At 39.7% G+C, this 72,089-nt stretch overlaps 4 non-coding genes across 4 annotated transcripts; 2 read left to right on the plus strand and 2 right to left on the minus strand.

Annotated features, from left to right (window-relative positions):
- Positions 1–24,794: 24,794 nt before the first annotated feature.
- On the plus strand, positions 24,795–24,868 carry Trnai-aau (transfer RNA isoleucine (anticodon AAU)). The gene has a single exon. It is a non-coding gene; the product is annotated as a tRNA-Ile (tRNA).
- A 414-nt stretch (positions 24,869–25,282) lies between these two features.
- On the minus strand, positions 25,283–25,355 carry Trnar-acg (transfer RNA arginine (anticodon ACG)). The gene has a single exon. It is a non-coding gene; the product is annotated as a tRNA-Arg (tRNA).
- A 26,683-nt stretch (positions 25,356–52,038) lies between these two features.
- On the minus strand, positions 52,039–52,110 carry Trnad-guc (transfer RNA aspartic acid (anticodon GUC)). The gene has a single exon. It is a non-coding gene; the product is annotated as a tRNA-Asp (tRNA).
- Positions 52,111–58,067: 5,957 nt separating this feature from the next.
- On the plus strand, positions 58,068–58,139 carry Trnad-guc (transfer RNA aspartic acid (anticodon GUC)). Its single transcript has one exon. It is a non-coding gene; the product is annotated as a tRNA-Asp (tRNA).
- The last annotated feature ends 13,950 nt before the right edge of the window (positions 58,140–72,089 follow it).

The following is a 72,089-nucleotide window of genomic DNA, read 5'->3' on the forward strand; positions in this document are numbered from 1 at the left end:
GTTTCGGAGACTTTTGTTTCGTTTGAGTAGCTTTCGTAACTGTGAATGATATCGTCTTTAGTTCCTTTTTAGAAATTTCTGTTTAATTTAAACGACTTCTTATTTTGATATTTTTTAATTAGCGTTTAAAGGACAAGCGTAGTCCCGGGGACAAGGAATGCTAACAAAGTTGAATGGAAAGATTGTCTACGCCGGTGGTTTATAACATCCGTAGGTTCATGGCACCGAACAGTGGTTCTCAAGTCTGAGGAACCACCGGTGTAGAATGTAATTATTTCTTTTTAATACTTTTAACCTGCTTAGAAGAAATATGTATTTTCGTTTCAGAAGTTTTTATTTAATCGTTACGATTAGACACTATTTCGGCTTACAGTTTTTATAGATTGTTTACTGGAGCAATGTACAAAAATAAGTGTTTTTTTCATTCCATTTGGAAAAAGGATTGTGCATACTATTATATATTCTACAATTGTTAGGCTCAGGTGAAAAACATTGTATACACAAACTGTAGGTAGAATTTTTTAAATTCATTTAAAAGCTTACACTTTCATTATTAGTCAAAGAAATTTTATTGATCGTCTTTTCGACATCAGCCACGTGTATCGAGGATTATATTATTTAATCCAAATATTTACGAGTATCTTCTAATCGCGAATGCTACGAAAACTGTATCAATATTACCACCTGTCACCATTGTGCGTTCCCGGTTTAAATCCGCACAAAAATAGCACATACTCGAATTCGACTTTTACGACATTCTGCCTTTTTGTAACTTAACAATCAATGCACCGTGTATCGTATCGTTTTCAACAGAGTTCAAGCTTTAAATTCGTATACGATAAATGCCATACGGTGATACTTTTCAGTCATGAAATTCCGGAAAACTTTTGCACGCAACGATACGACAGAATCGATTAAACGACCACCGTCGATGAACGTCGAAAGGCTTATCTTTCGCTCGCGAACAACGAAACACATTTTCTCCATAAAACGTGCTTATTTTTCGGCTCGCTTACAACTAATTCGCCCCGAAGCGAATCGATCGTCGAGGGTCGGTCCTCTCGTATTTTTTTTATTTTACACTCGGTTTCTCGTCGATTCGCGACGAGATTAAACTCATCGCGTATATGCTCTTCGATCGCGTTCATTGATATTTTTATCCGTTTTTTTTTTTTTTTTCCTACCCTCGTCGAGTTGTCGTCGCCCTCACGAAAACACACGCGCGCGTGTACGCGCGAGAAAAAAAACATTCGCGTTATGGTCCGATAAATTGTGCCCGCGTACGCGAATTAAATTGCGTGTCGGAATTGCTCGATAAAATAAACTTTTCGTTCCGCGAGACCTTAATTTTGGATTCTTGCCAAAGAAGCGGCTCGCTTTTGTTGCTCGGCCAGCACGCGCGCGCGCCACGATGAATAATTCCCGAGGATATCCATTATCGCGGCTGTTCGTGTCTAGTGCTGGATGTCGTTAATTGCAGCACTCGAAAGACGCAATTATTTAATTTGCTCGTCGAAGCGAACCGAAAAGATAAAAAAAAAAGAAAGGCGAGAGAGGGAGATTTCGCGAAATAGATTGTCTTTTAAAATAAAGGAAAATAAAGAGAAAACGTGGAAACGGTGAAAGAAATTGAAACAATGGAGAGGAAAATGTAAACATTTTTGGAAATTTTGTGAAATAGGTTTTCCAAGTAAAAAGAAAGGTAAACAGAGAAGGTGGAAATAATAAAAGAGATCGAATCAATATTTTGCGAAATAGATTGCCTTTTGAAATCAAAGTGAAAGTAGAGGGAAAGGTCGAAATAGTAACGAAAATAGAAGAAACTGAAAATAAGAAAAATAGTATATTTAAGCCACGAATTTTCTCATAATAGATCAGTTTCTTACGCAAAACATTGTACATCTCTCTTTCCTGAGAAAATAATAGTAAAATTTGAAAAGACCATTTCGTAAATGGTGTTTCAATCTAGAATCATATTGTATTTATTATTGGCATAGAAGTGCAGTTAAATATGACTGTTTACGAATTTATTAATTTACTCTCTGTTTATCGTCTTTCGATTTTATTTCGCTGAACGATTACATCGTATCGTTGTACTACGAATTAAGCAAATGAATTGTTCGGAAATTTCTCTCGTAACAAGCAAGGTGTTCTATCTCCGTCGATTGTATCGATCGAAATTTTATATTTACCCGGGAAAATAATTACATCGATGCCCACGGGCACTTCCCATCTTACGGTTCGACGAACACCGCGATGAGAATCGACCTGTTGACGCTGCCACATAAGAAACACAGAAACGCGAGCTGGTGGCTGATTTTCGGAACTCTTTGCCAATTTCTCGACTCCTCGGTTTCTCCGAGTAGCCTCGTTGCATCCTCTCCTCGAACTTCGAATAAATATCCGACTGGAGGAATAGTCCCGCGGCGAAAACTTCCGAGGATCGTTCTCGTTTCTTTTTTCCCTCTCCCCCTCTAGCTGGCCACGTTCGCCAGAAAGAGTCCAACTTCCAGTTTCGCTCGTTCACTTTTATTAAAATCAAGCCAGACCCCAGAGCAAACACCGAAACTTTTATACTTCCGTGAAATTGTCACCGTAATCAAAACACCAACTTTTCTCCATTCTCGGGCCCTGATTCTTCCCTTCCGCGATCTTCGACGTTTCTTTCGAGCCGAAGAAATAACGATTACATCTTTCCACTTTTATTTAAACGCGAAATGTTCGCCACGGGAAAACACGTCTCAAGGGACGATCAAATTTTGATCGTTGAAAGAGAAAATGTGGAAACAATTTCGAATGTACAATACGTGCACGAGAAGATTGCATTTGGAGGATGACGGGTCTCGAGGGCAAATCCTTGGACGAGAAGGTGTGTATCTGTTCAGTATGCGTTTACTGTACTGTCACTGAGCGCGCAGGACTCACTATAGTTCCAGATGCAATCTTCTCGCGCGCGTACTATACATGTACGTCTGTTACCAGGATTGCTTCTAAACGGCTGAATGTATTTCAATGAAATTTTGTATTCAAGTTCAATATTTTCACCTCAAGATATCCTCCGATTTTGAGCAAAATCAGTCCATGCATAAGAATCGTCATCTCTTGTGGTTTTTTCTTTCTCTTTGTAAATCTTTGTTATCGGTGAAGATTTGCAAAAATGTTCTAGACGAATCTTGTAGAGAATTGAATTTTATATAAAAAAGTTACGTGTACTTTTTCTCTATCGTCTCTAATAAAGAAAGAATTAAACGATATCTCATTCGTTGCTTACCTATACTGTATTTTCATATTTATTTATTTCGTTGCTCAGCCAAACCCCATTTTCTCATTTAATTTTGCACAAGGAATTGTCCCACTTTTGGTTACGTTCATTATGGAGCGTTCTATAGGAATTTAGAATTCTATAGCGCATGTAAAACTCGCTTTGTTTCTTTCCACGTGCATTCGTTTTAGAGACACGCAGCTCGACCTAGTTGCATTCCAGTGTTCTTCGATTTATCGTTAAACTACTCGACAAAAAATTTGAAACCATGGGACAATGGTCGCCACTGTGAACTTTTCTCTCTGTTGTGCGACCGTTCCTTCAATTTTGTCAACGTATTTCAATAAACGAGGATTTCGTAGAATAATCGAAATTGCAGTAATCGAGGTTCCGCGGTATTATATTTCAAAACGATCGTGCTATCTTGTGATCGAAATATTGCAACACAGAACGCAATTAATTCTACTGTCTGGATTAGGTTGCTGGGTTATCCCTTCCACGTGTCAACATATTTTAATAAACGAGGGTTTCACGCAATAATGGGAGTTGCAGTAACCGAGGTTCTGCAGTATTATATTTCAAGAAGATCATGCTACATTATGCTCGGAACATCGCAACACGGAACACAATTAATTCTCTTGTCTGAGTTAGGTTACTTAGTGATCATTTCTCTCACTTGTCAACGCATTTCAATAAACGAGGCTCTCGTGCAATATTTGACGCTCAAATAACCGGGGTTTCACGGATTACGTTCGAAGAGAATCGTAATACGTAATCTCGTAACAGAATACAATTGAATCGATAATTTATAGTACAAATCAGAAAATCACATTTTGGAGTATTTGAAAAAAACAACATTTGCACTGTTCTCGATGCTCGTGTGTACTTCTACGGACTTAACGTAGATAGTTTTGAGATTGTTAAAATTTACCTAACTTTAAACTTGTACCGTTTTTCGACTCATCGATTCAATTAATTCTACTCTCTGGGTTGGATGGTTAGATTCCCCTTGGTAGAGAATTAAACATACACAAATATTCGGTAAATGTATAGAATTGTACAAGCTAACGTATTTCAATAACGATTTCAATAGTGATTCCTGCACGGGTTTTGCGTTGTTAGAAGTGAAAACCGGTAACAATGACACGTCTGAGAACGCACAGGAAACGGAAGTCGAACACGCACCCGGCGTTCAACGGTTGTCGCGATCAATTGTTTCACGGTTGAAGAATGGCACTCGTTCGTCGATCGGCTTCTAAATCCCGTTTCAATTGCACGCGCTCCGCCCCCCGTGAATCGCGTGCAACGTTATCCCCATTGATTTTGCGATATCCATTCTCCGATTACAAGCTACAAAACGTAGGCATCGTGTACATATCATCGCGGGTAACACGCCCACTCTCGATGTGGAAAACATTGAATCGATCTCGGTTGACCTTACTTGGAAATATTTATATTTAACGAAAAGGAAACTGTTCCTCCGAAAGGAAATCGTTCACTCCTTTTCGGTAGAATAATTTTTAAACAAAATTTGAAGAAGAAATACTTTCTACGTATAGCGTGAAATTAAAATTGAATTGCAAGAGTAAATACGAACGAGTTGTGTAACGGAGTGTTATTTAATAGTAAATGTAATCGTTGTTGCAAAAATTAAATATCACCGCTCCCGATATTTTCACCGATGTCAAAACAAGTTTTAGAAACCGATCTATGACAAATTTAAGTTAATTTAAATTTAATTTAAATTAAAAGTCTCGTTACATTTTTCTCGCATCACCGTTAGTTACGATAGCTACTTATCGATAAACATTTGCTCCTTCGAGCCGAATTTGACACGAAACAGAGACAATTATCCATCACCGGTGACACACCGCAAAATGTAGGTTCAATCGTGATCGTTAGATTGTTAGAAAATGTTGAAAATTCGTGATTCAATGTCGAAACGAAGTGAACGAAGACAAGAGGGAGGGTTCGACGTCGGTGATATCGTTTTTGGGAGAATTCGGTGCACGCGAAAGCAGGCGAGTCCGTTTAACGTTGCAACGCAATTATTTAACGGGGACGATCAGCCACCCAACTGGAGGGTATTAATATATTCCCACGGCAAACAACCGTCGGAAATTATACTCGTCCATTGCGCGTTTGTGTAACACCCCGAGAGTCGGGCGACGTTTAAGCCGGTTACAATATTTGCCCAACAGACGCAAGGAATTGTTTCGTGATAATTTACGTCGAAGTTTGAAGGCAGTCGCGTCCGGATTAAATGCTATTTTATCGCAATTAATTTTACACGAACGCGATTGAAGCATACATAGAAAGAACAATAAGAGTGTATGGTTTTTTATTACATCGAACTCCGTAGACAGTGGAATCGATCGAGTATTTTTTTTTTTATTAAGACGTTTCGATTATAAGTTGGAAGGGATGAGACAAAAGTACAAAATTCTATCGAATTTAGAGAATTGAAATAAATTTTGCAGAGCGTAATTATTGTATAATGTAGTAATTTTAACTATTCAGATTTAAGTGATAAGCAAAGTGAAAGTTTCAGATGATGAACATATGAGACTTAAATTTCTTGTAACTCAAGAGTGGAAGAATGTAACACCATTTTGATTGATAGCTTCTAGGTTAGAAGCTACACGAGCTAAAATTTTCTAAACAAAGTATCCCAAATACTGGCAATAATAACAAATTTATAACGACTCATCGTAATAGATAATTCATCCAGCTGCTAAGAATATTTACGACCAGTACTCTCGAGTGATTACAATACTACCGAAATTTACGTACACTATTTCTAACAGAAAACTAAATCGTACGAAAAGATGTTCGACAGCTTTCAATGAAAAGATCTTCTCAATAAATAATCACTCACCCAGCTTCTAAAAATATTTACGCCCGATACTCTCAAATGATTACAATACTATCAAAATTCACGTACACTATTTCTAACAGAAAACTGAATCGTACGGAACGATTTACGCCAAATATTTTCAGATGATTGTAATACCACCGAAATTTACGTACACTATTCCCGACAGAAAACCAAATCGTACGAAACGATGGTCGACAGCTTTCGATGGAAGGAAGATCGGTCGTCGTGCTCGCTACACAGTAGCGTGCATAAAAATCGCTGCATAGAAAGCAGGCTTAATTTGATCTTATCTAACGGTCGGCGAGGAAACGAAGAAACGAAACAAGGCGAGCGAGCGTGGCGGTTGGCCCGGCTATATAAATTACGTCCAGGACGTCGCCCAATGTAAATGCAATACAAATTGGACCGGGCCACTTATTATTATTCATTGGGGACATTTGTTAGCTTATCTGACGGCTCTCTGGCTCTCTTCTCTCTGCTTCTCGTTCCGCTTGACTTTTTCCGCGTTGCTCGTCCGCGCTGCATCCAGATTCGGTCGGTCGTCGTACCTTTGGTACGCGAGTTTTGTTGATTATTGCTTGTTAAACGGTCTCGTTAAAGAGAGCCAGGATGCATTTCAATCGCGTTCATTTGCAATCTCCGACGACGCACGAAATGAAACTTTGTAAGGCTTGCTCTCCGCGACCGTGTCGCTCGCTATCGGTGTTCGCTCGTATCTTCCGGTACGCGATAATAATTTATTAATGATCCAGGGGGCTCCTTTCCCGTACCGATGTATAATATCAGTTACTTGAACAAAATGGAATCGGTTCGTTCGCGAACCTCTTGGCAACACGCGTATCGAAACTCGATTACGGTTCTCAAACTTGCCACGATGTGTAATTATTTTCGTACGAGTACGCCTCGTGTGGAAAATTAACAACGAGAGACCTGTGTCGATTATTACAGATCTGAATTTTAATATTGTCCTTGGGTAAACCTAATGAGCAACCTTGAAACGACGTGTGGATAGCGGAAAGAATGTAATCGTTTTGATGTGTATACGGTTCGTGTGGAAAATTAACAACGAAAGACCTGTGTCGATTATTACAGATCTGAATTTTAATAGTGTCCTTGGGTAAACCTAATGAGCAACTTTGAAACAGACGTGTGGATAGCGGAAAGAATGTAATCGTTTTGATGCGTATACGGTTCGTGTGGAAAATTAACAACGAAAGACCTGTGTCGATTATTACAGATGTGAATTTTAATATCGTCCTTGGATAAACCTAAATAATACCTTTAAAACAGACGTATCGGTAGTAGATACAATGTGCAATTATTTTAACGTGTAAACGATTCGAGTTGAAAACTAACAACGAAAGACTTTATTGATTATTCAAGATATGAATTTTATTACGATCTTTGAGCAAACTTAAAGAACTCTAAAAAAAAAACTGCAATCTGTCATTGCCTATAAAAAGAAATATCAGATCACGTGTTTCTATTTTATACTTGAATCAAAAATACACTGCAAAATATGCCAAAAGGTCGATGACTTTGAAATTCTTGGCGCAAACAAAATTTCCCGTAATTCGTTATAATTGCAAGCAGTGCGAAGCCCAACGATGTGCAAAATCGGCGTGCCAAATTTTCACTGATAATAATAGTGGCGGGAAGGAAATACAGTTTACAACATCGAAACTGGGACACTCGATACAACGTTTCTGCGGATTTGACTCCGATGAAACTAGAATAGAAATTCGAACTCATCGACTCGAAAACAAATGGAGCGAACATAATCCTTTTGCTTTTGGTTGTCGGTGTCTCGAAAATATCGATTTTTAATGTTGTTCCCTCGTCGCGAAATTCTCTCAAATAACCACAGGACATTCAAATTGCAGTATCGTCCCCAAAGATTGCGGTGCCCCGGGCAATCGGAGATTGCGTCACTCGTTGTTCCTATTCTGTTTTAATAGAGTTAAAAAGTTCTCAGATTTTGATCGCTATAGCGTACAATATACTTGAAAAAACCTATGTTTATCATAAAATTACATTTTACGAATCACCTCGATTCCGTGGATATAATTAATATTTTAATTTACCACACGAATGATATTATTATTCTTAATATTATTATAAGAACATTATTCGATATTATTGTTACTACTATTGCAATAATATTGTTTAAAGAATATTTAGAATTACTTAAATACTTTAAAAAGAATTGTATGCCTCGGTTGGTACAATTACGTCTATGTACTTTTTATAAATTATGAAAGTAGTAATAAATGCAAAACGCGGAGCAAGCGCTCCAGTTTACCGAGGGCAGTATTGTTCAAATGTTTCCGCAGTAAAAAATTAAAAAAAAAAAAAAAACAAAAAAAAAGAAAAGAAAAACAAAAAGATACGGTCGCAGTTACCCACTTTTAAAATCCTCGAACCAACGATAATAAATATTCGAACGGACCAAAGAAGGGCTAGTGGAATCTCGGTTAACCGTACTTAAAATTCCAGAACGTGAACGCAAGAGGCGCGGTAACACGAGGCCTTGCAATTTTTCTTTCGATGAGATAATCATCGAGCGCGTTGGCCGGGAATTTCCATGAATTACAGTCGTCGGAAAATTTGATCACCAAGTGAACGAATAATGATTTTTTGCAAAATGCGTCCGGAAGTATTCGAAAATTTTCCACGATTATTTACCATTTCGATTCGCATCGTGCATGCCCGTTAAAAATACACTTTCGTATATTGTTGCACGAGACTTAAATCGTTAACGGATGGAAGACTTTCTGTTATCAGCCTGGGTTTAAAGGACGCTTTAATCTCAGGACTGAGTGGGGTCATTGCGGTTGTATTGTGAGACTTCGTGCGCTTCGAATTGCCAAATAGCTGGGTTAGGTCGATGTCATTGAATGAAGTTAATTACGCCTCTATAATCCGTGAACAAATGTAGAATTCCCTTCCCCCGTGAGAGTGACGCGACAATGCCGATTACAGGACAAATTGCATCCTCGTGCGATGCAACGTCTTAATTGTGACGGTGTGTGGCTCGATTGCGTTCGAAACGGAGAAATTGCGAAATTAAACGTTCCGATTCACGACTGGAAGAAGCAAATTCGTTCCAAGTGACTCGAGGGCGTGTTTGAGAAGGTTCGCAACGGTTTGAAGCAGCAATCGTTCGCTCGAGACAATAAGTACGGAATATTTTTTGTGAATTTAGAATTCTTCCATCGCGTGGATCGGTATTATTTTAATTTTGTCTTAGAAATCTAGAATATCGTATTAATTAGGTTAATTTTATCTTTCTATGAATGTAAAGTACCGTATTATCTAGCTTCGTATATAATTTTATAATTATACGATAGAATACTGGACTATTTTGCTTTTAAAGAAAATCATAGAATAGAAATAAAAAGTTTCCTTCACTGTTGAAACGTAAATTACACTGAAGTAGTATCAGTGATTGTAAGTAAATAAAATACGAAAAAGAACGTAAACATTGTTATACCGAATAAGTCCACGGAGATTGCGAAGAATTTTTATAATTTTCTACCGGCAAGCAATTATCCTAATAGTCACTTGGTAGAATAATAAGCTTTTTAACTCTCGATTCAAAGAACTTCCTCTCCAGAGTTGGACCTAATTACTACACTCGGTTGAGTTTTAAATGCATACGGTTGCAGAACTGCGACATATTTATTTTTCGTTTGTACAAATAGTAATTTTAACGACACGTTTCTCATCTCCCGTTACAATTATAATTTACGTCCCAGCCGATACATATCCCACTGTAACGAGTAAAATAATTTCGTTCAATATTATTTGCACCTTTCGAGAAAGCCACGTATTCGAGTATTAATCGGAAACGTTTACCGAGAAAATCTCCCAATTCTCGAAACAAATTCAACGTGCATTTACACAGAGTAAAGAACAGTGATCGCTGCAAACGTGACCCACATTCGCATTTATTTACTATTTCGATTCGCAAGAAATATTCGAATCCGTTCTATTTACCAATGTCCCGATCGAACACCGAAAATCTTCGATTCGTATCCTCGTTGAGTACCTCGAGACCCTCGAAGATCACCTAACGAGATTCATTTACGCGCCCACATCTCGATCAACAGCCCCTTTAATACAGTGGCCGATGATGCGATTCGAGTTTCTCAGAAACGGAGCGGAATAATTTCGTTTCTTTCGAAAGGAGTAGTAAAATTGATCCAGATTTACCCGTCTTTAATAACAGTGAACAGAAATTGAATGAAAAGTGTCATCCAATTAGTCGCATCCGGTCTGGGGTAGTAATTAAAGATGCAATTTACGTCGGTAATCTCCATTACACAGTTACAGAAAATTGTCCGGAGTTGTTTAATCTGTAGCGAACTGGTTTCCCTCGAGAACGATTAAAATGTTCCTCAGACTATCCGTGCATCATTTTGCCGTGGAATTTTCTTAATAATCCGCTCGTATAACCTATTAGCGCGGTGGTTAACCAACTTTATCAACGTGTCGTCCCTCAACCCCGAAAGAGAAGTAATCGATTCAAAATTTAGACGACTTTATCGATTTCGATCGATCGAGAGTAGTTTACTCGTTGGTTGCGAAACGTTTGGATAGAAAACCTCGCGTTAATAAACAAATTATATCTGCCAAGCTGTGTCGGACAAATAATATGATACGAAACGAAGAATCGAGCGAAAGCAAGTATTTCTATTATTCTCTTCGACTAAAATTTATCAAACACCATCAATTCTATGTATAACCTTTTCGGGGGTACCGACGCGCACAATTAGTTTCCTTGAGTTATTTTAGATACTGTAACTCCAATAAAATTACGAATAAATATTCATAGTATCAAATTTCTCAATAACACACACGTCGCAAGATTGATAGACATCGTGGTTGAAGTATTCTAATAAAAGTAACTTAACATACCTATTTCGAAGAACACCGTGCGGTGCACTGTTCCTAAATTTTCTCCTAATTCTATCACAATCGAGCAATAAAAATTCAACTGTCAATTCGATCTCACCGCCACCAATTTTCATCGTCGTAAGTTCATCGATCGAAAAAATAGTCGCACGTTACCTTCGAGAGGAAGAATCGATAACTATCCAGCCCTCTTTTCACAGTAAACTGTTCCTAGATTTTCTCGTAATTCCAATATAATCGAACGATAAAAATTCAACTCTCAATTCGATCTCACCGCGGTCGATTTTCATCGTCGATGGTTCATCGATCGCAAAAATAATCGCTCGTAAATATCGAGAGAAAGAATCGATAACTTTGCACATCCAGCACTCCCTCCTCTCGCTGTACACCCAATTAATTTCTGGGAGTGGTTTCCATTCGGTCGGATTTTTTCTTGAAAATTCACGATCGGATTAGCTCGATCCGTGCCAGTATCGACGAGCCGGTTACACGCGGAGCGAAGTTAATTACACGTGTAGATAGGCGCGCGGAACAAAGCGTGTTTTCTCCGTCGATCGGGCCAGATACACACGGCTCGCTCGAAAACCTCGAAACGACTCGTGGATGGAAGAAGTCACGGCACGCGTTTTGCGTACGGATCCCCTCGACCAGAAGCAATTTCCATGCATGGTCGAACTGAATAATTTCCGGTGGTCCGCTGCCCCGAATCTTTGCCCGTGCATGCTAAATGAGAGCGAGTGAGAGCCAAAACGGTGGAGGGGATTTACAAAGCCGGAAAGGCTCGGGATTTCGCGCACCACGGTATCGTTTAAAGGGTCGGAGTACACCGGTGAAAAATCGAACGAAATATACCGAAAACTGACACGTAAAACTAAAATAATAATATTAATTTACAACGGCTGGAAAAGCTTCCGAGTCACTCCGCGGGAGGTGATGTTCGAACCTGCGGGTAATCGGAGCACGAGGAAAATGTGCGTTACGTGTACTCGGAAATATTTTAACGCCTTTGTAATTTTGAAAAATGGGATTTTCGAGCCTGCGAGTAAAACGTTCATTCGATGGATCAACACTTTAAACGGTGTTTCTATTAGATGGAGAATAAAATGTACTGTGCACGATCCAGAAGGTGTCCTGTGATATTGTACAGAGGCTTGTTTCGGTTTATCTCACTTGGTGTCGATAGATTTTATTTACTTTCTTCGTCACTGGACTTAGCACGGATTGTTTTAGAATTACAATTTTAAGTCAATTGCAAATTGAAGTCGATCGAACGAAAGAGGTTTCGAATACGAACGAATACGAGATGTTACCAATATCGATATTTCTTCTCAAACTGTTTCGCCCACGATGATAAATATGTCTATGAAAAGGAATAACGAAACCTCGCGATGAAAATGTATCGTGGCTTTCTGGACGTTCTAATCCCCTCCGTGGGTGTTCGTAATTCGAGTATGCGAATTCGCGTGCACGAGGGTGAGAAACGGGCACACACCAGAATAAAACTGCAATGTTATTTACGAACAACGTTGCACTTTACGAATCGAGAATAGAACGATCCAACGTACGCGTATAGAATCGATCGGGAGCAAACCGGAACGGTCTGTTTCGATTAAACAGAGGAATGTAACTTCCTGGAATATTAAACAATTTCTAACTGCGGTTTGCTGACCAAATGGTACGTGCGCATTGGCGCGTTGACTTTGTCCCTTTCGCGTTGCACAGAGCGAGAGCAACGGTGAATTTTCGTTTATTATCGCTCGTTGGGTAGAATTGCATCGTATACTGTTGATAAAGCGATTTAGACCAGACAACGAGTGAAATCGTCGAGAAATTAACAATGCGTTTCGTCGCCTCCCATCCACTCGATGGGGGAAAATAAATATACATAGGGATCACTATTTAATACTATTTCGAACGAAATGAAAACAAGTTTACACAAAGATTTGGAAAAAGTAATAATTTTCAATTTTATCTAATCCTAAGTGAACACCGCATGGGATTAAATGTAATCAATGGGGGAGAAATAGGTATAATATAGGGGTCTTCATTTAATATTATTCCGAACGAAATGAAAGAAAGTTTGTACAAAGATTTGGAAAAATACTAATTCTCAATTTTAAGTAATTTTCAAATAATCGACTTGTTTTTTCATATCGTTATTTACGAACGTTTAAAAATCACTTTCACTCCTTTTTGTCAAAAACCCGATGGAATTTTGTCCGTATCGTTATTTACGGACGTTTAAAAATGACTTTCACTCCCTTGGATTGAAACGTGCACTTTTATATTTATCAATCGTTGATCGAACCAACGGTTTAAAATTACCCGGTGAGGATATTCGCATGGAACGATCCCGAAAGGATGTTCCGCGTCCTATTTATTTCGAAAAACGGCTGTTGGCGGATTAAGCGATCCATTATGCAAATCGCATCAAAACGAGGCGAATTCAGCACGGGAACGCAGCGAACCGTTTGATGTCTTTGCTTCAAAGCTGGAAAATCTCGCTCTCTAAACTTTTGCCTCGTTTCTTGGAAAGCATCGAACTATCGAACGATCGAAAGAGATCGTGGCCCTCGTGAGAGTGCATACCTTAATCGCATTATCCTTTCTAACGGAAGGTCCGTTCGAGCGGAGCCCTCTCTCCACCGTCTTTCACCCCCGATGTTATCTAAAGGGGAGCCTTCGCTAATTAAAGTAACCCGAACGTGCTACGCTTGCGCCTGGCTTGCATAATACACGCTCCGCGTACGAATTCTGCTCGCTGGAAGAAGAATCCGCGCCCGATAATTGGGATGTTTAATGAGTCGTTATCGGAACGGCCATAACGTGTCGCAAAAGCTTTCGAAATACAACCAATTGTCGTTTCACGGCCAGATGACATTCCCTCACAATTTATACGTTTATTGAAAAGTTGGAATCTTTGAAAGTATTTATATAACGGTGAAGAACATTTTTCAAGCAATTATAGTTCAAGGAAGATCTAATTTATTTCAAGTAAATATTTCGACCCTTAATTTGTACCCTTAGTACACGTAATGTGATTTTTCTAAAAATGTACAAGTCATTAAGTCAAAAAAGAAAGTGTGTACGAAATAAATTATGTTTCGACTGGATTTCATGTAACATCGATTTGTAACCAGCATTTGTTATTCCACTGGAAGATCACTTTTCAGTCAGTGAATTTTAATCGCTAGCTTGAAAAGTTCCAATAGTAATACCTCTTTTACGAAAAAGAACAAAAAGGAAGGAAATGCTTCATTATGGACATTCTTGAGATTCTTCGGATATAAGAATATTTTAATTAACTTCCTATTACCAGATATATTTCATTTTTCTTGGAATTTTATATTGCTTTTTTTTTTCTCCGAACGATAGAGGCAATAACTCTCTAACGTTAATTGACATATAATAAGTACATTTTAAAAATACAAAAATAACGTGGAAATATATTATTCGTAATGTTTCTATACAATTTTACCTCGTAAAATATTTTCTCGTTTAATATTACGTTGAAGTCGGATACGTTAAATAAATATTTATCGCGGGAAGAAAATGAACTGTCGAGAGTTAAAATTTTTCTAAATTCAACGTTCCATCGGTAGTATTAAAAATAATGCATTAAAATAACGACACGAATGACTTCACAGTTCGATCAATATCATTTAATGTTCGTATCTATTTCGTGGCGGTTTATTGTCGTTTTAACGTCTCTGTATTAAAGACACTGGCAAGATTTTGTTTCTTTTTAGAGTTCACCAGCGTCTCTCTTGCACGTATGAAACAAAGAAATATTTAAAACGAATGTTATCACATTTTACGAGCATTCCTTAAAGATGATTTCCCTCTGCTCTCTTGGGGGCCAGGTAATATTACTCCACCTGTCGTACGAAGGACCTCATCGCGACTGAAATACGAAAGAAAAATTTTGGCCACTACCTTTGAGGGCCCTGAAGGAACACTTTATAAGGGACACTCTGTGCAAGTTATTAGTTGCAGGCATATCGTGTTTGCATTCGTTCGCAGTGCTTCTTTTTTTTTTTTCTTTTACTTTTCTCAACAGACAAATTCATAAATGTTCCTTAAATATTCTTTGGGTTACTCTTCCATCTGTCATTCTAGTTCTGATTTGCTAAAAAATTATACTCGTCGTCCAACTCGTCGAGAAAATATATTGTCAACAATTATTGAACAATTTAATGCGTCGGTTACTGATTTTGAGAACAAAGTAACGGTTGTAGTGGGAAATGATTATGATTATTTTTCGATCGTTTTAAATATTATTAATCATTGTCAGTAATTTTGTCGATTTAATTTTAAGACACTTGGCTAATTTTAACCAAGAGGAACACCGTGTAAATAAAAACTGTACCCGAATCTACCCAAACATGACTCTAATAATTGTTACATGAGTGTAAATATTACAATTTGATCCAGATTAAAATAAGATTTCTGTCGAAATTCAGCAGTAAAAGTGACACAAGAGTAAACATGCTTGAAACTACTGGAGACTGGAGGGTTCTCCTACTCCTCGTTGATTCGAATACGACGAGAGAACTATTATAGTTACTCCGAGTCAAATCTCCTGGTATTGGTGAATACTAAGGGATAGACACTTCAATAGTTCACGATCTTGAACCGATAGGATTATAGACGAAAGCTTTGGTGCCCAAGGGCAGGAAACTCACCCTCGTAATATGGAAAGGGATCAAAGTAAGGTGCCTTGACGATCCACCTACTGTCAAAATTAGGTATCTGATATCTTCGAATGACTATCAAAGCCTAGAAAACATTCGAGACTCTACCAGTTGGCACAACTCTGTAATAAAATGAATTTTTCATCCATATTCCTACTTGAATATACTCGAAACTCCAGATGTTGGACAAACTTCTACCAACCATTTTGTTAACGAAATTCTAGGACACTCGATTATTTTCGACCGACGAATAGTGTTCCAAATAAAAGTTTCCAATGCCTGTTCCAACGTGAGAACACCGAAAATGTACACACCGCACCATTATCAAGGATTAGAGGGAAATATCTCGATGATCGGCTCGCTGTCAAAATCAGGTAGCCAATATCCGCGGATGACTATCAAAGTACCAAAAACGAATCAGTATACCGCAAGGTAGCTGAAACTCTCGATGTTCGCTCAAAGAACCAATCTCGTGGCGGAAAATCAACCCCGCGAGTGACACATCCTCACCCCGGTTGCAATCTCCTCAAAAACTCAAACATGCCCGCGGGAGCCAACTTCCCGTAAAAAGAACCGTAACTTTTAATTGCAAAATCCCCGGGCGCGAAACTTCTTCCCTCGAACTTGCCGCAACCCTTTCGCATTCAAATTTGCCGGGATGCGTTGGCGCGAGGGGGGTGTGGGAGAGGGGGGTGGGGGGCAACTTTCTAGACGTTTTCCCCACTGACGGCGGAGAGGAAGTCGGCGCACGAGACAGAGAGAGACAGACAGACACACAGAAATAGAGAGAGAGAGAGAGAGAGAGAGAGAGAGAGAGAGAGCACAACGGACCCCTCGAACTTCGATTAAATCGGGGAATCGAGTCGAAATCGTGGCGAGACGGATCGAGGAGACGACCGTAATTGGCCCTCCTCGCTCTCTTGTGCCGTCGATCCTCGGCTCCCTTGGCCCTTCACGTGGCCCGACGAGTCGTTAATCTTCCCCGAGATATACTTGATCATTGCACGCCTCACTACGTCTTCGTTTACGTCGAAAGGGATCGAGTGCCGACAATTTCCCGTTTCCACTCTGCCATTTCTGCGTTCCGCGCGCCCTTAAGGAGCAAAGAATGCCCGAGAGGGGTTCGACGAGACAGAGAGAACCGCGACCGAGCGGCGGGGAGACGAACGGGGGAACAGGAAGGTGAAAAGAAAGTGTGAGAGAGAGAGAGAGAGAGAGACCGATCAAGCTTCTTCTTATTCTTTGAACTGGCTGCGTGCGATGCGAGAGAAGCCAGAGAGAGAAAGATTTCTACGGTTGGTAGGGGAAGTGGTATGGGGGGATTAGCAATCTATTCGCTAGGTGGATTCGCAGCCTGGAAATCTGGATTTCGAACGACGTACTCACGGGCTCCTTAACGACCGGTTGCTTTCAATTTAGGATTCTTTTAATGGAACGAGACTTCCTTTCGAGCGGGAAGGTTCATGGCTCTGTTCCGTGCGCCCCGCGGACGGGTATTCGATTCACGCGGCCTGTGGCGACGCCATTGGGCTCACCGGGCGCGCACGCTCTCTCCTCTCTCGTTATTGGTGTTTCGTTGCGTGCGGCGTTGATACTTGCGCGATACGTTCTACGCTTCTATTTTTTTTTTTTTTTTTTTTTTTTTTTTAAGTCGATGTTCGTTTCTTTTCTGTACGTTGTTTTTACAAGTATTGAATTGTTCGGAAAGTGATTTCGTTTTCCAAAATGGAGAATATACAATTTGATAAAATGTTTGTACACTCTGAAAGAATCGTGTTCCATTTTCACCAAAAAGAAACGAAACGACTTTAAAGTGATTCCCTCCTTCTTAATCGTTTCTCTTGATAGCGTTACGATCGGTGGATGTAGCGTTTAGAGAGAACACAAAGTGACTCTCTCCTCCTCGATCGTTTTTCTTAATAGTATCGTAATGACAAATTTGCTTACCGGGTTCCTCCGCGCTGCGTTAAGCACGTAACGAAGTCTAGGTGGCGCTAGAGGATACCGTTGCCTGTTAATATACGCATGTTCTGATATTGTTCCGAAACGGTGGAGGAGTTTTAGCTGTTCCATTATCGTGAACACGTAATCCCGTAAAGACTAACCTATTCTCCGCGGAACGATGTCGGCGCAGTCGGAACTTCAGATTCCGGACTCGCTATCAGCCCATGAAAACGAAGTAGTTTCGAAACGATCTCGAAGCCACGCTCGCGCCTCGCGAACCCATTATGTATACTAATTTTATGGAACACAGGGTGCTCGACTCGGCGAAATTCGATGTTTACCGTTAGGCGTTACACCGTGATGCGGAGTCGCGTGCTACGGCAAGTGCCGTTTAATGAAAACTCGAGCTGCTTCGCGATGACGTTCAATTGGTGGAACGTAAACCGACCGATAATATTTCAATCAACGAGAATTATTAAGATCGAACGAGTGGTTCCTCCGTACGAGACACAATGTACAACGTAGGAGTATCAGAGGTACAATTAACACGATTAAAAAAGAAACCATTTTGAGGATGATTTTATATACGTAACGCGAAATGGTAAATTGGAACGATTCGAATATTATGTTGCAGATTGTAGGAAAAATGGAAGAGTAACCGTGAGCAATGTCTAATATTCGAATACTTAAATTTGTAAATCATTAAATGTTTCGAAATTAGTTTCGTGGTAAAAGGTGTAAAAAATGTCAGAATTGGGGATTCAAAGATGGTAAGTGGTATGGAATATCAAGGGAATTTGTAGAGTAAATTTAGATTTTGAAATTAAAAATGAATTCATCCATGTGTAGTAATTAGTGGATGTAGTGTTTGATAATAAATTAACCCTCTCAAAACATACAACTATTTGTCGGGTGGTCTACCAAAAATTCAAACACCAAACTATTTTATCTTCAATTGTGGACCATAAACTTCAACTTGAAATTGTTACCATTAATTTACCCCACACTTTAGGATGTTTGTAGCCCTTACCATAGAATTTTCTTACCCAGTAAGAAAATCTTTTTTCACTAGAATTTTCTAACACCAAAATTTCTTCACTAGAATTTTCCAGCACCAAAATTTTTTCTCCAGAATTTTCCAACACCAAAATTTGTTCACCAGATTAATCGATACAACTCTCGTCTCGTCCACAATTGACGAAAAGAGTTCGCCATGGAAACGAAGTAATCCGCAGAATCGGCTTGGAACAAGTGTTCAATCATCGAAGACAACTGTATCTACGACTGCTCCTTCGTTGAAACCGTCCGAAACAAATATTGCCCAAGCCACCGTGCAATCGTTTCCATTTTGTCACCGGGCCAACCCTTGTCCCGTTCGTTACTTTTTTAAAATACTCGTCCGCGATTCGAACACGCTTTAATCGACTCGCGCCATTAATCGCGTTGCTCTTAATCCAATCTCTAATTGCCACCAACGAATTCGACACTTCCCCGATTGCACCGAACGTTACAGACACGCGATAAGAAATCGGACACCATCCGGAGGAGAGTCGTACAGCGGGCGCACTAAATTAGAAACACTCACCGACGACCTTTCGCAATTTTATCAGTCGACGAGACGTTTATCTGGAAAGACTCGTATCCTCCCCCCTTGGCTCCCTCCCCGTCATTACTCGTCCGTTGGCTCCCTAACGAGCTTCTCTTCCTCCGCGCGGCCAAGACTCGAAAAATCCTTCGTCACGATGGAACTCGAGGAAGACGAGCCGAGGAAAGAAGAAGAAGAGGAAGAAGAAGAAGAAGCAGAGAGAAAATGAGTAGAAAGAGCGAGAGAAATCTACCAAAAAAAAGAAAAAGAAAAGAGAAAAAAAAATGGGGAAAAAAGTAGAAAAATTGAAGTGGACCGAAGGGTGAGAGGAGGGAGAGAATGAAAGGAACGATCTCCTCCGCGCGTCGAAGCACTCGAACGAAAGAGGCTCGCGCGAAAGGCACTTAGAGCCGCTGATATTAGCATATAAACTAGAAAATGTTTTATCGCGCCTCCGCGAGACCCTCTCGGGGACGACACGGTCTTTCGGCGCGCGGCGAAATATTTATTGGCCCTTAACGATCATTAGGCAAGCCCGAAAACAAATGGGCGCTCGTTCCACGCGCGAAATCCCCCTTTGATAGCGGCCAGGCGGTTCCGTTCGTTTCTTCGTTGCACTGGGGTATGTCCTACAGGTGCGTTTCAGGCTTTCGTCGATACTCCGTGGCTTTTAATTTTTTTTTTTTCTTTCCGGAGGGTTACGTTCCTTTTTTTTTTCTTTTTTTTTTTCGTTTGCCCGTCTTCTTCCGGTCGACACATTTGTTAGCGTCGAGCGCGGTCAGATTTTACGGACTCGCGCGTTTCAATCGATGGAACGAATTGCCCCGATAAACGAAACGGAGATTCGAGCGATTTTAATTGCGCTTTCGGCTTCTGGGAACACCGACGTGGTATTTGTCGCGCGATTTGTTCCTCGTGAGACGAGCGCTCGAGAAACGGTACTCGCGTTTCGAATTCACTGTTCGTTTCTGCGTTCAATTTGTGTTCGAACGAATTCATCGAATGTCCGATGCGCTTGTTCACTCCACTGCACAGTTCGACGTGTGTTGTAATTTAAATCGTAAAGTCAAATATCAAACACGACAAAGACAATTAGTGTGACCATCATTCAAAGATTTGAAGAAACTTATTTGCTGGTTTATAGGAAAATATCTTTATGCAAATTTTTATGTGGTTAAAGTGTCACCAAAATGTGAACAAATGTTCGAATAATTTTCTCGTTGATCAAACTGGTACGTTGATTTGTTACAACGTGTGGAAATAAAAGTTTGCCAAGTAATATGTACCCCTATTTGTTAAAGTTACGTGTAAATTGGTGTTCACTTTCCACGCGGTTGTATACCCTCTGTATCTCCAGAAATTGAAATCCGTGCGTTTGAATGAATTGGCCGCTCAAGGTCACCGAGTGACTACCCCCACCATAGCGTTCGGTCCCCCCATTGATGCGTGACGAGTCTTTTCGTGCGTATCTACAGGCAGAGGCTCTCTGAAGTGACCTTGGGCAGTCAATCAACTTCAATTGGACCATAATTCGCGCCAGAAATCTATCAAGTGAATTTTAAGCTCTATTGTACGTCGTATTGTCGCGAGCAACTCTCACCGAATTCTTATGTTCTAATTTTGGGTTTACGTCCAACAGGTTTATCGGTTACTTTTTATTTTCTCTCGTTGGTAAGTTATTTCGAATGTACGCGACAACGGAGACTTGATTGAAAACGATTCGTCGTTGTAATTGGATTTCCTTTTTACGTTCTGAGATCGGTTAAGATCGATATCGAGTATTTCGCGTTGTTTTTACGGACACAGCGTAAAATTTCTATTAAGGTTTTTCCCGAGTTACGGGCGGCATAAAGTTTCGACGTTACGATGTAAAAACCGTCGATGCGCAAAGTTTTCGTTGTATTAATAATTTTGTCTCGGACGACCCGATAGATATCTAAATATGCACAGAGATCCACTACGGAGAAGTTAAACGCTTGCGTGAATAAAAATTAAAGATGAACAATTTTTTACGCGTTACTCGTTGAATGAAAATTACAATTACGAGCATAGAATGGAATATTTCACGATGAACTAATTAAAGTGCGAGTGTCGAGAGTCTATAATTATTTTTCGTACGTAATTCTAAAGAAGTGGTTGTATTTAATTACACATGGGATCGTTTACTCTTCAGTGATAAAAAATATGTCCAAACGATCGAGGTTAGGTTTTAAAACGTAGAATATTAATTATTCAGTTTCCGTGAGAGTAATTTCGCGGATTGTTTACAGTTTACGGATTACGTTCCGCTGGAAATTAAGAGCGAGTGCCATAGTTATTACCCCCATCGAGATAAACAAGGACGTAGCGATCGTTTACATTTTTTTTTTTATCGCGAAAACGCAAATTTTTTATTCAACCCCTTGCCACAGTTAGCGTTACTTTCGCGGCACAATGTAGAATTATAAACTAAACCGGGGAAGCGGAATCATAATTCACGAACAAGCGGCGCATCGTGCAAAGAGCGCCGCAAAAAACTGGTTCTTTTGTGAGAAACGCGTATATCTGTTCGCATAAATCTGTCGCCTAAGTGGAGTCTCTTATTTCAGTGTACGTTGTTCATACGCCACCATGCTTGTGTCACGGCTACGCAAATAAACTTCAAGCTCTTACAGGGGAGCGGGAAGGGAGGAATTATTTTCTACAACCATTCCCCGGGGTACGTTTAATCCGCGTATCGTCATTTGCGATAATTGAAGAGTCGGTATCCTCGCCAAACATCTTCTTTCTCTTTTTCTCTCGCCCCCGGAGTAACAAATAAAAGACAACGTTGGTAAATTATCATACGAGAGAACGCTAATCTGCGGAGCAATTAAATTACGCGAAATAAAATTTTTACGAGACGTTCCGGGCTATAAATATTTTTAAAGAACTACACAATCGTTACGTTAATTACTGCAGTTTAATTTACTTTTGCAATTTTTTGCCACGAATACTATTTAGTGTAATACGCAATTTTTTCCATTCACTCTATGTAATTAATAACCAAGTATGTATACAGTTTTTTGTATCGTTTTTCTTCCAGAAAAATTGTTTCAATGGTCAATGTTAATTTTCTAAAAATTAAAACAAATCAAACGTTCAATTCTCCGATCGATACGATTCGTATCGCGATTTGTTTCGCAACTAAGATCCCAATACTCGCGCGAAAATTACAAAAATGCGAAGTATAAAATAATTGTAACTCGGTACAAAATGGTCACACGTTTGTACGAAATTTTTCTTTCGTTTTTTGTGTCCCCGATCCACCATTGAAGCTGGTTCCACGTATTACGATACACCTTATACATTTCCAGCAGCCGTACACTCTCGTGTAATCGTCTGTTTCCAACGATCTGCCTTTGTCCCAAACGGAAGCACCGGTTGCTAAGTGACCATCCCCTCCACTTATCAACACAATGTAACGAAGCTCGCGTGCAAGTATCGAAGTTCCCTCGTACTTCGCCCGGGCAATCCAGGCATTGTACGCCCAAACAATCTTCGCGTAACAATTGGCGTGGTTGACCAAGAACTCCCTGGCAATTGGTACCCTTGGAAACTCGCCACGATGGCGAGCTACGGGATCCTAAGTTGCTCGAAACGAACGAAACGGTTTCGGTAACAACGTGTCTCGTGTCATCTCATCGTTAACCCTCGCTCGATGGTGCTTGGGTCCGTTTAGACCCGTCACTACAATAAACCAGTGTAGGATCGAGCATGTTTTATTCGAAACAAGATAAACAGTCGTCTGAAATAAATAGATTATTTCGAATACCTTGTCAGTTTCATTTTAGAAATGACGTTCAAAACTAACCTTATTTTGTGTTCAGTTCAAAGAAATTATTTGAGAATAATGTTTTGTTTCGATTAATTCACTTCAATAAAATAATGAATAATTGTTATACATTGTTAAAGAAGGAAGCACATATGGTAAAAAATAACACGTAGCTAAATGAGATGATATATTGTCTTATCAATTATTATTGAAGTAATTTATTTAGACAATACTCAAACCTGCATCAGTAGTATTCATTTTATGATACGTAAAACACGCATTGCCTGTATTATTCTAACGTAGAATAATAAATATTGAATATTCAACTTTCATATTTTCCTAGTTATTAGATACACCTTACTCTTTTAAAAACTCATAAGAAAAAATAAATAGACAATCGCGGTGAATATTTACATCTTTTCTAAAATCGTAAGTAGAAATATCTTGGCGTGGGTCCGAACGGACCCAAGCACTGCCTTACGCGCGGAGAATCATTCTCCAAGGGTTGACCCGAAATGCATGCCACGTATTTTTCACGTATTAAGAATACGTACATACCGAACGTGGAAAAAAATAATCGAGCGTCAGTCGATAGGGTTAAAAGACGACACGGTGTAACGCCACGTGACTCCGAAAGACGTCAGAGAGATCAGCGCGTCACATTGGCGACGTGGCCGCGTGGAAACGTTGGTCATCCGCTGGCGTGTCGCCAGCCATCTCGCGGCGTATTTTCAGGATGGTAACATAAAGCCGAAGATTTATAGCGGCGATGCGACCCGTTCGGCCGAATGTATGTTTTTCGACGCGGCCAAGACCGCCTTCGGGGCCCCTGCGTACCACCGAGTCCAGAGATCGGCCATAAAATTCTGATCTACGGCTTGCACCTACCGAGAGACTTTTCGCTTACCTGTCATTTCTGCCAGCAGGAAAGTTTCGGCGCGCGAAAGGCCCTAGCGAAGTCACGATACGATTGTGCCTCGGTGTATTGTGGATTCACCTCGTCGAGCATCCTGGCTGCGCAGAGCCTTTGTGCGCAGCGTCTTGTCTTCGAGTCATTAACAGGGGGATCCCATTGGGAGTTGTTTCTAGAACGATCTTTGACGTATAATATTTTGTTTAATTATCCATCGATCGTCTCGAAACTTTGCACACCGGACGTTTCCGATGTGATTTATTATGGCGAAAAATTTGATCGAGATTCGAGAATATTTGGGTGAAATAATGAAGGTATAACTGTACTTGGTTTGACTCGTTGAGTAGGTGCTCAATGTCTGTGAAATGTACGATGAAAAGGTATGTATACGAGATATAATGCAAGTGGTATGTTTGTGGAAAGTTAATACCAAATACGGTGATTGAAATATGTTCGAAAAGAACTATAATTCGTAATTTGGAATTCGTTGAATTGTAAAACTTCGTATCTGGTGTAATTGCGAGCTCCGTGTAAATTTTATAATTAAATGCAAGATGAAACTATTATACATTTCACTCGTTGACGGTAGAAAAATTATTTTGCGAGAATAATTCGCCGAGTAAACGGATTTTGTATAAGTATTCAATGTATAGCTACAAATTTTTCGTATTCGTTACTTATGAATTCTTCGTACAGTTACAAATATTGAACACTATAAAATATTTTAACAATTGTAAATTTTTCACTTCGAAAAGAATTTTCGTCGTTACTCTGGTTCTTCTGTATAAAGTTGGCAGCATTTTCCAATGGCCCATTAGCTCAGTTGGTTAGAGCGTCGTGCTAATAACGCGAAGGTCGCGGGTTCGACCCCCCCATGGGCCAGTCACTTCTTTTTTTTAGCGCTAAATATTTTTTACAAGTACATAATAAATTATAAATACCTGCTGTGATACATTTTATAATATATTTTTTTTAATTCTCACTTCGAAACGTTCATAAGTTCCGTAAGAACTGACCCGTGCATTTGCGCGAGCGAACTAGATAATACTTTCTCCGTTGTTTAAACAAAATCTATCATTCCATGTAGGTATTAAATGAACATTCAATAATATACAACCTTATAAATTTTAATCCTTTCATTGCCTATATTATTAAGAAGTAGTGAATTTAGTTTTATTCGGATATCGTTTAAATTAATTTGTGTATATTTAATAGAAGCGAATTAATAAAAAAAATTCTTAAAGAAACACGTTTGCCAAAGTTCGGAAAAATTTTTAAAAGTAAAAAAAAGAATTTCGATCCTGCCAGGATTCGAACCTGGAATCTTCTGATCCGTAGTCAGACGCGTTATCCGTTGCGCCACAGGACCTTGTACTTTTCGCTTTCATAGTTTCCAACTTCGTGATTCCAATTCCTCGCGAAATATATCGTTAATGCGAAACTTTCTTGGAACATTTCGCGTTAAAGATCCGAAAATAGCACTCGGTAAACTGTAAAACAAGCATAACAACCCAGTACTTTCTATCTCTCGGAATATTTAACGACCTCCATGAAATTTAACCGCCTCGAGTGTAACGTTTCTGTGGAAAGTGTTCGATGAAACTCGCATTTCTTAGATTGTTAACTCCACACGAATAGCCGGATTAAACATTCTAGCGAATCGATCTTGAAAGTTTTCTGGACGCGTGTGCCTAGGATTCGTAATGCTCTTGAATTTCATTATTGATTACAAATAATAAGAAAAGACCCTTGATACAGTTAACGATCCTACTGCGAGTAAAAAAATATTGCAAAATCGATATTTTCCAACCCACCATGAAGAATTAAAATAACTCAAATTTTAGGGGAGGACTCTTAACATTCCACTCTATGACTAAACATTTAATTAATCTATTTTTTGATTTCTCTCCTTTCGTATTATTTTCCTCGCAAATAAATATCCAATCAACCCACTCTTCAGTTTCCATAATTTTATATAATTTTCCCTCTAGTTAAATACACTAATTTAAATACATTAATTTATTCTCTACTTTCAATCATTTTCTACTATTCCACACGTTTAATAACCGTACCTCGAGGACTCGATCGTTGAACGTACGACAACAGAGGGACGTATTTTTATCCCCGTAAAAATACTGAATCCCTTTCGAGGTAACTCCACGCGCGTTGATCGTTAAAATCAGCGGGGAGACCGATACAAGAACGTCGCTCGAAAACTTCGGCGGCGTTAACGCACTCGCGCCACGGCGGCTCAATTAGCCGGAATTCCACGAACGGGGTAACGAGTAATTGGGTATTTACGAGCTTCGCGATTCCCAGGGACCACCCGGCGCGAATATTACACTTAAAAGCTGTCGTCGATGAAACGGGCTACTCCACTGGCCCTTTCACGAGCCCGTTTCCATCTCCTTTTCCCAGTTTCCCCGGCTGGCACGCGGCCGGTCATCGACGTCGCGATCGGGTGCCGTGGAATATTTTAAGGTTCATTAAAAGTGCAATAATGAAGTCTCAGCCGGCCCCTCGAATAACTTCCGGCTGGCTCGTCGTTCAAACGGTTCCGTTCCCTCTTTTTCCACTTCCAGTTCCTTTCCAGCCAGCTCCCCTGGCCCGTACTTTCCGCCATTTCCCCCCTCCGCGTGCTCGAAACTTTATCCGCAAAGTCTTTCGGCCCTAGACGACCGGGCGAAATTAAAGCCAAAGTTTTCGTGGAAAAAAATCGCGAGCCCGTCTGCCAAGTGGTCCTTCCCTTCTTACTTCCGACGAAAATTTCCGGGGAGGGGGTGGTTCGACGGAAACTCGTGCAGAAAATAAGCTTCTTGGGGACTGGATGATCTTGGCGAACGTGGACTACATTTTTCGAAGAATATTTCTCATCTTTTTCTACCGTTTTAAGGTGAGATCTTTGCAATCATTTCTCCGAGTATCGTATCCTCTTTTTCTTTTAACGTTTCGACCACTGTGCTTTGGTTTGTTTTTTGCTCGAAGTATCTTCGTTTTGTATATCTTGTTCGAAATGCTTGGGTTTCACGTCTGTTTTATTTGGAACGATTGCATTGTATTTATTGCCAGAGAAGGTTACAGCGGAAATTTTTGTCGAAACATTTTTAAGAATATTGAAAACTGAAATTTAGAGAAAGTTGTTTAAAAGTATTATTAATTAAGAAACTGGGGTCGAGTTCTAGATCAATTGCTCTATGTGAATGTTACGACGTTACATCGTTTAATTATGAATAACGCGTCACGAGCAAGTTAAACGCGATACACGTTATAAGTCGTTTAGCGGACCTTACCTCAATCGTAAGAGCACATGCGTACATTGGATCTCCAAACTCGACTATGTAAGCCATGGATGAAAAAATCGTACCCTCGTGTATATATTATTCGACCCTGCATTCTAACAAACATTTGTGTACTCAACGAGCGTTTATTCGACAGAACGTTTTTGACCCCAATAATGAATCTTCCTCGATAAATTCTCTCAGTTCACAAACGTACAATAATTAAATACAATTGAATCTGTAACATTGTTCCACAACATTAGAACAATTCTGAAGAACTCAATAATTATGCAAAATCGTCCACAAATCAACCAAGTTAAATTCTACAAGTTACTAATCGACTAAAAATAAATAATTGTTTCCCCGAATAAAAGTTTCAAAGTATATGATAATTCCGCAGAACCCGATAAATGCGAGAAATCACCTGTAAATTAACCAAGTTCAATTCCACAAGTCGCTGAACGTACAACAATGAAACAAAAACGAATAACTTCCCTGTTAATTTCTACTTATTTCCCCGAAGCAAAATGTCAAAGATTTCGAAATCAGAGGTGACCAACATCTGAAATAATTTGAAACGATACGGTACCTGCAGCAAGAAATCACCCGCGCGTTAAATTCCGATCGATGCGTTACGATCGCGAAACGATCTTCGCGCGTACGTTGAAACACGGCATTAAAACACCGTGCAGAGCGGCTAATAACGAGGTCAATCGATCATCCTCCTTCCGTCTAGGCGTACAATCGCCCCGAAACAGATTCTCGATCCGACTCGGACCCGCCGGTCCAATTAGAGGCTAGGAAAAGCAGCCGTGCGATAAGCCGTGGCAGGAATCAAGCCGAATCGAGGACGGTGTATCGATTTCGATGCACGTCCGCGGCCGCGAGAGGGGCGGTGAAACCGTAGAGGGGGGGTAGGGACCGCGGCGGCAAAACGCGCGGCTGCGGCCCGTAACCCCATTAAACTTTTACGATTTAAGTTTCCGGCGACGTCGGGGCGGCAGCTCCTCGGCTACCGTAACGTCCCGATACCGGTGCCGCGCGCGAATACGTCGATCTCGCCCCGAATAAAAACAACCCCGTGTCCCCGACGTGTCCGCTTCGTGGTACGGTGGACCGAGAACGATGAAGCCGCGGCGGCAGTCACGCGTTCGACGTTATTCGTGTCGTGGATCTTAAAGCCGCTCGAGCTCGGAGAACACGGTGAACTCGTGACGGAACAGCCTGCACGGAGACTCGGGATCGACAAACCTTTCCTTATTAACTCTTTCGGACACTACGGCTTAAGAAATCTCTCACCTTTTCAACACTGGGACCGACAAAGGGGTCATCGAGACTCGTTTCGAATTTCTTTTTCAAAATTACGAGATTATCAACGGTGTCTTCATCTACAATATTCGTGGACAGTTAAGTTATCGAGTAATAAATTATCGAAATAGACAATTGACGATACTCGTAAATTTTGCATCGGATCTTGTCGGTAAAAAGTGAAGAATAGCACGGTTACTCGGGTCGACAAACCTTTTTTTATTAACTCTTTGGGACACTATGGTTTATGAAATTTCTCATTTTTTCAATACTGGAACTGACAAAGGGGTCAACGAGACTCGTTTCGAATTTCTTTCTCAAAATTACGAGATTATCAACTACAATATTCGTGGACAGTTGAGTCATCGAGTAATAAATTATCGAAATAGGTAATTGACGATACTTGTAAATTTTGCATCGGATCTTGTCGCAGAGACGGCAGAAAGTGAAAAATAGCACGGAGAAATTCCCAATAATAAAGTTTGACGTTATCAAACTACTTAACAAGTTTGCGGATATTAAGTTTGAAATAAAATTAGGGAAAAATTAGAAAGTCATGAATATCATTTTCGAGGTGTAATAAAATTTTTGTACCGTACTCTTGGAGAGAAGTTAAATTAAACAATCTAGCGAGCTCCTGGGGGTTTCTCCTGTGTAAGGGGGATGATCGCAATGAAAGTTGGTAAACACATACCTCGTGCGATACAGTTGAATGAGAAATACGTATACTATTGTATTTTCTCGAAACAGTGGCTTGTTTTCGGTTCGAGTCACGATGAGTAAAATAAATGTCTCTTAACGAGGCAGTTTTTTAAACTGGATGGACGCGACCCCTAGGGGACATTCTACTCTCCAATATGGATAACATAATCACTCCTTCGTATCGACACATCGATCTAGCAATATATTTTTTTTGTACGGTTTCAAACCTAGAAATTTCTCCGGAAATTTTCTCTTTCTTTCACGAAAGCACTTTTTTTTTTCTTTTTAAAGGGTTGCAGAAACGTAAATTTTCTTCTCTTCGGGGAGTTTGTGAAAAGTTTTAAAACCGTTGTCAATCTACAAACAAAATTCATAAAAAATTGATTAAAATCATTCCGTTCGAGTGAAACACCATGAAGTCAAAATTTGTTAAATTGAGAAAACGAGGGACCACTTTGATCGGAGCACCGGTCGCTACGAAGCAAACACTTATCGTTAATTATTGATAATCGAGAGTCGTGCCTCTGCTGCTGCAAACCGAGAGCATTACGACCAACGTTAATTCTGTCTTCTCGCGGGCAAATAAGCGACGTGGTTGCTCTCTACGCGCATGAATGAATCATTTAAACGCTCGCAGCTTTCGACGCGAGTGTCATCGAAGCCCTATGGCAACTTCGTCGTTGTTTGTCGATTCTTCGCGCCTCTTGGGCCTCTTCCATAATTTAGCCACCGACACGAAATCGTAGTTTCGCTTGTGCTCGGCTTATACAGTTCGGAGTTTACGGTGGGGGTGGCCTGTGAAGCTTTCGCGAGCTGAGGAACCATCGTCAGGGGGAACACGTCGATTCAAATTTTCCCCGAATGAGTACTCTCGAAATTGCAATTGAAAATCAAACAGAGACGAAGGAACGAAGTGGAACATTTTTCTTTTTTGTAACCTTTCGAACATTATATTACTATTTCGAACATATTCTACGAATAAATACATGGAATAATAAGAGTATATGATACTATATCGTAAGATGGATGCAAATTAATATTATATTTAACGATAAACCCGAAACTCGTGAAACTACATAGTCTGAGTGAAAACAAAGAAAGAAGAGGAAGAAAAGAAAAGACAATCGTAGAATAAATATATTAGATATTCTTGATCCGATCGTAATTAATTTCACTGAATATTCACTGGCTTGTAAGGATTTCGTTTCAAAAATAGGAACACAAACGCCAAATAACGAACTTGAAAATCGTTGCACTCTTAGGAGGAAATACAATTATTAATTAAGCGCATAGCGACGGATGTTTTCGTTTTAAGAATACAAAATGGGATCGAATCCGACCAAAAAAGTAATGCGCGCGCGCGCGCGCAACATTGTTACGATTTTAATCGAAACATCGTAAAGGTTCTGGTGCCCCGTTTAAACAAATAAATTCCTTCCGTCCTGCAATGGTTTCTCAATTTTTCCCCGGGGTTTTCCTTGGGCGCCGGAACGAGATTTTCTTTCCGAAACCGCTATTACTGTTCGCTTTAACGTCAATATTTACCAGCTTTCAGGATCCCTATTTCCCTATGTCCTCGACGGAGAACGCGTTCCCGTATGAATCGCGATGAAAGCGCGATTCTATTCCACGGTGCTCGCCGTTTTCCGCGCTCGAAGATGCGTTACATTCATACTTACGCCGTATGTAAATGACGGACCGCATCCGTCTGATGCCGGCGCTCATCGTGCACTTCTGCCGCAGAAATGTACTCGAACATCCACTTGGTCGCGGCCATTGCCGCTGGAATCGTTCCTGGAATATCGATGAATCTACTGGCAAAGGATCTGTGACGAGCAATCGTCCTACTATTCAATATGTACCTTCCTTTGAGTGACCTTGAGCGATCAATTTAGTTCGTTCTAACTGTAGTTTTCCACCGCGCGATATTGAATCGTTGCGTTCGATTAAAATTGTTCTCATTCCGAAGATTGTAATTTTGAGTTACAATTGTGTTTTTCCGAAGAGAAGTATATTTTACAACTTAAGGGGAGTGCGAAAGAAAATTTTTAACGCGGATAGATTGTAAATTAAACATTTTCTTCCGTTAATGCATAGGTTAACTTTTAAGGGCGGCGCGAAAGAAAATTTCTAACGCGGAGAGAAGGTAAATTAAACATTTTCTACCGTTAATGCATAGGTTAACTTAAGGGTGGCGCGAGAGAAAATTTTTAACGCGGAGAGAAGGTAAATTAAACATTTTCCTCTGTTAATGCATCGATTAACGGAGTTTAACGACGGTAGGGAAATATTTGTCTTCTATCGTTTTAAACCTACCATTTATCACGGTTCTTTTTTTAAGAGAGCTTTTAAAGAGTTTGGTAATCATTATCGTGAACTAGATATATTACAAGTCTAGTGATTTACTTCTAAGAAAAGTAATCGATTGTGTACGCAGGGAGGATTCGAAAGAATGTATGATACGTATTAAATAATAATTGAAGTAATTGAGGAATAATAATAATATTGTAGTTGTATGTTATCGACGACGAAATGGCTTGCAATATTACCTTTAAATAAATTTACATTTCTAGATTCTCACCGCTCGTATTTCATTAATTTCGTCCTACTCGATGAAAGCTCACCTGACTTTTGGTCACATATTATGTCTCGTATTTCCTTTTTCGCGTGAAAAATCTAAAGAATCGGTAAAAAGAACCTCCAATCAATATTTCAACCGGAAATGGGTTAATTTTATCCTACTCGATAAAAGCACTCCTTCGAAACACTTAGTTTACAGTTCGTAGATAAAATTCTTATTACACGTTATAGATTACGTTTTCTTTTTCGCGTGGAAAATTTGAGAAACCGATAAAGAAAATAATCAAATCGAAATTTTGAGAAAAAATGGATTAATTTCATCCGACTCGTTGGAAACCTTAGCCCAAATCACGTTTGGCCCTTTCGTTCCGCCACGAAGCACGAAACGGAGCATTCCGTGGGGAAGGAAAGAATCAATTCCATGGCTCATCGTCGGAAACCATAAAGATATTCTCGTTTGAACTTTCGCTCGGCAGGTTTCCGGCAACCCGTGTACACGGATATGTGCACCGTGGGGCTTTCAAGGTGGTCTTCGAAAAGTGCAGCTGGAGTGGCGTTTCTGTTTGCTCGACAGCTGCGCGCGTCCTTTCTTCGGGATTACGTTGCACCGTGTCTTGAATTCGATCTTACCGGCACGAAACGTTCGAGAAAATTCGGACACGTGCGCTACCGGTTGCGAGCATTTGCTCGACCAAATCTTATTTCCTCCCTCAAAGATGTGACGAGATTTTTCCAACGAATTAGGACTAACCACTCGCTGCTCGTTACTCCGCCATTGGCCAGTTTCTTGAGACAGCGTTCTGAAAAAATTCAAAGATTCTATATAATATCATTCGATAGTTAAAACCACTTAATAGTGACAATTCGAACAAATATACGCATTTCGACGTTAATTTCAGGTCTGCATAGAAAATAGAAAGAATAGAAGAAGAATAAAAATTCTAAAGATTAAAATATCAGGGAGTCAACTTATTCTTTTGTGCATATCGGGCGATTAAAGAAGAAGTCTAAAACCTTAACATCGGTGAGATCAATCGATTAAGTATTTTTTATTTCTTTATAACCCTCTAAAGTCTTTTATTCCCTGTATTGAAACGTACCCTCTTTATGCTTCCTTTCGGGAAATTTTGCTTTCAAATACCATCCACCGATACACGTATAACCGCAAATCGTTTTTTCCGCGGTTGAACACCTTCTTCTCGGCGACTACGTTCTACCAAAATTCGATATTCCCCCACCAGCTCTGTTTCACATCACCAACGTGCATGAGAAATTTAATACGAACTATAACATCCAAAATGAATATCCCTCCTGCGTCCCGCTTTGATGTCGGGTCGTAGCTACCCGCAGACCCACGAACGTGAAATTGGACGAGCAGTGTGACGCAGTTCCTAAATTAGCGCTTCAATTTCGTGCGGGAAGTCGTCTCGCGAAATTCGACGGTATGTTTTTATCATAACGTCTCCGTGCTCTCGATCAGAAACTTTTAACCTCCTCTACCGAAAATCGGTGCTTCTTTGTCCACGTTGTTAATAAAATCAAATACGAGAGGGGATTCGTGAGGAATTTGTTAGTAGGGGGTGCTGAAACATTCACCCTCGCCACCTGTACCAAAAATCAGCGCTTCTGTATCCTCGTTACGGGATTAGGGGGGTTTAAGTACGAAAGGGAGGAGAGTGTCGACAATAACTTAGTAGAAAAGGGGGGCTCGAGGCGTTCAGCCCACTATACTAGACACTGGCGCTTCTCTATTTTCATTAATAAAAAAATCGATTTGTAATACTTTTAGTCTCCAGAAATCAGCGTTTCTTTCTCCCCTCTTATTGTAAAAAAAAACAAGTATAGAAAAGGGGGGCTCGCACAACTAAACACTGGTGTTTTTCTATTTTCATTATTATATAAACGATTTGTAAAACTTTTAGCCTCCAGAAATCAGCGTTTCTTTCTCCCCTCTTATTGTAAAAAGAAACAAGTATAGAAAAGGAGGGCTCGCACAACTACACACTGGCGCCTCTTTATCTTCATTATTGTAAAAACGATTTGTAAAACTTTTAGCCTCCAGAAATCAGCGTTCCTTTCTCCCCTCTTATTCTAAAAAAAAAAAACAAATATAGAAAAGGGGTTTTGTAAAACTTTTAGTCTCCAGAAATCAGCGTTCCATTCTCCCCCTTTATTGTAAAAGAAAAATAAGCACAAAAGAGAGGGAGGCCTCGCGCAACATCGAATATGATTCGATAATGGCGGAGGGGCTCGAATGTTCAGTCCCCTCTAGTAGAAATCGACATTTCTTTGTCACCGTTATTATGAAAAACGAGTACGCGAGGAGGGGAGGGGAGGGGAGGGGCACGCCCACGAAAGGGGAGACAGCGTTGAAAACGACTTGTCGAACATTTCGGTGAAATTCGGCCGCGCTTATTAATTCGCCCTCGTTTACACGCTATTCCGGCGCGGAGATAGCGCGCTCCGCGGAACATTTGTTCGCGACCGCTTCATTTTCTCTGGTTCCGAAATAAAGTGATTTATCGTCGCGCGAGCTGCGGTCCCCTCAATATTTATTGGTCGCGTGTACCCATTATTATCGACGCGCGACGAACGACGGAAGAGGTATGGGTGAAGGGAACGTATGGAGGAGGGGGGTGGTGGTGGGAGTGATGCAAATTTATTTAACGCGACGGACGAATGTTAGTTTTGCAGCGCGCGTTGCTCGTTGACAAGTATCGGGACGTTTTGCAAATCTGACGAGATAATTTTTTCGCCGATACGAACGAGAAGTGCAGGAGGAGGGTGGGGGGCGGGGGTGTAGGAGCTGATTTTGCTTTTTGATGTACGCGCGACAAATATTTGTCCGGATTACTATTGTTTATAGCGGAACGACGACTGCGTAATTAGCCGTATTTCCGCGTTAACGTTTGTTCGTTATATTCCTACACAATTGTCGAGGTATATTTACACATTTTATATCGTTCACTTTGATTTTCCTTGATTTTCCTGCGCGATACGTAGATTGCTAAGCTAATTAATTGTTACGAAGTTGTATTAAACAAAATGTTTAATACCTGTTCGTATCGACCTAGATTTTTGAGTAAAGAAATATCTACAGCGTGTTTCTAAAACAAGCACTAGGGACTCCCTAGACGTCTTGTTTGCCTACACGATAAAAGCACCAGCATTCTCCCTCTCCTCTGCTCGATGTGATCGCGTTCAGAACATAATTCCACTATATAAAACAAAGCATCAAATCCATCACTTCCATACAACCAATTTCATCGCATCGTTTTCAACATTATTCATAAATTGTTTAAGTACTTTCTCCCCTAAGAGAATTTCTAATATAATTTTTAAAGAATTCAGAAGAAAAGTTTAATACTTGTTCCTGTCTATATTTTCGAGTAAAGAAATATCTACACTGTATTTCTAAAACAAGCACTAGGGACTCCCTAGACGTTTTGTTTGCCTACACGATAAAAGCACCACCATCCTCCCTCTCCTCTGCTCGATGTGATCGCGTTCAGAACAAAATTCCACAATATAAAAAAAGCATCAAATCCATCACTTCCATACAACCAATTTCATCGCATCGTTTTCAATATTATTCATAAATTGTTTAAGTAGTTTTTCTCCTAAGAGAATTTCTAATATAATTTTTAAGGAATTCAGAAGAAAAGTTTAATACTTGTTCCTGTCTATATTTTCGAGTAAAGAAATATCTACACTGTATTTCTAAAACAAGCACTAGGGACTCCCTAGACGTTTTGTTTGCCTACACGATAAAAGCACCAGCATTCTCCCTCTCCTCTGCTCGATGTGATCGCGTTCAGAACAAAATTCCACAATATAAAAAAAGCATCAAATCCATCACTTCCATACAACCAATTTCATCGCATCGTTGTCAACATTATTCACAAATTGTTTAAATACTTTCTCTCTTAAAAGAATTTCTAATATAATTTTTAAGAAATTCAGAAGAAAAGTTTAATACTTGTTCCTGTCTATATTTTCGAGTAAAGAAATATCTACACTGTATTTCTAAAACAAGCACTAGGGACTCCCTAGACGTTTTGTTTGCCTACACGATAAAAGCACCAGCATTCTCCCTCTCGTCTGCTTGGGCCGATCGCGTTCCGTCATATCCACCGCGCGACACGAAACGCGTGTGTATCCACGGTCTGGAAACGAGGCACGTCGTGCCGTGGGATCGTTTGAGAGGTCAACCGGCCGGTTCCTTCTTCCATCGGTACCCATCGGCTCTCGCTGGAAGCCGACCGGTCGCAAATTGCGCCCGGGAGAATGTACGATCGTGGTCGGTGCGTATACTCGCGCAGGAACCGAAGCCGCGGTCGCGACAACAAATAAGGAATGAAAAATATAGCCCTTGGCGCCCGTACAATGGCGATATTTATAAACGCACGCTGAATCCTTCCATCCCCCGATACCTCGATCTTTCTCACTTTTTCACCGTCTTCTTTTTCTCTTCCCCCTCCCCACACTCCGTCGTCGTCCCTCCAGTGCTCTTCCACCTCCAGCGTCCCTCCCCCGTTTCGTCCTTTCTCCTTTTCTCCATTTTTTCTTTTTTTCTTCTTTTTTCTTTTTTAAACCCCCTTCTCCGCTCCGCTTGCCCCCATCGCTTCGATCGTCTCTGACAAATTCCCAGACGGAAGGCACACGCCTAAAAGGATCGACTTCATAAATTCTCGACCTCGGTAAACCACCGAACAGACCTCCTTCGTGGATTTATTCGAAACCTCGCCGCAGGACCTTTGGGGGACGCGAAGGTCGCGCGGAAATTTTCGAACGACGAACTCATTCCCCGAATGGGCCACGGGAGAGGGGGGAACATTTTTGCGGATAACGAACCGTACGTTGATTTATCCGACAAGTGATACTTTTGGCGCGATGTCTTGCATTTTATGGTATAATTTTTCATTTTAGTTTTCGTTCGACGATTAATCGAAAACAGAAATGTTGTATTTCGGTAACAGCGAGTATTGTACGTTTTCGATCTACGTGCAAGTTTTCTTTAGAAGAAACTTTGGTGGAACAATTGTACAAATTGATCGTGAAAGCATTGACAAAAATTTGGATATATTTGAAAAAAAAAAGATCTTTGCAAACACTCGACGGTTGCAGGTTTTGTTTAATTTGGACATTGTTTGCATGGGTCGGAAGATGTGCAAAGTTTTATCCGAATGAAACCAACGTATAGCGATCGGACAATTAAATTTTTATTTGCTCGTCGCGCAATATTTCGGCTTGTAATTGAAATTCTACATTTTATTCAATGAGTAACGGACGAAAAGCTGTTCATTTTTTATTCGTTGCTCCAAACTTTCAACCGGTTACAAATTTTGTCCATCTCTGATTCGAGTATCGCGCGGTCCCTGATAAAACGTTAATATTCAACGTGTGTAATTTTATAAAACTCGTTAAACGCTTACGGAATTAATTCTATATGCACGATATACAACCGCATCGATTGCTTCCGTCTACACGAGAAATGAAAGATTTTTTCTATTTGCAAAAGTGCACCGTGTGCTCACACGTTTATTTTGTATACTTTTTATTCGTTGTTCGACATATTCATCTCGATAAGAATATTGCTCGTTTCTGCGAAGGAGCCATTTTATGGCGGACGCGCTGCTCGTTTTTACGAGTTTTACGATCGAAGGTTTGGGAAAGGAGGGGGGGGGGGGGGCGTTTCTCTGAAGTCTATCCTAATTCTGTGTTTCCGCTTGCGATCGTAATTAGTGCGCGTAATATAGAAAACGTATGGAAACAGTGCCGCTCTGACGTATTGAAAAAGACCAAATTATAAAAATAAAAAAAAAGAAGGATTATTGAACCGAGTAATTTCTCGATATTACGGTGGTAGGCTGAACATGACTCGTATATTAAAAAAAAGCTGAGCATATGTGTAATTAATTTTTTAGAATCGAGGATATTTATTAAATTTTACAATTTGTATAATTTACAAATTGTCACCACCTGTGTAATATCATCCGTTTGTTTGTAACACATTAAGGGCTATCACGATTTTAAAAAATATCTGTTTCTAATATTCTGGTGTTCTATATATTTGCATTGGTGAACATAATGCAGTAGTGATTGTATCGAATTTCTATCCATTTTCGAATTCCTCCTGATAAATATCAGACGATTTATTTTCAATTTTTTTGAAAAAATTTATAATCACAAACAATTCTCCCCAACTCTATGTAATTTCACAATTACAAACATTTCCCAACGTAATTCTACAATTGCAAACACTTCCTATTGTAAGTCCACAATTACAAACACTTCCCAACGTAATTCCACAATTGCAAACACTTCCCATTGTAAGTCCACAATTACAAACACTTCCCAACGTAATTCCACAATTACAAACACTTCCCAACGTAATTCCACAATTGCAAACACTTCCCATTGTATCCACAATTACAAACACTTCCCATACGTAATTCCACAATTGCAAACACTTCCCATACGTAATTCCACAATTCCAAACACTTCCCATACGTAATTCCCCAATTGCAAACACTACCCATCGTAATTCTACAATTACATCCAATTCCCCGAACCTCTACAAGTACCCATCTAAACGATACGAGACCCAAACAGTAAACCTAACCGTGCCCATAGAATTGAAATCGCTAATTATTCCAGGCCAATTAGAGAAATCCCATCGGCGTCGGGCGACGCAACTTCCGGCCACCGTTTCGTAACGTTGATATCGGGGACAAAATTCGTGGAATCGAAATATCGTGAGCGCGGTTTTCCTAGAACAGTTCGGGGATCCGGTTCCCGCGACAGAAACTGGTCTCGGGTTACGGTTTCACATTGGAGCGTATCGTGGCCCGCTAATGTAAAATAAACTCCGGATTCGGGGGGTCGGGGTGGATCACCTGCACGAGAAAAAACGATTATGCACGCCCCACGCGGCCATTTTAATTCTGTCGCGCGACACAGAGAGCGACATTAGCCGCGGTGTCGCGCAGCTTGTGTCCCGCGGATTCGTCCGACCGCCATAAATAATAACGGGGGCCTTTATTGGCGACAATATTTCACGCGCGATCGGCCACGGTGGCCAGAGGGGACCACGGATCGGTCATTAGACGCCACGAGGGAACTCTTTCGGTGGGTACGCCACGGGGGACACGGATGAAAGAAACAGAGACAATCTAGGCCAGCCTTCTCGCTCCCCTCTGGATAATAAAAATCCGATAATTAGAACCAGACGTTTTAACGCCTCGATGGGTGTATTTAGATCGCGAGTTTAACGTTTCGTTTCGCAGGATTTAAAGTTTTGGCGGGTTACGTGAAAACGAAGGCCCGAAATAGCTACGAAATTATACAGAATTTTGCGAAATTCGACATTGTTTTTTTCAGAAACTATTTTTCGAAAAAAAAAAAGAACACCTCAGGGTAGAACTCACCGCAATATATATATAGAATGGATCCAGTAGGGGAGAGAGAAATAGCCTATTCGGAGCTCGGTGAAAAAAATGCAAAAATCTGGTAAAAATGTCTCGTTTTTGTACACGTTGCCTCGTCGAACGTGATTTTTTTTTTGGAAAGCAGACGGTTTTTCGTCCCAAGGAGTTTTCAACGTCGATTTATTTCGAAAAAATGAAAGATGAGTCGGAAATTGGTTCAATTTCGATCGTCGATCCTCCGTGCAGGAATATTGGGTTTTTTTGCGTCGCGTTGAATGTTTGTTTACCACGATCGAGTATTGTGTTTAAATAAACGTACCTCCCGCGCCAGAAAAAGCGTTCCTCCTCATATTTCGCGGTCAACGCGGGTCGCGATGAACACGGAGCCATCCCGATGATTCACGATCATGACTCACTTTACTACCACGGAACCGGTAAGGGTTCTCGTAAACGGAAAGGTCTTCGAAGCCGAAGTAGCGACCAAGAGAAAGCGAAAGGGAAGACGAAGGGCCGCGTCGTAAGGATTCGATGCCCTGAAAAGACTCGCTGGAGTAGAAAACTTTCAAACGGTGTTCCGCAATGGCTGCTCCGATTGTGACATTACTATACACAGTGTTTCGTTGATTCACACGCCATTTTTTTCATGGGCACATCGAAAATGTAATTTTCCCAGGTGATATTCGTTCTCTGTACATTCTTCGATAACGAATCGTTAAAAACGACCAAATACGAGCGATAAAATGTTTACTTCTTCCTCGAAATTAACAATAACCGTAGGTAAGGAACACAGTGCGTTTCTTTTACGACCGACGCAAGCAACAAATTTTATTTCGTTTCGCTAAAAGTATTTTAAAATTGATAGTATAGTGAAATATAAAATTTTCAAATGATATTATATATACTGATGCTCGATCGATAATGACATAATTTATTGTGCGTAATCGCTCGGATAATAATTCTAATATTTTACCTACCGAATATCCTACAATTAATAGCACAAATATTACACTACTATAATATTCTCAATATTCTCCATATTATAATACGTTACAATATTCTCAAAAATAAATGAAAACTCCCATATTTCCGGTAAACATCGTCCAAGAAGATGTATCGATACTTTGCCATTATAGAACCCCATAACCCCCTTCGATTTGATCAAATCGAAGAAAACCAGGATCGTCCGAAAGCGTCCCTCGGTGACGCACGGGCCGTGGTTTACTGTTCGCGGCAATATTGAAAATTTCAAACGTTTCGTCGGGGTAACGAATTTACAACTCAATTACACGCTCCAGCCGCGGACAGTGGCGACACGGTCGTGCTCGCGCACGCGCACGCGCACACGGACGTGGAAAATGTAAACCTCCTCGCGTGTCGTTCAATGAAAGATTCAACGACGGAAGTGGCCTGTGGAAGCACTCGCGCGAGTGGTTCCCGGAATGAAATGTAAACGCTGCTGGTGGCGTGGCGAATCGAAATCGTTTCGACGTTGAACGCGATTCATGGCGTTTGCGGTGTCGGCTTGTTGTTGGCCGCGAGATCGGACGCGATAATCAAAGGTAAACCCCGGCCGATGGCACCAAATCAGGATTTTGAAATTGCTACGCTGCCGTGATACGCGGCCCACCGTGGACGGGGGCTCGTTAGTGTGACACGGACAAACGGAGCTTTTGCCAAATTACGTTATTTATCGCGGCAGCGTGTCACCGTCGAAAGTAAAATCGAGCGTCACGAGCGCGCGAAAGGAACGCTCGTCGATCCAACGCGAAACAGGAGGGACCCGATTTTTCAAACATGAAAAGAAAGAGAGAGAGAGAGAGAGGGAGAGAGAAATATTTCTGGAAAGCACCAGCGACGAGACTGACTATTAACTTGCGTGTCACCGTCGAAAGTAAAATCGAGCGTCACGAGCGCGCGAAAGGAACGCTCGTCGATCGAACGCGAAACAGGAGGAACCCGATTTTTTAAACATGGGAAGAAAGAGAGAGAGAGAGGGAGAGAGAAATATTTCTGGAAAGCACCAGCGACGAGACTGACTATTAACTTGCGTGTCACCGTCGAAAGTAGAATCGAGCGTCACGAGCGCGCGAAAGGAACGCTCGTCGATCGAACGTGAAACAGGAGGAACCCGATTTTTCAAACATGAAAAGAAAGAGAGGGGGGGGGGAAGAGAAATATTTCTGGAAAGCACCAGCGACGAGACTGACTATTAACTTGCGTGTCACCGTCGAAAGTAGAATCGAGCGTCACGAGCGCGCGAAAGGAACGCTCGTCGATCGAACGTGAAACAGGAGGAACCCGATTTTTCAAACATGAAAAGAAAGAGAGAGGGGGGGGGGGAAGAGAAATATTTCTGGAAAGCACCAGCGACGAGACTGACTATTAACTTGCCTGCCTAGTAAACAAGACCTTCTTTTATTCTAAGATGAGTATTGTATTGTAAAGTATGGAATGAAATATTGTAGGTAGAAATCGTGGTTGAGGTAATGATGAATTAATCAACACTGAGACCCTGATTTCCTGAGATCCATCGATATGCATAAAGAATCATAATAATGGAGCGCAAGAGAATATTTGAACGTACAATTTTCCGCGAAATTTCTTAACAATAATACCAGCAATTATTTCTCCGCCAATGTGCGTTCAATTAATTTCCACTCGATCGACAAACATTGAAAATAGTATTTTATATTATAAATTTCACGAGTTCGATAATCGTTCGATAACACGTACTCGACCAATTTAAGTTACGGATTTATGTTTCCGAGCGGAGCTTCGAATCTACGGTTACCCGAAATTAAGAAAAAACGAACCAACAGCGAGAAAAATTTCTCCAACGATGGAATTATTTCTCATCGCAATAAACAGAATGTGAGCCAAAGCGTATTGAAATTACCGCAGACGTGTATTAAAATGTAATCGCGAAAGCAAAGTATACTGCGATTGTATAAATTTGCGAGGAAAAAGACCGTGCAAAGTACGGTCTTTATGCTCGCACAAACGAAATAATAATTGGTCAGGGTTGAAAAACTCGACGATGGTTACTTTAACGACTCATGAAATGTATGGAAACGAAATTTAAATTTCAATTAAACCAAATCGTAACCGGGGCGTTTGTCAACCGTTCAATTACTCGAGAATCCGTGAATTAAATTTGCTCCATTGATTTCGTTTGAATTTCACAGCGGCCCAGTCTCGCCCACAATTATTATTTCCATAATTATTCCAACAATTTCCAGATTATTCCAATAATTATGCGAAATCCGCGGGTCGTTAATTATCGTATTTTTTGAACATAAAGCGAAGGATTATTTGCGGGTGTGCGTTCAACGGGATAATAATTCGTGAGCTTTCCAAGTTTCGTGAATATCTTCTAAACTCTCTTAATTGATATCAACATTAATTTCATCGGAATGGAGCGAAATAGCGTTAAGTACGCGTACTTTGTGCTAAAACGTTCTTCGGTAGTGTAAATTTATCGCGTTCGTTGAAAACGGGCAACGAACTAAAATTCATTATTCGATACGGAAAATCCTGTTTGTTAATAAATGCTCTACGTTAACAGTGTCGAGTAAAACGCGGTACGTTTTCTTTATTTTATACGTAAGAACGTGTACAATTTTATTATTCTTGTACGGTAGAGTAAATTGTATTTTGAAAAGGTTTGGGTTAAATACGACCCACATACGATAAAAATGTAATTTACTATATAGCTTCATCATCTTACACAATGAACGTTAATAAATTTGCGATAGAGTCTAAAACACTTGGTTACAAGTTGTAACTTGTTATAACTTATAATGCAATAATTTTTTCCTTCGATCGTTCTAACAAACAAACGTGCCTTATGCTTTCTGCCGATTAAATTACATTTACGAAAACAAGAATAAATAATACCAATATTCCTCGAATTATTGGTAACGAAGTTCAAGGAACATTAGATATAGCAACGTGTACTAGATAATCATTCGTAATTATATTATTGGCTTTTATGTGCTGCACGCTTTAATATATAATTTATGGATCTGTATTTTATCGTTTATGTTTAATTATAAACTTCTCATATATAATAAAAAATTAAATATTCATCGACATACATTCTTTTCAACGATAGGATAGCAAGTTTCGTTAATTTCGATTAAAAGTAAAAGAAATTGGTACTGTCCGTCCGCCGGAAGAAGGCTAACGAGTATTTATATCCCCACTCACGTTTACAGTCTACTAACTCTTCGTTACCATCGCACGCGTTGTCCCTAGAAGATCGAAAAGGACCAATAGCGACGATGCGTGTGATGGAGAGAAGATAGAGCTGGTAGATTGCGAACTAGAGACCGGATGTAAATACTCGTTAGCCTTCTTCTCGCGGACGAACAGTACCAATTTCTTACTTTGAATCGAAATTAACGAAACTTGTAATTTTTATCGTTGAAAGGAACGCGTGTCGATGAATTTAAAATTTTTTTATTCCGGTTCCTTTAATTCTGTGACATTTATCCAAGAAAATGTGTGACTAAAATAAAACCGGAAAAAACTTGTCAAAAATCTGTTCCAGCTACGTATAAATAAATGAAAAATTGAAAAGTCTCGCTCAATCTCGAGCTTTGTGTTCCAAATATGGTATCTCGACAGTAGAGGGTTAACCCTTTGACGAGTACGATCGGATTAAATCGTGTCGGATAGCGTATGACGATATATGTACAGCCCAAACTAAACGATTGCAACGATGAATTTGTTCTCTATTTTGTCCTGAAATAAAATATTTTTCACACGCGCGAAACAGTGCTTGTAAAATGTTTCTAAATTGAGTCCACCGAGGAAAAAATTACTTTGCGATTTTGTACACGATTTTATATGTATTATATTATATATATTTTTATATATTTTCTCGTTACGTATAATGATTATTAAGTATTTATTTCTTATACACGCGATATTATTCACCGATACCACTATCGAAACGTATAATCAAAGGTAAATATGTAACGAAAATTTACGTACACTGTCAAAATAAAGCTCACTCCTCAAAGAGTTGATACATATTCGAAACAATGATCTCGAAACCTAAACCCGCACCAATATGTAAAAAATATGTATACACACTCTCAAAATAAAGCCTACTCGTCGAAGGGTTAATACACATTCGAAACAATGATCTCGAAACCTGAACCCGTGCCCTCGTATTCGTAAGATCTTCGTTTCTCGACCGATGAAATATTTAAAAAAAAAAAAAAAAGAGAGAAACGTAGCCGTAAAACAACGATGGTACCTCGTTCACCGATCAAAGCGAAATTCCCGAGGAAGCGTGCTACGAGCACGTCGAGACGCGAGCGAGCTTCGCGATACTGCGGCGATCTTCTTATCGGATCTCGTGGGCAACGATCGATTCGTCTCGGAGCAGGTCTGCGTTAAAGCATCGACGCGCAGATAAATCTACATACTTCGAGGGGTCCGCGGTATGCGAACAACCGAAATGGCCGACGATCCGAGACGAAGACGCGCGCGAGTACGTGGAGGCACGCGGGCCGAAATTCACGCGCGTCGTAAATCATCGCTCGTCGATTCCTCGCGAGCAGTGTCGTCGTCCGCGTCCCCTGGCGTCGCTTTTCGATGCCCAATGGAATACGCCTACGCCTATGGCTTGCGTAAAATTCAACGGGGAACGACCCCGTCGTTGTGACGTCTTGACCCGATCGCAGAAATGAGATTCGTCTTCTAGAAGAAGTCAAAGAATTCGAATCGGAGGATTCAAGGGGACGTTGAGGTTGAATTTTTGAGATTACGAACGAATGCTTTCCGATACAGTTGAACCGTTGTTTCACGAACACCCGTCGTATAAAATTTGTATTGTGTAAACGAATTTAGTGCTTCAACAGTCTATTGCGTTAGTATTCTGTCGTGTGAACCATCTATTGTGTGAATATTTTGTTATGTGAACTAACCATTATGTGAATATTTTGTTATGTGAACTAACCATTATGTGAATATTTTGTTATGTGAACTAACCATTATGTGAATATTTTGTTATGTGCATGTGGTCTACTGCATGAACAGTCTGTTATGTGAATATTTCGTTAAGTGATCAGTTTTCTCTGTGAACAGTCTATTATGTGAACATTCTGTTAAGTGAATAGTCTATTGTGTGAACATACCGTTGTGCGAATAGTCTATTATGTGAACTTTCTATTATGTGAATACTCTGTTAAGTGAACAGATTGTTGTGTGAAAATTTGATTATGCAAACGGTATGTTTCTCGTTATAGCACTCTATGGAAATATAGGAAGTGTTTATTCCCTTCTGTAGGAATCTATTCACCATGATTTAGTACGAAGTTGAGATAGTACGTGTAACGGTATATCGTAACATCGCCGGTGTTTTAAATAATGATCAAGAAGTGAATAGTCAAGATGAAACCAGTGATAGTAGTGACGAAGATGCACTACCTTGTTTCGAGGCATTTACAGCTTTGGATAAAGAGTTTAGATATATTGTTTCTTTTTAATTTCGTATTCTCCGCATTAAGTTACCTAAAAACCAGTTGTATTTATTTCATTTCATTCGATAATTAATTAAACTCGATTGCCAACCATTTGCTGTTCCATTATATAAATAATACTTTCTTCCGCTCTGATTTCCCATCTGAAATCACTTTTTATTTTCATATATTCATATTTTCAAAAATGACCGAGATTAATTATCTTCTCGAGAAATATTTCTCTATTTCAAACCTTGCAATTTCTTCCTAACCTCCTTCCTAATATAATAAAAATAAAAAAAAAAAAAACACAAGGAATAATTTTCTTCCATTTTCCAGTCTAGAATATTCCCAAGTACTTACCAAGTCGTTATCAAGCTACTTCGTTTAAGAATACATTGATAAAATTACCACTTCGCTCAACAATATATCGCTAAAAGTTTACAGTACCCTTATTTGTTACTTCACCCCGCTACTAGTACGTGAGCTGTAGTACAACTATTGTAAATCTTCTAGTACAACTGTCAATAGATTATTATACGCTTCTAGATCCCAGTTTTCTATTCATCCATCGACGTTCGCGTTCAAGCACCGTTCTGCTTTCCCGCCTGGCTCCTCTTCGAAATTCTCAGCGGCGCGAGATTAATCGAAAGCTCCTAACGAATTAATTACTCGTTCGATAGCCACTTGGGCCGACCGCGATGCCTCCCCGTCTCTAGGAAGAGAGAGAGAGAGAGAGAGAGAGTTCGCCATTTTTTGCACGAACGTGGACGCACCGTGACACCTCGGTGTAAATTACTGAAAACGGTGATCACGATAATGGTTGGCGAGCCTAAGGGCAGTTTTATCGGCGGCAAATGAAACGGGCCGCCGCATGCCGGTATCGCAACGCGACAAATGCCTCCGTGCGTTTCTACGGAGCTTTACGGGACATAAACGACGCATAACTCACCATTACCCATGGCGAAACGGCTGCCACGATATTGCTAAGACAATAATTTATCCCGGGACGCGTGTTCTTTGCCTAAGGCCGATATCTCTCCCCCTGTCCTTCTCACTTTTCCACCTCGAAACTTGTTACCGCGCGAATTAAACACGCGCAGGGGTCGCGGACACCTCCGTGTACTCGAAATTAGTTTATCGGTCGACGATATCGTAAAACGTGTTAATTGAACGTTCGTACGCCACATTTGCAACGGGTAACGCCGTGACGAATTCATTTTCAGCCCTCGATCATCGACGTTCGAGCATTTTTAGCGAAAAGCAACCAGGAACGAGTTTTTCGTTGGGTAGTTGAGCGGTTTGAGTGCAGGTGGAAGATATTGGCCGCTCAAGGTCACCGGGGAGCGCTCTCCAAGCTGCAGGTTAATAATCCGTTGAAAATAAAATACGTATAAACGTATTTATGTACAAAAATTCATATACACGAGGTTGAACTAATGTTTTAAACGATCGATCCGTCGGAACGAAAATAACGAATATTGAATTTTTTTGAGAGCTACTCGAAATGTTCGTACAAATTTCTCCAGTCGTTGAAATTACCTGAATCGATTTTATTATCTAATTACACGAATAATAGATTCACTGCAATTATTCGAATAATTACTCGAACGATCGAGTTATTCATATTGGAACTCGAATTTTTCGCGATATTAAAATTCCAAGAAATATATTCTCCGTTTACAAAACACAAAATTGAACCAAATTACCAGAGTGTAATATTTGATGAAAAGATCGAAATTCTACTTCTCTTCAAATTTAAACACTATAAAATTATAACATTATAAAATTAACAATTCCATAATTTTTCGAGAAATATATTCCCCACTATATTTCGATAATCGGAAAACTATTAGGACTCGAACCGTACGAGTGGAAACGATAATTGAAAACAGCTGGTGTGCGTCTGAAAATTAATCACAATTTATTACATCGACGAATATAATTTCCAAAACCGTTTAGAAATTACGCAGAGTTCCAGTAGAGACTTCAAAAATTCCCGAGACGTTACGAAGAATATCTTTCAATAGTAGCTGATCAATGTCAACGTCTACGTTACACGCAACACTAACGTTAAAAATGCTCGATCGGACTCGAATATCGAAGGAGCTCAGAGTCAGTTTAAAGTTCGTCAAAATTTACGCCTCTGTCGAGCAATTACCATCGAAAAATCATGTGACAGTCGGCCGAACGAGTCCCTCCTCGGTACTGTCGGACCATAAATTACACCAAACGAATTGCACTACGCGCCGTAGCCGCGAAGCAGTCCGAGTTAATTTCCCGTTAGAGCAAGCAGAACACGATTCGAAGCAAAACGAGAACAGTCTTCGCTCTCCAAGATGGTCGCACGAATAGTACGAGCAAATATTGGGAAGTTGTACGTGGAACATCGAATTTTCTGCACGCGTCTGTGTAAATTAAGTTCAGCGAGTCGAAAGCTAGGTAAACTCGGTGCTAAAGGCGTCTTATATTCGTGTCAAATTTTTCCTTGAAAATATAGACAAATTCCGAGGCGCCAAAACTACGGTCTCGAAACGTTAACGTTAGAAATAATATCACGAGTTTGATTGCTATTGCGTCGAAATTATACATGTAGTCGAAGTTTGCAGTTTGTGTAGAGTACTGAGATACAAGAGAGAGAGTGTGGTAGTTTGTCTTACAAATGGTGTATTAAGGTTAGATAAGTAATTTTAAATAGTTATGGACTTTAAAAAAAGGGAAATTGTCGTAAAGTGTCGGTAAGAAGTATATAAGTATGTTAGTAGTTATTAATACTTATTAAGAAAATTTAGACCAGCTTCGAGTAATGAAATATTTATGCTACAAATTTTCGAAGCACTACAGGTATACCTGAAACGTTGACTTGGCAAAGAATTTTTATATAAATATAAATTCTCACCGATCGAAACAAAATTCTTATTTAAATTATTGCAAAGTAGTTTAGGAATGAAAAATTAAAAAAAAAATGGTTGCTTTCTGTTCTAAAGCGAGAGCTTTATTTCCTTGTCTCGAAATAAAACACTGGTAATTTTTCGATTCAAGACGAAGAGAAACGAAAGAAGAAATTTATATGGTAAAATTTTCATCTTCGACGATCGTGCACCTTCTTCGAGAATTTTACGATATTTCTCGTCGGTGAGAATCCGGAAAATCCGAAAGATTCGTAAAATCGATAATTAAATCTAAAAATTTGTATCGCTTTCACGGGCCGTGGTTCAATTTTCGCGACTAATCAGCAAATTACCTCCAGCGGTTGATTCAGTCGATATCTATCGTCGATCATCGCGCAATTGAATATTAAACATTTGCCGATGATGCGGTTCGCGAGTGTCCTAAATAAACAAGTGCAGGCCGTAAATTTACATCGTTTCGAAGCCAGCCGGTTGCACAACCGTATGAAGCCGCATGATCGTCCCTCGCGTTTCATAGCAGGGAACGATCGCATTGCTGAATCTGATACCGTGGATGTTCGCGCGTAATCATTCGTCAATAATTTCAATCCGGCTAACTTATCAATCGTCAACGGGCTCGACTTTGTAACGTGGCTAGATGGATCAAGCTGCTTTCGCCGCGTGTCCACCGGAACAAGCTAGATGTGACAGTTTTATCGGAGCTGGACAGATGAATATGGATTCCCTTCAATCGCGTGGTAACCCTTTTGTTTGAAACACGGCGCCACTGTTCGGTGATTATTCCATTGAGTACTCGAAAATTGGTCGGACCGTAATTCTTCGTTTGAATGAAAATTATTTTTAGAATATAGGGAGAGACAAATGTTTCTGGGTTAATATAAATAAATTAATTCGATCAAAATTGGTAACGGAGTAAGTATGTGAACACTGATAAACTAATATTAATAAAGTAAGAATGTGAATTGTGATAAGGTAATATTGATAAAGTAAGAACGTGAATTGTGGTAAAGTAATATTGATAAAGTGAAAATGTGAATTGTGATAAAGTAATATTGATAAAGTGAGAATGTGAATTGTGGTAAAGTAATATTAATAAAGTGAGAATGTGAATTGTGATAAAGTAATATTAATAAAGTAAGAATGTGAATTCTAATAAACTAATACTAATCAAGTAAATGAAAATGTAGATTGTAATAAACTAATACTACTAAAGAAAGTAAGAACATGAATACAAATAAATTAATGTTAATGAAGTAAGAATATAGTTTACTAGTTTCACTCGTTAGTGAGTAATAACAAATTAGTATTAATTGAGTAAGCAAGAATGTGAGTGTTGATAAGTAAACTATAAGAATAGTGAGAATGTAAAAACTAAAATTTATGCTTTTCGTTCTCGAAGAATTATTTATTGTTTGCCTTGGTCATGGAATCTCGGTCGCGAAATCTGATTTACTCTGTGTTTCCTTTCATAATTGAATCAGACTCAATTGTCCGTTCAAGGTTAGTTCTCTTATTGTGAATAATACCAGTCTCTCTGTTCGAGAGACAAGGGAACGCATACGTGCAAATTTGTGCAAATAAACATTAGCTCGAACGAAAGTTAAAAATTATGATTGCATTATCTGTGGTTGCACACAGTCTAAATTAAAAATAATCCTGGATATCAATCGCAAATAAAATATTCTTTTAAATCAAATAGAAAACCTTTAGTAACTGCATCCAACTCGAAAGTATTCCACAATTCTCTACAAAATTTTACAATAATCGAATAGATGTCTAAAAGAAGGTCATACGTTAAAACGTTAACTATAAACTTCTCAATGTCAAAAACAATGATTTTTATTTAATTTTCAAAATGAAAAAAGACGTACGTTACACCAGCTGCTTCTTCGACAGCTACGACGAGCAACGAATTTGTTTCTAAATTTTCCCGTAAATTAACGTACCAACACCAGACACCGATTTAATTACAGTATTTCAGTTTCGATCGCTTCGAACGAACGTGTATCGTTTGTCAATTTGTACGACTTAGATTGCCGTACACGCTCAGAGAAATGTAAATGGTCACCCCTATATTTTTTATACGTTTACAAACGCATTAGCGTTCCTCTCGATTAAATCGTATCGTGTTCGAGATCAAAGCGATCGAATTGGAAATAGATATGCGCGCTCCAACTGTCGATTGTCAGGTAATAATCTATTTCCGTTGGCAATGCCAATGACCTCCGTTGTATCGATTACCAGCTGCTTTAACGAACCAATAAACGTGTCATTGGCAATTTTTACGAGTCTCTATAATAAAGTCGAAGCGAACCTAACGAAGAATAGAAGCGTGGAATTGCTTTTTCCAGCCGGTCATATCGAAACTGGCGACAGCTGTTAATGACTTTACCACCAATGACCTTTTTCCTTTGTCTCTCTCGATCGAGAAACTACTGCCATTACGATGCCAGTTTATATTCGCCTTGGATTTAACGAACGACTTCGGTGTTCACTTAGTACGGTATTACTGTCGTAAAGTGGTGCACGATATAGACATAACGCACGAAATATCTGCAAATCACAGTTTACGCTTTATATAGTCCTAAGCGCGTAATTTGACTGGAACTTTATGCTCGAATTACGTCACCTGTCTATTAATCTAATTTAACGGTTAATACGAATCGAAATCGACCATTATTTGCGGCCAATATAGACGTAAAAAGATATTGAATTTTTTGTCTGGAACAATTACAAAATTGGAAATTGCTGAGAATGGTAACGGTGTTGCTTACGATTATTTTAAATGTATCGTTAATATCATTTTTATTTTAACCAAACACGAAGGAACATAAAAAGAAAAAAATAGTCTTTGTAATCTTAATATTGAATTAATAAATTTTATGTTGTATTTTATCATTTGTGCGAATGAAAATTATTTGTACTACGAAGTATATTTTATGATGAATAAAAATGAGAAAAAAAACAAAAGCTACGAGTGAACCTTTACACAGATGGACATTTTGGAGCACGAATGTTACAAATAACCGGGCAGTTTTAGTGCAGATAACAGGGAAATAACGCACACATAAATTGCTTTATTAAATGTATACATAATATTTCAATTCAACGAATTGTTGCATCCTCGTTGAGAAACTAAATTTTTCTTCGTGCGTGGTGACGAGTTTGTCGAAAATTTCCCGAAAGTGACAAAATTATATCATCAAGTATATTATTTGGTGCTATCAAAAGAATAATAAAGGTTATCCTAATAAAGGTTAGGATATATAAATATATCAAGTAGGAAGGAAATAAATTCGAGCGGATATAATTGTAAGGGAAGAAAATGAAATTTAATCGTAAAAACAAATTTGAAAAATAATAAAAATCCTCCCCGGCGGGGAATCGAACCCCGGTCTTCCGCGTGACAGGCGGAGATACTTACCACTATACTACCGAGGACACTTATGAACAGATTATGTCTTTTAAAAAGAATTTTTATATAAATTGACGCAAGTCCATATTTCGTAAGTAAACGGTCGTTAATTTTTTCACAATATTGTCGATCTTGAAAATCGAGAAATTCGACGAAAAAATAACGTAACACACGGAGACACATTATCGCGATATATAGTAGTGCTATATAGTACGGTGCCGGTAATATTACCGTGAGTCGGTACTATTGCGATGAGAGACACTGGTCATTCATCGAAGCGAGTACTACTACGATAACGGGCTCGTTTTACTACAAGGTTAGCCCAGTGACTCTCAACGTGATCGTACAGTCCGATGAGAAACATTTTCCAAGAAACTCGCAATTAATTTCAAACTTTTAACAAATTTGAATATTATTTCGATTGCAACCTAAACTCAAACGTTCCGATAAGATCGATTATACATAGCGAATGTTCGTAATTGTGGAGAAAGGAATTCAAATTACACGCGAAATGTACTTCGTTTTTTGGAAATATTTCGTTTCGTGTTCCATTGTTCTATATGAATGGGACTGTATTGTTCCATTGAAATATGCATCGAATGTAACAACTGTGGCGATTGAATAATATAAAGTAATGTTACCTTTTAAATTCGATCGATGTTTTCTCAATTCCTCGAGTCGCTCCGAAACGAAACTGGCACTCTCTAAAACGCACCGAGACAAACTGAACCTTTCTCACCGCGAACTGGCCTTCCTTAAGGACTCTCACCCTCGACACACACGAACACACGGACACCCGCAGCCCCCACTTAACCAATTCGACGCACGCACGCATTCCTCGAAACCTTGCTTCTTTTCGACCTCGACTTTTATTCATTTACCAAAATATACTTACTTTCATCGAGATCCAAATCAACGATCACGACGTACACGATATAAGCAATGATACATTAACGCGTGAACTTAACGATTCTTTAAAGGTCTTACAAGATACGAACTCTAATATCTCTAAATTGTTAAATAGAATTACTCTCGTTGGTAATATTATACAATAGCAAGTATATCGACAAATTATCGAATGTTACAACTTTTTACCCTAACGTTCGAACATATATCGAGGACATCCTAAAGTACAGATAAGTGACGTGGCGTTTAACGTGTTGAAGAAATGAATCTTTCAACGAGGTCTGGAGGAAGTAAGTTTGAATTGGTTCACGAATCTCGATAGATCGTTCTCGGTCGAACTTTGGTTTTCGAATGAAGTGTACTTTCGATACGCAGGTCGAATATAACCTCTATTCCCTCGCGTTCTTAGCGCGATGTTTACCAGGGTAGGGAGCAACAAATCCATGCTTGTTTGGGTCCCGTGGCTCGGTGCCTCGACGACTGATGAAAATTTACCGCGAAGAACCTTGGTGTGACCGATTGTCCCGTATTGAAACCGTCATGCTTCGACTGTTTATTTCTTGGAAAAGAACCCTCGAGCTCGACCGTGGCTAATGTTGTGCGTCTCGAAATGCTATTTCGAAGCCAATAACATCGTATGCAAATAAATTTTAAACGAAACAATTTCAATGTGCAGAAAGTTTTATCTAGATACCTAATTCTCGATATCGACCGTGGCTAATGTCGTGCGTCTCGAAATCCTATTTCGAAGTCGATAAATCGTACGCAAATAAATTTTAAACGAAACAATTTCAATCTGCCGAAAGTTTTACCGATTTTTGTAGCAATAAATATTGTACCTTCGTTTCCGAACGACACGCATTATTATTTTTACGATGACTATATTTTAAAAAAATTCTCGGGTTGATTGTACGGGCAACATTTATTGAACTTGAAAATCCAGTATGTTTTATAATATAGACCAGGGGACTGTGAACGTGTTAACTATATTTAATAAGTAATCTTTTCCCGTTCTATTATATAATAATAAATGAAAATGGTTCGAAATAAGTACCTAACGTTTTTGAGAAATTTTAAAGCGTTAAATTAAAAAAGAAAAATAGAAGACCACTTTCAAAGTTTGGGTATTCTTACTTATATTCAACAAGTAAACAATCTCGTCCTGCCCGATGGATGATAACGAATTAATTAAAAAAAAATCATCATACTTGCATATAATACCACTGTAACAAGAGCTACAAAAAAGGAACAAAAAGAAGTTACCTACTATATAGATCCTATATTTTTTTTTAAACACAGAGAAACGTTTCATTTCACTCAGGAGCCTAATCAGAATCGTAACAACCCAAGTTAACCGGAATAATTCAACACTGAGAAGACTCAAAGACTTGTCACTTCCGTTACTCAAGATCTACTTTTTTGGTAGATCACTCAATTACATACAACAAATGAATAACCCCTTTCCATTCAATGCTTGATATCATCTTAATTGTGAAAACAAAGAATACGAATCATCTTACTCGCGCAGCAAGTAGCTTTAGCCACAGAAAACGAAAAAGAGGATACCTCCCAAATTCGTTCCATACTTCTCCAAACACAGGTACGATCGTTTTGTATAATCGTTCGATACTTCTTGGAAGATACAGTCGATCGCTTTATTTGACTCAGGAGCCTAATCAGAATCATGGTTCCCCGGTTCAACCAGGAGAATACGACGCGGAGACTCGTCGGTTCCGTCACTCAGCCCCCCAAATGGTATTCCATCGAACGCATTAATTCGCAGCGGCCGTACCCGAAGAAGGATGGACCCCGGTTGGTCGGTGGAACGCGCCCATGCGGATATTTATCTTTCGCGTAATTTATACGCGTCATTTTCGGATTCGTCGCTCCGGATTCGTTGTCGTCCGCTTTGAGATTTAAGCGCGCCGCTCGCGGCCTCCGCGCAGGCCCGTATACAACTCAAAAGCTGAATTTATTGACTGGCGGGACCGATAAATTGTTTCGTGGGTCCGTGGCAGGCCGATGCGACAGACGTTATTGAGCCATTAAATCGTGATTACCCGCGTGTTATTGGGTGCGGTGACACGGAGACGAGACCTTCTTCCCTGCCTCCTCGTTGAAACCTCGTCGACGACGTTTCTGCTCCGCGTTCGATCCAGTTCCAACGTTCTCGGTTCCTTTTTTTTCTCTTTTCTTTATTTTTTTCTTTTTTTTTCCCTCCCCCTTGCCATCACCGAATCTCGGAGCCACGGTTACTTTTCGCTTATTGCGTCTGTCCCGATGATGGATTCGCGACGAGCAGACGCGACGATTAAGCGCACGGAACGACCGGCTACGAAGCTGTAACAACGTTGTTTGTTTAATTGAAACGGAAGAAACGAACAAACACGGGACAGCTAAGTTACCGCGGGTTGTTTCGTATGTTCTTCTATGGTACGTTTTTGTATCGCGTGTTTCGTTTCAGTTTCTGGGGCGCAAGTATGCAAATATATATGACATACCAGATCCCGTGGTATGTCAATCTTTTGCAATCGAAGATTCTTCCATGACGAGGAATTAAATCGATGAAATTTTTTTAAACCGAAGTTACGTACACAAATTTTCCATGAAACTATTTGATGCGAGCTGTTGGGCTCAATTGTATGGTAATTGAGATTCACCGTTTGAGCATAAAGGGTTAAAAGTGTTTAAAAATTAGTTCGAACACTATCGAAAGAGAATTGAAAAATATTCACTTTTCTGTAAAATTCCAAAACGAATATACTTTATATTTTGTCTACAATATAGAGAACAAGCAAATAGTAATTTCTTTTCACGATTTACATTATTTTATAGTCAGTTTGTTCTTATTTCATATTTATTAAATCTCCACTGTCCCATGCATGGTAATCTTCAATATATTCTACCACATAAAAATCTACTCAAAATTTATCCGTATCTAAAACTCTTTGACAAAGAATTACCAAAAATACAAAAAATACCTCGAGATAGAAATTTTCGAAAAAGTTTACTCCACTACGTGTATTCGGTCTTCGTATCAGCGCCAACGTCCGATAGAATTACCGGAGACGGCAATTTAATCTCTTGCGCGGCGTGTATCGCTCAACGGTATTCTTTGTATCTCCTCTCAGTACCTTATATTGCATTCTTTCCGAAATCGTACAGTAGAAATCGAGAAGACCGCGATTTTACGAGACAGATCGGAGTGCATCGGCTTTTGTTGGAACGAGACTGCAATATTCGACGGAGAGGAATCGGACGAAGAGTAGAATAGTGGGGGGGGGGGGAGAGAAAAAAAGGGTAGCACGGCTCAATAGGGAATTTGCAGCGGCGTGCGTGCCGACAATAGCTAAGGGCCATAATTGCAGTCTAAATATGCATGCTGGATGCGGCTGTCGGGGCTGACTGTTCCATATTCAGCGATTAAGTGTGATGTACGAGTTTTGAGTGTCGCGGCATATCAAACAGGCGTAATCGTACGTGGAGCAATCCCCTCCCCGCCTCCTTTCCACCGCTTCTCCGCCCCCTCCGCCTCTCCGCCAACCCCCACCCGCTTCCCTGACTCGCTGTCTGTCGTTCTCCTCCTACCGCGCACCGAGTCCCCCCACCACGTGATAAATTCGCGCAATTAACTACGCCGCGCACGACGCCAATGGTACGAACGTATCGCGAATGCCAAATGAACGGCAATACGATTCTTGTCGGTTCCGATCGAGGAAGTATTTATATTACGCACGGGGACACGTTGAATGCCGATGCGATTCGATTCGCGAAAATTAGAGTGGGCGCTCCGCCCCCGTTACCCCCACTCCGCCCGTACTGTCGCTCGTCGGTTAGGTGTAACGAGTGGCCGATTCGCGGAACAGTTTTTCCACGAAAAATTATGTAGATCAGCCGCGAATATTTTCATTTTCCACGCGCGTACTTCACACTTGTTTCCCTCTCGCTTGTTTTTGGTACAGTTACATATTGCAGTTGTTTCTCCCTCGTTCGCTCTTGGAACAATTACATATCGCGCTTGTTTCTCCCTTGTTCGCTCTTGGAACAGTTATACGTCACACTTGTGTCTCTCTCGCTCTTTGAGCATCTAATGCGCACTGTGGTCAGTAGAGAGGATGGCATATTCGTAGCTACTGTCCGTTTGTGAGAAGATGGCTAACGAGTGTTTACATACATGTTTTGGTTCACTAAAGTTCGTTGCAAACATTGTTGCTACTAGTCGACGATGACAAAGATCGACAGAGGTCAATAGCGATGGTGGTATTTTAAAAATTAAATAAATTAGTTTTAAAAATTGGTAAAAATTTATTTTTAATTAACCGGAATGGCGCTGTACTAACTCGTTGGCGTTCTTCTTACAGATGGACAGTACAGTCGTTGACCGTATCATCGTTCAATTAGAGAAATGCAAGTGTGACATCTTTTTACATGTGTTTCTGTAGGTTGAGTTATTATGCTACAGCCAATCAGCAGTTTGTGCCATCTTTTTAACGGCCTACAGTACATAACGTTTATTTCATCGCGATACGGCATATTTCACGAAGAACTGAATATATCGAAAGTGTGTTCGTAAAAAGATATTGGTAAAGAAGGGGAACGTTATTGCATGAATAATTTTTCCACTCTTTGCGTATCGAATAATACTCGTGAGAACATTTTTTTGATAGTATCGGTTACTCGTGAGATATTCCGCCAGGGTGTCTGTTTTATCTCGTTACGGTGAAATATCTCACGAGGGACCGAAGATATAAAAAATATGTTTTTAAAAAAATTGGTACATAAAAGGGACATTGTATGAATAATTTTTTCAGTCCCATCCATATCGAACAATATCTGTATGAACACTCTTTTGATTCGTATCGAGATAAAATAGACACCCTGTACATACAAGGACAAGCACAATTTTATTCAAATAAGGGATGACGAATAAAACGTATTTAATCTCGATGTTTGTTCGATTGAATGGGACAATTGTTATAGGAATGTGTAAATATATATTACACTAGAATATAAAGAAAATACTTATTTATCATTAGTTGAATTGAAATTTTATTCCAAAGAAAAGAAATTTAAGAGATCCTCGATAGTATAGTGGTCAGTATCTCCGCTTGTCACGCGGAAGACCGGGGTTCGATTCCCCGTCGGGGAGTGGGATTAATTATTGTTTTTGAATATTTTTATTCTATTTCCATTTTATCCAATTATTAAGTATTACCAACTATGTATTGTCAGGTACACAGCAACGTATGCATAACCTTTTCATACTTCGTCCCTACCTATTCTGCTCGTGCATACATACCACACATTAATACATTAGTTTTCCTCTCTTTTTCTCCTATTTTCTTAACAAAAAAATATCGTACAATTTTTCCTCTCTACCTTTTTCTATACGAAAACAAATTCCATCTTCTAATATACGTATCTGATCTTCAATAGATCATTAAAGTAGAATTAAATGAAATTGACATAGTTTTAACTGTTAGTTTAACATAGTTTAACTGTCAATTAACCATCAATTAAACATCTTTCATTGCTACCTTTCTGAACATTTAAGTATATCATACACCCCTTCCCTGTGTATTCTTATTATACAATATTTATTCTGGCACAATAAACATTCGATTGCACAAAGAGACATCGACAACATAACTTTTACCAATTTACACGCTGGAAAATTTTCGATAAACACACTATCACAAAGGATGAAAAGTTAATTTCCTCAATTAACACGTGATGCTTCAACGAATGGAAATATAATATATCAATTTAACATTTGATTAATACTTGAAGAATCGAAATTTTTGGTATTTTCCTGATACCAAAGATTGAAATTCAGGCATAAATTTCAGAAAATGTTTGATTTTGGGACTCTTGGTGTCAGTATACGATATACGAGGAAGTGGCACGATTTCGCGGATTCTTAGAATTGACGTCAAATTCCAAGAATTTCCGCGAATCGAAATTTTGTTGGAGTTTCGAACGAATTTCTGAATCATGAATCCCGATTTTCTTTGTATCAGGAGAACATGATAGTCGAGGACATATAGTTTTAAGTAGTTTTAGCAGTTTGATAGGATCGGGTTAAAGAAATGGAAACAAATAAGGGACAAAAATAAAGTTTCTGTTGTCAGTGAAATTGATTTTATTTCAATACATCAATTCATCGGAAATGCAATCGCTTTTCTTCGATCCATTAACATATTCGCACTTGCATACTCATTACAAAAATGTTGTTCTTTAAAGTACTCTACTTGTGGAAAGTACTGTACCGTAAAGTACTCTACTGTACCGTAAAAATTACTATTCTAAACTCGCAGCCGATTAGCTCGGTACTACTCACGACGAATAATTATTGTTCGTCGCGAGTAATACCGATTACCAGGTCTCACCACGTGGAGGTTGCTGCGAGCGGAGACCCGGAGAGAGATAGATGGAATCAAAGTTCCATCGATCTCCCTCGACACGCAGTACAAACGAAGTTACTAAACCAAAGAGATGGAAGGAATCAATGTTCCTTCGATCTCCTCGTTTAGTTCTGCCAAGCAATTACATTATGGAAAAATTAGGCAAAATTGGGAAAGACGCGACGCGTACCGTGGAGTCGGTCCTACTAGGTCTATCCCGTTTCCCCTCAGTGGGCCCAATTCTCGAGGAAATGCGCGACGCCGTCCACTCCTCTGGAGGAGTGCCCCGTTTCTCCCAACTCCGCAGCCAGGAGCCACGCAGAGCGTGGACCTGACTCACGGAGGATGACGAAGAGAGGGTCTTATGGAACAAGGGCTTCCGCAGGGACCGGCAAAAATACCTGCCCCTGTGTTCGCAGCATGTTCTCTCTCAAAGCGGACTCACCAGAAGAAATGGCGATAGACCGTTCGGACCAGCTACACGGCCGGTCACTTGCTTATGCAACAAGCAGAGGTGACCGGGCTGAGGAACGAGGAAGCGAGCAAAAATAAGCTAAAGATTGAATAATTGCTTGACAGATAACAGATATTTGTACACGGTGGCCTTAAAATTAACTTATTCCAAGCTTAACTAAAGATCCCACGGCGGTTGCGACGATAGTGTCCTCTTCATTCTTCGTTCTTCGTTCTTCGTTCTTCGTTCTTCGTTCTTCGTTCTTCGTTCTTCGTTCTTCGTTCTTCGTTCTCCCGTGTGCCTACCTAAGAGAAACCTAAAGTCAAGGCATGATAGAAAAATGATAGAAAATAGAAATGAAGTTGGTTAGTGATTAAATACAGTCATGCAGTAACAAAGGAAATAAAGGCAAGAATGACAAAAAAATAAACATGGAAAAACAAGTACAAAGTAAAATCAGAGAACAAATAAAATAAATTACACAAAGAAACAATTAAAAACCAAAGAAAGGATCGAGAGAATGGTCGCCAGTACTGACCACCGCCTACCGGCGGCCAGTACCGGTTACCATGGTGGGGGGTCCCCCTTCCAGAAACCTAAAACGAAGAGATCCGTCCACCTCGGAGGCTCCAGGAAGAATGAAAATTTAAACAACCGGGGGCTCCTTATATACCCTCCGCAAGGTCACTTACCAGTAACTTACCGTTACTGCCATTGTCTTTGTTCGATCTAATCGAATATTTCAACAACTTGATGGCTTTTTAGCTATTATTTATACTAGTACATTGTTAATAATTGTTTAATCTACGGTCCTACGACGGTTGTTAATAAATATGATAAATAAACATCAAGATATTGCGAAATCTTCGAAGGCGAACGGTTTCGGTGAATGTTTGTTCATTTCCGCGATTGTTACTAACATTTATGCACGTTCCCAATATTCATCGAACAATGTGCATCTTATTTATGTATTGCAATTAATTAAGAAACTTATAGAAATTGATTTTGATCGAGACTCGATGTTAAAACGTGTTTCGTAAAGTTTTAAAGCATAGAAAGTAACAATTGTTCATTAGATACATTAATTTAACATTTGTTTAATTCTTATAATTTACACAATACGCGTAGAAGTGGTATTTTTTACATAAATGTGCCAAAAATCAATTAATCGCAGGTTCTGGATAGAAAAATCATCCCGATGAATACTTGTGAATCGATAATCGATACGTGTAGCCTTGAGAATGTCAGTTGGATCTCAGCGAAAAATTCCTTCGCGAACAAAGAATATTTCAACGAAATGATATTTTAAGCCATTATTTGTACTAGGACATTGTTAATAATTGTCCAAAGTATGGTCCTACGACGGTTGTTAATAAATATGATAAATAAACATCGAGATATTGCGAAATCTACGAAGACGAACGGTTTCGGTGAATGCTTGTCCATTTCCGCAATTATTACTAACATTTATACATGTTCCGAACATTTATCTTACAATATGCATCTTATTTATGCGTTAAATATGATTGATTCGCCTACAGCAATTAATTTTGACCGAGATTCGAAGTATAAACGTGTTTCTTAATGTTTCAAAACATGGAAAGTAACAATTGTTTATTAGATACATTAATTTAACCTTTGTTTCACTCTTATAATTTACACAATACGCGTACAAGTGATATTTTTTACATAAAAGTGCCGAAATTCAATTAATCGCTTTTTTAGAGAGAAAAATCATCGCGATGAAAACTTGTGAATCGATAATCGATACGTGTAGCCTTGAGAATGTCAGTTGGATCTCAAGGAAAACTTCCTTCGCGAACAAGAAATATTTCAACGAAATGATATTTTAAGCCATTATTTATTCTATGACACTGTTAATAATTGTTTAAACTACGGTCCTACGACGGTTCTTAATAATTCTTAAAACTCTTACAAAGCGACTAATAACAAGCGATAATAATCGCGGAAATGAATAAACATTCACCGAAACGGTTTGCCTTCGCAAATTTCACAAAATTTTGATGATTATTTATCGTAATTATTAAGAACCGTCGTAGTACCGTAGTTGAAACAGTTATAAACAATGTCCTAGTATAAATAATGGCTTAAAATATCATTTCCTTGAAATATTCTTTGTTCGCGATGGAATTTTTCATTGTTGTCCAACCGACATTGTCAAGGCTACACGTATCGATTATCGATTCACAACTGTCCATCACGATGATTTTTCTGTCTAGAAAAGCGATTAATTGAATTTCGGCGCTTTTAAGTAAGAAATGCTACTTCTACGTGTATTGTGTAAATTATAAGAATTAAACAAATGTTACATTAATGTATCTAATAAACAATTGTAACTTTCCATGCTTTAAAACTTCACGAAACACATTCTACTTTCAATCTCGATCTAAACCAATTTCAATAAGTTACTCCATCATTTTTAATGCATAAATAACATGCACATTGTTCGATCAATATTGGGAACATGCGTAAATGTTAATAACAATCGCTAAAATGAACAAACATTCACCGAAACCATTCGCCCTCGAAGATTTCGCAATATCTCGATGTTTGTTTATCATAATTATTAACAACCGTCGTAGGACCATGCCTTCGCCAATTATTAACAATGTCCTTGTATAAACAATGGCTAAAAATATCATTTCGTTGAAATATTCTTTGTTCGCGAAGGAATTTTTCGCTGAGATACAACTGACATTCTCAAGGCTACACGTATCGATTATCGATTCACAATTATTCATCGGGATGATTTTTCTATCCAGAACCTGCGATTAATTGAATTTTGGCACTTTTATGTAAAAAATACCACTTCTACGCGTATTGTGTAAATTATAAGAATTAAACAAATGTTAAATTAATGTATCTAATGAACAATTGTTACTTTCCATGCTTTAAAACTTTACGAAACACGTTTTAACATCGAGTCTCGATCAAAATCAATTTCTATAAGTTTCTTAATTAATTGCAATACATAAATAAGATGCACATTGTTCGATCAATATTGGGAACGTGCATAAATGTTAGTAACAATCGCGGAAATGAACAAACATTCACCGAAACCGTTCGCCTTCGAAGATTTCGCAATATCTTGATGTTTATTTATCATATTTATTAACAACCGTCGTAGGACCGTAGATTAAACAATTATTAACAATGTACTAGTATAAATAATGGCTAAAAAGCCATCAAGTTGTTGAAATATTCGATTAGATCGAACAAAGACAATGGCAGTAACGGTGAGTTACTGGTAAGTGACCTTGCGGAGGGTATATAAGGAGCCCCCGGTTGTTTAAATTTTCATTCTTCCTGGAGCCTCCGAGGTGGACGGATCTCTTCGTTTTAGGTTTCTGGAAGGGGGACCCCCCACCATGGTAACCGGTACTGGCCGCCGGTAGGCGGTGGTCAGTACTGGCGACCATTCTCTCGATCCTTTCTTTGGTTTTTAATTGTTTCTTTGTGTAATTTATTTTATGTGTTCTCTGATTTTACTTTGTACTTGTTTTTCCATGTTTATTTTTTTGTCATTCTTGCCTTTATTTCCTTTGTTACTGCATGACTGTATTTAATCACTAACCAACTTCATTTCTATTTTCTATCATTTTTCTATCATGCCTTGACTTTAGGTTTCTCTTAGGTAGGCACACCGAAGAACGAAGAACGAAGAACGAAGAACGAAGAACGAAGAACGAAGAACGAAGAACGAAGAGGACACTATCGTCGCAATCGCCGTGGGATCTTTAGTTAAGCTTGGAATAAGTTAATTTTAAGGCCACCGTGTACAAATATCTGTTATCTGTCAAGCAATTATCCAATCTTTAGCTTATTTTTGCTCGCTTCCTCGTTCCTCAGCCCGGTCACCTCTGCTTGTTGCATAAGCAAGTGACCGGCCGTGTAGCTGGTCCGAACGGTCTATCGCCATTTCTTCTGGTGAGTCCGCTTTGAGAGAGAACATGCTGCGAACACAGGGGCAGGTATTTTTGCCGGTCCCTGCGGAAGCCCTTGTTCCATAAGACCCTCTCTTCGTCATCCTCCGTGAGTCAGGTCCACGCTCTGCGTGGCTCCTGGCTGCGGAGTTGGGAGAAACGGGGCACTCCTCCAGAGGAGTGGACGGCGTCGCGCATTTCCTCGAGAATTGGGCCCACTGAGGGGAAACGGGATAGACCTAGTAGGACCGACTCCACGGTACGCGTCGCGTCTTTCCCAATTTTGCCTAATTTTTCCATAATGTAATTGCTTGGCAGAACTAAACGAGGAGATCGAAGGAACATTGATTCCTTCCATCTCTTTGGTTTAGTAACTTCGTTTGTACTGCGTGTCGAGGGAGATCGATGGAACTTTGATTCCATCTATCTCTCTCCGGGTCTCCGCTCGCAGCAACCTCCACGTGGTGAGACCTGGTAATCGGTATTACTCGCGACGAACAATAATTATTCGTCGTGAGTAGTACCGAGCTAATCGGCTGCGAGTTTAGAATAGTAATTTTTACGGTACAGTAGAGTACTTTACGGTACAGTACTTTCCACAAGTAGAGTACTTTAAAGAACAACATTTTTGTAATGAGTATGCAAGTGCGAATATGTTAATGGATCGAAGAAAAGCGATTGCATTTCCGATGAATTGATGTATTGAAATAAAATCAATTTCACTGACAACAGAAACTTTATTTTTGTCCCTTATTTGTTTCCATTTCTTTAACCCGATCCTATCAAACTGCTAAAACTACTTAAAACTATATGTCCTCGACTATCATGTTCTCCTGATACAAAGAAAATCGGGATTCATGATTCAGAAATTCGTTCGAAACTCCAACAAAATTTCGATTCGCGGAAATTCTTGGAATTTGACGTCAATTCTAAGAATCCGCGAAATCGTGCCACTTCCTCGTATATCGTATACTGACACCAAGAGTCCCAAAATCAAACATTTTCTGAAATTTACGCCTGAATTTCAATCTTTGGTATCAGGAAAATACCAAAAATTTCGATTCTTCAAGTATTAATCAAATGTTAAATTGATATATATAGAAGGTGTACACTGGTCAAAAATAGCAAACTTTTACCGTAACCTCGCACCCATGACCACACATCTCGCAAAGCGATAGCATCGCAAGTTTAATCGATCCGTTGATTAAATAATTTCATAGCTCAACATCGACACGGTTGATTCGCTATCGAAGAGCTCACGAATGTACGAATCACTAGGCTGGCACACGAGTCGATACGTGTTTCGTTGGTGCGTCCACGTACACAGGTAAATTACTACAATTACTCGTATACCTCGATTACAATTCGCGGATGTATCTACTTACGGGAGAAGACGTCCTTATAGACCATAGATAATAACGAGCGTTTCGTTCCGGAGGATCGGTTGATGCGCGTTCAACGAGCCCCTCGTAACAACGGGATAGAGACAAAGATGGACACGAACGAGAGCCACGACGAATCGTGGGGGGTTTGGAAGGGTGTGGAGGGAAGAGAACATAATTACCCCGTGTAATTGCGCCCGTAAGGATCCTTCCCGCAGAAACGGAACTCAAGGAGCCCCCGTCTGCAACGAGACGTCGTCTCTCCTCCCCTAGACGCAGGGCGGATGGTTCTCGATCGTGTTCACCGGTAATAAGCCTTAATCGGGGGTAGATTTAAGGTCACGTGATACCAACCTGGACTTTTTTGAATTACATCCTCGTCACACGCAACGAACGAAGAATCGGTTGCGCACACCCCCTTCCGAGAGTCGTGACGAGAGACACCTCGTGAATCTGTTCGTACTCATCAGTGTAACGTTGAGTTCTAGACTAAATGTACCTTGAGTTCTACGCTAAGTGGAAACGATACGATTTTAATGCGTAGAAACAGTATTTCAGACAAAAATTAGCTATTTCTCGAGATCAACTGTCATGGTTTCGTTCCAGAGTAGTTCTTGGGAGTAACTTTCAATCTTTTAGGACTAGAGTAGTAATACCAAAAGTATGCTTTTGAGAATGTCATTTAGTGTCTTAAGAATATAGTAGTAACATCGTAAGTACGCTTTTAGAAGTATCCTTCAGTCTCTCAGAACTAGAGTACCGATATCAAATGTACGCCTTTGAGAGTAACTTTTGGTCACTTATGAGTACAATAGTAACGCGAAAGGTACACTTCTGAAAGTATCTTTCAGTATTTTAGGATTATAATAGTAACATGAAAAATATGCTCTTAAGACTACCTTTCAATTTTGTAGAATTATAGTAGTAATACGAAAAATACGCTTTTAAGATTACCTTTCAATTTTTTTAGAATTATATCAGTAACGTCAAAAGTATCTCTGGAGAGTAGCCGTCAGTGTTTAGGATTGTGGTAGTAACGTCAAAAATATCTCTTGAGAGTATCCCACGGTACCAGTAACATTCGTACAGTAAAAATACGTTTTAAAAAATGTTTAATCTCGAAACCTTTGAAACAATTGAATTGAAACTCAGCTTGTCCCTCCTTTATCTCGATCCACGGTCTTGCTTAAGTTTCTTCGAAGTTGTAGACGCTACGCACTTGTGCGACAGACCGTAAATCCTGTCTATCGGAAGTCTTCCATGCCAGGCAGGAACAATGTGCTCGCAATTTGCGGTATTGTCGGGTAACCGGCTGGGGGAATTGGCTTTTCGGGGCACGGTTCCAGGTGGACCAGGAACGAGGTGTTGATCGTGCACGCGCGGTCTTCGAACGAGCGGAGCGCTTCGAACGTTTCGTGTCGTTCAAGTTTTGCGGCGATCGCGCGGCGAGCAAATTTAATTAACGTCCCCCGTAGCTGTGCCACGGTTTGGAGAATCGACGAGACCTCAGAACTCGATACGCGACACTTGCGCCCACTATATTTGTAACTTTCGATTCTGTTTCGAGGTTAGGGTACGCGACCGATTTGAATAGAGATACTCGTCCCGAGAAACTCCACGAAGACATCTCTCGTACGGATAATCGAGAAATAGAAAGAACAAAAGGTAATAAAAATACACAATTTCTAAAATGAATAAAAAGACATTTCGATAGATCGACATAGTCACAAAGTACGATCAAGTACAATCAAGCTACTATAAATATATATACATACATCGAGTACAAGTTTCTTTTTCTCTTTCTTTCGCAGTTAATATTTTTACGCACGGTTAACAATTTTCATGTTAGCGCAAAATTTCAATACATTTATGACGCCAATATTTTCTCGTTTCACGAACAAGATCCAGTTTTGAAAATCTTATTCAAGTATACCCACGAATCGAACGAATTTTCCACGAATAGGGTCACGCGTGATCGGTCCCCGTTCGACGTTGCAGAAATTCAATTTCTTCGAGACGCGTGTTTCCTCGACGGCCTTCCTTCACGGTCGCCATTTACAATTAGCTGGCGCCGCGACTGCAACAATAACGACCGCTCGTGTGCAATTATTAAGAAGAGGGCACGGTTAGATTTAGCCATGTGCAATACACTTTCCTTCCGTTGAGTTATGTTCGTGGTACACGCGACCAGGTCCGAGGAATCGCGAACGGAACCACACACACCCCCCTCCGTTTGCACGGGAAGACGCCTTGAGAATCCGCCTTAATTCCGACTCGGTCCACGGCGGTGATTCCGCATAATAAATTCCATCCCCGGACGACCAAGCTTTTGGCGTTACTCGCCATTAAGGGCATGTCTCGTCGTTAATTCGTTAAGAGTTAGCGATTCCTTTCCTCTGATTATCGTTGGAACGATACGCGACTACTGCTGGAATCATCGTCAGCTGCCGGTGACGTCGTCTCAATTAACACGGATATAATTCGACCTATTAACGACGAACGTTCGTTATTGGCCGGACGTGTCCCTCGTTGTTATAGATATACGATCGTTATTGCACTCCGAGTGCCATTCTGTCCGGTGATTGCGGATAACCAACGTTTTTGTCGCGCGAATTAAGCCCACGAGGACCGAGATGTCCTGAAACGTAGACTCTTCGCTCGAGAAAAGGGTACGGGATAAGATTCTTTAATCGCACGCTCATTTATTTCTCTAGTCTGGACTATGACTCGCTGGAACTGTGAGGTTGCATGTCTGTGTACCTTGAGAAAGAGTACGCAATGAGATCTTTAGCGGAGACTGTTGTGTTTACCTAAACTGGAGTATGTTACGACCATCTGCTTATTCAGGGACCTTGAGATAGTGGAATTTTATTCTAGAGAAGTACGGTAGGTCATGTTTTGAAATATCAGAGCTTACACTCAAGAAAGAGTAATATAATGTGATCTTTAGTTGGATACTGTTATCGTATATTTCACTCGAACTGGACTGTGTTACGAGCATCTGCTTGGTGCAACTATAGATGGGGTTGTAGAACGATATTCAGAGATCTCGAGACAATGGAATTCTATTCTAGATATCTACAGAGGGTCGTCCATTTGAGGTATCGGACGCAGAATTTTATTCTACACAGGTAAAGTAGACCGTCCATAGCTTTAAGGCAGCAGACATCGGCTCTTAACTTGGAAAAGAGTATAGAATGATTTTGTACGTGTCTAGACTGGGCTATGAGTCGCTTCGACCATCAATAGATATCGGAATCTCGAATAGAATACCACAGAATTTTATTTTACTGTACACAGGTATAGTAAATCGTCCATAACTTGTAACATGTATTGAGGTAGTGCATAGAATTTCATTCGACACGGTTATGGTACCGTCACTTTAAGCTCTCAAGATATTTTGAATATTATTTGCATAAATGAATTTGTTCCTTGAGAAGACGTGCGTTTATGTTTCAAAGGATACCAATCCTGCTGATTATCGTTTACGATATAAAGACGTTCCACGTACGTATGCTGTACGAAACGTTACTATTGTTATTGAGTGTACAATTGAACAAAATCAATACGGATCTTCGAAGTTCTCGTAGAGCTAAAACATAATAACTTTACCTCAGTGTTGAGGATTGACTCGAAGTGCTCTTAAGCCAGAGTCGGTCGAACCGTAAAGGCAAGGTTTGCTTGGTCAGCTTCCATCGGTAACACCTGGACGAAACGTCAGTATATTTTACAATCTTCTTACTTAATGTTCCCAATCCCGAAAATTGAATTACGAGATTGCTCTACTTAGCCTTCGTCCTCACTTTTGTAATTTGTAATTCGCGAATAGCAAGATTTCAGATGGAATATTTCTTGCGTGAAATATAATCGACTACCTGAACTATCCATCGGTACAGTATATTTTAAAATAGAAACAACTCTCGAGTTCCATTCACCCAAGTATCAATATTGGTTGCCTGCAATTCGCCAAACAATTAGAATCGTTCCAGTTGGCACGTTATATTATTGGCTTCGCAGTTGTTCCAGGTTACTATTACGAACAAAGTTCGGGGTTGTTGCGTTTCATGAACCGTAATCGTTTAATAGGCGCAAGCCTCACCGTCGAAAGGTTATCATAGTGACCCACTTGGCGAGTTTAGGCATACTTTCCTGCTACGAAACTTACGTTTATCGAACAATACGCGAAACGTTCCGTTCCGCCGAATTAACGTTGCACGATGAAAACAGCGTTAAATATAAATCGAATCGTGTATTTGTTCGTCGTGCCGTTCCTGTTATTTTTGCATTAACCGGGACAATTTCAGCTGCTCGTGTATCGAGGCGATCGCACGCAAGTAATTAACTCGGCTGGCAAAAACTGTGCATCCTTCTGTGCTGTGCTCGGCCCTGATCATGATCGCGCGTATATTACGCGCGCGGAAAAGGGAAATAAAACGCAATGGCGCCGTCGTGTAAATAATCTCCGGCGCCGGGTCGCCGTTCAACCTGTATTCAGAGTCTCTCTATCGAGGGGGGAGGCAAGTAGGGGGAGAAAGCAGTCTGGTAATTTCAAGATAAAGAAAATCGATTCTTCCTTCCATTTTCTTAAAGATTTTAGTCTCGAAAGAATTCTCGCGGAACGATCGCAATGAAATTCGAAAGATTGGCAATGTTATAGAATCGAGAGGAATCGAGGTTCTTTCTCGCGTTTTCTCAAAGATTTACATTTTTTAAATATTATCCTGAAGCGATTGCAATGAAATTTGAGAAATTGGTAATGTTATAGAGTCAGGAAGAATTGAGTTCTTTTTTGCATTTTCTTAACGATTTAAATTTTAAAAATATTATCCTGAAGTGATTGAAATGAAATTTGAGAAATTAGTAATGTTATAGAGTCGGGAAGAATCGAGTCCTTTTTTGCATTTTCTCAAAGATTTAAATTTAAAAAATATTATCTTGAAGTGATTGAAATGAAATTTGAGAAATTAGTAATGTTAAGGTGCATTAAAATTTGAAGAATTGTCAATTTTAGAGGAATATGAAAGGAAAAAATTTCATGTACATTTTCTTAAATATTTAATTCTGGAAAGAGTTCGAGTTTTGTAAATTTCTTCGCGAAACGTTCACCATTTTTCAAGGAAACGATAGGAAATAATAAACTTTTTTTATTACACCTTCTCAAGGATTCAAATATTACAATAGAATTCGAAAAACTGGTATCGTTACAGGACTTTGAACGAAACTCTCTACACGCTCCGATACAGCGCGCCAAAACTTTAAAGCAGTTTTCCCCGAAACGACTTTTTTCGAGCATAGCGTGCAGGATACCTCAAAAGTTAGTCGAATCGCTTGAAATTTGAATATTTTACAAAAGGGGGATATTTTTCGAAAGAGCGAAGCACCATCGGCCCGAAATATCGAATATTCTCATTCTTTTAACCGATTTGAAAATTAAAGACGAGACATGAGAAAATTTCCATACAATATTCTCCCATTGAGCTTAAAATACATGTTTTCGCACATGCGTGTGTATTGTACAATATATAAATTTTCGTTCAAATTTAAAGTTTGACGTATCAACTGCATTGGTAATTAACGACTACTATTGCTATACGTTAGAATTTGTTACACAGCGATGTTTGTTTCATTTTACATGAAAACTGTCCCTGGTAGAAAATTTTCCGCACGATCGATAATCTATACTTAAATACGAAGAGTATTTGGACGATGGGGTTTCGTGTATGTACTTTGGCGACTATATTTGTTTCGAGCGAGATAAGTCGCTTTGGTGCTCCACGGGGTCTCGGGGACGCCAATGTCTCTTTACTTTACAATGTGTACACTGACATTGCGTTAACACATGCACAGTTGAGTCACTCGAAAGATACACAAAAGCTGGTGCATCAGGTGCTACGCATTTACTGCTTGCGAAGCAATATTCGTCTGCCGGAGTCTGTCAGACTTCACTGATGCACCGAAGGGTTAATATTGTTCAGGGCTATAATTTTCAGGGCGAAGATATACTTTGTGCACAGTTTTTGGGCGGAAGCAAAAAAGGGAACGGGCGAGTTATTGCGTTGTTGCCATGCCACGAGCGAATGAAGCATCGAGTTGACTGACGCCCGTTCCAACTTAATGATAGTGCGTAACGGCCGCTGTTAAGCTACTTCTCGAATCACTATGTAGCATATGGGATCAGAGATTGGATCGCAAAGTTGATCGCGAGCTACCCACTCTTCCTTATTTAAAATACATTGCAAGATACAGTAATCCAATCTCGGAACTACTATGAGTGGACTGCTATAAGTGATCATGATTCGATTACAAGTGTTTGATATCGTGGCTCCTAACGAGAGTAATAAGTAAGCACTTGTGATGCAATAATGGTAACCTCTTGTACCGTTTTGATTTCTAGAGTTGCGTCAGTACACAATTTTTATAATTACGTGCCCTGTATTTAAATTTAACAGTCGGAGTAAACGATGATCGTAGACCGTAACACCGATTCGATTTTCAAATAATGGTTGAGTTGATAACTATCGATTCGATTCAAAAGTTAAGAAAATTTCGAGCCGAAGGTTCGATTTCCAGAATCTGGACTATCGTTTTGTATTTTGAGCGAATTCATCCCATCGAGGACCAAGTGTCTGGTCAACGAGCGTTGGAAAAACACTCGTCAGAGGCCTGCAGACTCCGTGTTGAATTACGCTTCAGCACCCTTGCTGAAAGGGAAGATAGTGGACTTCGTAGACGTGGTAACTTTGGAGCAGATAGCACCTTCGAGGGAGATAGCGATACCGAGGAAGATAGCGACTCCCAAGACCTGTTTCTGATAACTTCGTCCCTCTAGGATTTAATGCCTTATCTTATTAAAAAGGGATAAGTCATTTCTGTGTTCATCCGCTGAATACCAAATTCCTCAAGAGAAACTACCCA

This window comes from Ptiloglossa arizonensis, chromosome 8 (genome assembly GCF_051014685.1).
Source record: "Ptiloglossa arizonensis isolate GNS036 chromosome 8, iyPtiAriz1_principal, whole genome shotgun sequence".
Lineage (NCBI taxonomy): Eukaryota > Metazoa > Arthropoda > Insecta > Hymenoptera > Colletidae > Ptiloglossa > Ptiloglossa arizonensis.